The 69,496-nt window shown below is 46.2% G+C and overlaps 6 protein-coding genes across 12 annotated transcripts; 3 read left to right on the plus strand and 3 right to left on the minus strand.

The window, feature by feature from the left end:
- The first annotated feature begins 26,465 nt into the window (after window positions 1-26,465).
- b3galt2 (UDP-Gal:betaGlcNAc beta 1,3-galactosyltransferase, polypeptide 2) lies at window positions 26,466-35,800 on the plus strand. Of its 3 annotated transcripts, none has more exons than XM_084693021.1 (2): window positions 26,466-27,139; window positions 33,270-35,800. In XM_084693021.1, the coding sequence occupies exon 2, from the start codon at window positions 33,805-33,807 to the stop codon at window positions 35,086-35,088; it is 1,284 nt and encodes a 427-aa protein (XP_084549147.1). In that variant the 5' UTR covers window positions 26,466-27,139; window positions 33,270-33,804; the 3' UTR covers window positions 35,089-35,800. The 3 variants fall into 3 exon arrangements, with proteins under 3 accessions (XP_084549147.1, XP_084549148.1, XP_084549149.1); XM_084693022.1 differs by lacking the exon at window positions 26,466-27,139 and adding an exon at window positions 27,220-27,317; XM_084693023.1 differs by lacking the exon at window positions 26,466-27,139 and adding an exon at window positions 27,850-27,960.
- Window positions 35,801-47,907: 12,107 nt separating this feature from the next.
- On the plus strand, window positions 47,908-50,101 carry glrx2 (glutaredoxin 2). 2 transcript variants are annotated; one of them, XM_084692690.1, is made up of 4 exons: window positions 47,908-48,115; window positions 49,111-49,177; window positions 49,381-49,557; window positions 49,780-50,101. In XM_084692690.1, the coding sequence occupies exons 2-4, from the start codon at window positions 49,112-49,114 to the stop codon at window positions 49,942-49,944; spliced, it is 408 nt and encodes a 135-aa protein (XP_084548816.1). In that variant the 5' UTR covers window positions 47,908-48,115; window position 49,111; the 3' UTR covers window positions 49,945-50,101. The 2 variants fall into 2 exon arrangements, with proteins under 2 accessions (XP_084548816.1, XP_084548815.1); XM_084692689.1 differs by lacking the exon at window positions 47,908-48,115 and adding an exon at window positions 48,137-48,363.
- Window positions 50,102-50,429: 328 nt separating this feature from the next.
- Window positions 50,430-54,514, plus strand: uchl5 (ubiquitin carboxyl-terminal hydrolase L5). The gene is made up of 11 exons (XM_084692687.1): window positions 50,430-50,655; window positions 51,403-51,466; window positions 51,544-51,649; window positions 51,759-51,884; window positions 52,098-52,159; window positions 52,506-52,636; window positions 52,773-52,836; window positions 52,979-53,081; window positions 53,191-53,304; window positions 53,409-53,507; window positions 54,237-54,514. Exons 1-11 carry the CDS (start codon window positions 50,580-50,582, stop codon window positions 54,279-54,281), a joined length of 990 nt encoding a protein of 329 aa, XP_084548813.1. The 5' UTR covers window positions 50,430-50,579; the 3' UTR covers window positions 54,282-54,514.
- Window positions 54,515-55,873: 1,359 nt separating this feature from the next.
- Window positions 55,874-57,578, minus strand: rgs2 (regulator of G protein signaling 2). The gene is made up of 5 exons (XM_084692688.1): window positions 57,454-57,578; window positions 57,252-57,341; window positions 57,075-57,136; window positions 56,741-56,907; window positions 55,874-56,448 (listed from the first exon to the last, which is right to left on the minus strand). Exons 1-5 carry the CDS (start codon window positions 57,537-57,539, stop codon window positions 56,248-56,250), a joined length of 606 nt encoding a protein of 201 aa, XP_084548814.1. The 5' UTR covers window positions 57,540-57,578; the 3' UTR covers window positions 55,874-56,247.
- Window positions 57,579-62,579: 5,001 nt separating this feature from the next.
- Window positions 62,580-64,260, minus strand: rgs13b (regulator of G protein signaling 13b). 2 transcript variants are annotated; one of them, XM_084692664.1, is made up of 5 exons: window positions 64,077-64,260; window positions 63,648-63,707; window positions 63,293-63,354; window positions 62,994-63,160; window positions 62,580-62,856 (listed from the first exon to the last, which is right to left on the minus strand). In XM_084692664.1, the coding sequence occupies exons 1-5, from the start codon at window positions 64,151-64,153 to the stop codon at window positions 62,668-62,670; spliced, it is 555 nt and encodes a 184-aa protein (XP_084548790.1). In that variant the 5' UTR covers window positions 64,154-64,260; the 3' UTR covers window positions 62,580-62,667. The 2 variants fall into 2 exon arrangements, with proteins under 2 accessions (XP_084548790.1, XP_084548789.1); XM_084692663.1 differs by having other exon boundaries at window positions 63,293-63,357.
- Window positions 64,261-66,471: 2,211 nt separating this feature from the next.
- Window positions 66,472-68,662, minus strand: LOC146221182 (regulator of G-protein signaling 21-like). Of its 3 annotated transcripts, none has more exons than XM_084692912.1 (5): window positions 68,231-68,662; window positions 68,004-68,075; window positions 67,844-67,899; window positions 67,505-67,671; window positions 66,472-67,297 (listed from the first exon to the last, which is right to left on the minus strand). In XM_084692912.1, the coding sequence occupies exons 1-5, from the start codon at window positions 68,305-68,307 to the stop codon at window positions 67,118-67,120; spliced, it is 552 nt and encodes a 183-aa protein (XP_084549038.1). In that variant the 5' UTR covers window positions 68,308-68,662; the 3' UTR covers window positions 66,472-67,117. The 3 variants fall into 3 exon arrangements, with proteins under 3 accessions (XP_084549038.1, XP_084549037.1, XP_084549036.1); XM_084692911.1 differs by having other exon boundaries at window positions 68,004-68,078; XM_084692910.1 differs by having other exon boundaries at window positions 68,004-68,096; window positions 68,231-68,660.
- Window positions 68,663-69,496: the final 834 nt, after the last annotated feature.

Below are 69,496 nucleotides of genomic sequence, written 5' to 3' on the forward strand. Positions count from 1 at the left end.
AAACTCACTGTACAGGCGTTTTTACATCTTTATAAAAACAGTACACTACAAAGTTGTTTTGAAATCTTTTGAGTAGTTGAGTTGAGTATTCAAATGAGCTTTCGGTATTATGCCCGAAGATCTCTAGAATTTGCGATGCCATGGTTTGTTTTTTCACTGAATGTGGAGAACACTGTTCTTGGAGCCAAGACGAGAGTTACATGAGATCTTTTAAGACAAAGTGACTTCTGGCGAAGTGAGATCACTGAGAGAGCGCTTTGTGTGAGGTCCTGATAGCGCTTCGCAGGGAGGGTGGGGCAGTGCGCATGCAGAAGCACATCAACACGATGCTACATCCAGTTTTTGGACTTGCGGATGTATCAGGTTAGTGACTGCTGTTACACAGATATTCTCTCTCACTAGAACCAATAGTAAATGGTCAGTGCGACAACAAATGACAAAAAACAACAAATGCAGATGTTATATTTTCTTCCTTGTAGGCTATAACATTAAAAGCCATGTAGAAGCGACAGCCTTTACTTAGAACAACATTTCGTCCCCCCAAAAAACAAAGGAAAACAAAAGTTAACCCATGACTAATAACCGCATGTCACGTGATAACTGCATTGAATTGTTTTGATGGTTTTCCAGAATCTAGTGGAGAGAGAGAGAGAGAGAGAGAGAGAGAGAGAGAGAGAAAGCAGACATACTCCATCCCTTCACAGGCAGAAAGATGATAATAAACACCAAACGTCCCCAAAAATTCACACTGAACATATAGAGGGTAACACATTCCCAGCTGGCCTCCTCTACACCCACCATGTCCCTCCTGAGCTGTGGAACAGCTGAAGGAGAACCGAGGCCTTGATGCTTTCGTCGCCAAGTGGAGAGCAGAGCAGAAAGTGTTCCCCGTTTCGTGACAGACGTCGGTCGCGATCGCAAGCATCCCCGGGGGTCAAAAGGTCAAAAAGGCCCCCCAGACTTCTGTGTTCTTTGCGAGGGGCGTCAAGACGGAACCCCCCCCCCCCCCGTGCGAAGCCGGGCGTAGCGAGGCGCCGCATCGCTTTTTGCTTTATCGACGTACGGATTTCCGACGGGCTCAGCCCTGAAAGTGGCGCGAGGATAAGGGCTTATCGGTCTTCGTCCTCGGCGGCTTGTAAAACCACACTGGCACAGGTACAATCTCTGCCGTGATAGATGACACCCTCCGCGAACGCCCCCGCATCCTACGCTCGCCAACCCAGACAACGGGACAGCGCGCAGGCGCGCCGCGCCGCGCGGACGGCCCCCGCACACACTGCACCCTCGCAGACGGACAGGGGTTCCTCCGGCGAGGACCCCCGGACTCCACGCAGAGTCGGGAAAGTGGACGAGCGCTGTGAGGGGGGAGAAGTCATGTCACTTCACGGTGGGCGTGCGCGCCGGCGTGGAGGAGCGGGTTGATTGGATGCATTGAAATCAGAATTGACCATGTTTCAGCTTCCTGCAGTACATAGCAGGTATTGTTAATGTACTGCACGGCTCACAGTGTCGTCTGGTAATTTACCTCTCCATTAGGGTGCTGGCTGTTCCTTTTACTTTGATGGAACAATGTTCAAAGCTCCATTCAGTATTGTCTTTTTGTCTTAATTCTAAGTGGGCTCCAGAGCTTGCTGCAGATCATTTGGTTTCAAGCCTGGTCTGTGCTAGAATTCTCTAAATGCTCGCTAGGAAACACTGCCTTAATTCAACATAGAACACCGTATACAAAACGGCACAAAAGAGAATTATAAATAGGACATTCATTAAACTTGGAACAGGCAGATTGTACTTTTTATTTCCACTTCACTTCTCCTCACTCAACTTTCTTCAAAGACCAGCTCTTCCAGAGGATGGAGAAGATGAACTAATAAGGGTAGTTAAAAAGAAACTAATGAAGGCGAGCGCTGCTTGGAAAGGCTATTAGAAATGATATCTTATTAGAAAAGAGGCTTCCTGGAGGCCTCTCTAACTGCTCAACAGAGCACAGCCCAGCCAGGCAGTTGTTTTCACAAGTAGTCAGACGGGCCTCTTGCGAACTAGCGGGTCTCACAGTGGATGGGAAAAGATGTGAATGTAAAAGATTTTTCATCCACGGAGCCCAATATAGATCTGCTTTGAATGTAAAAAAAATACAAAACATACCGTGTTGAATATATTTAGCAGTAACTAAACGCCATTGATTCAATGGTATGTTGACTGTTACCCCTCACCACATTCTTCCATATTAGTGTACATTATGTCACATCACACTTTGTATTCACCTGAACAGTCAGACCTGGAAGGGTGATTATGTAAACCTGTGAAAAACATCGACCAGTCCCTCTTGCAAGCAAATAAAATATGCGCTTAATAACAGGCAAGGCATTTCCAAATAGGATTTTTTTGTTGTTGATCATCTTTCATTGATTTTTAATTTTGTTTTCCATATTTACCATTGCCCTCCATCTTCAAATATAACACACTGTGATTTTGTTTTATTTTTTAATTCCAACCCCCCTTTTATCCCTTGCCAGAGTTGATTCGCTATGCCTTGTCTAATCACAGGAATTCATTTGGGAAGAAGCCAGGCAGCATAAACGATCTGAGCTGCCAGAGAAGATCAGATAAATCCCTGTGTTCAATAAACCAAAGCGCCTTTCCTGAACGCAATCATTCTTAACGGGAGCATGAGTGCTGATCGTAATCCGGGATATTTGCTGTGCCCGTCCTTAAAACCGGCCCGCCCGCCCACCAACCCAATCTGCTCGGAAAATAACTCTGACACACATGCAGCTGTGTCTTCCATGACGGCTCTTCAAAGGTCACCCCATCTTTGTCATCTCTGCCAGCCAGGCAATGGTGTTTGCCAGACAGACAGCCATTTTATTCTTAGCCGTTAACAAGTAATTATACCATCTGTCAAGTTATCGCTTTGCAATTATGGAATCTGACAGTTTAAGGCTTGAGTCAGCCAAAGCTAAGAATGACCTGTCACATGGTAATATGATAGGTCCTCCCATATCAAGAATGTTGAAATTCAGGTAACATGTTTCTTTTATTGTATTCTGATTATCTATATTCAAACACGTATTTATGTGATTAAAGTGCTAATGACCATGCCAGTCATGTGGCATGGCTTCTCTTTGCCTCTTCCTTTAATCCCATATTCAAGGAACAATATATTGTGGGTGGGAGTTTGAGCTGGGAGATTTGCTTTCATGTTATTATCAAGCCCTTTTCCCTCAGTATAAGACCAGCATGCCTAATGTCTAATGAATATGCTTTGAATAAAAATTGCAGCACATCTTTCTTTCTGATGTATTCCCTTCAAATAACCATAACCCTGGCCCACAACACTGACATTTGGCAGTATTGAAAATAATGATGCCGGTCATCTCATCACAATGTCATTATCGCATTATCATGACTCTGTATTAAAGGAGTCCCCTTTTCCATTAGGAGACACAATGACATCTCGGCACTAATAATGATCATTACAATCCCCGTGCATTATCGTCTTGATAATCTGCAGCCTCATCGTGGGCCTTTGAAGTGGGAGAGAAGAGAGGACAGCCGCAGATGCAGCTCTGCTGAGAGTCACAACACGACAACACGGCCACCAGCCAAACAGATGTTCCTCGTGGAGGTCCCTCGTCCAATCACGCCACGGCATACTAGAGGCCCCTGGCAATCTTAGCCAAGAGACAACCTGAGAATGGCAGCGAAGGGTGGATGAAGTCCGGGGCACGTCGACCGTCCACTACGACCAGACGAACTCTGTTGAAGGACTCAGTGCAATTAGACAATTTCACATGCTCGTTATTTCTCTTGTAAAGACAGCGGTGTGCTTTCGTAAAATCCCATCCAGCTTTTCAGCATTTAAATCCTTTAAAGCCAGTGTGAGCTTTGCAGGGAACAAAAGGGGACATTTCCAGAGGTGGTGTGCGCAGGTTCTGGATAAATTAACCGGAAAAGAGATTAATGTAATCACCTGCCTGTCATGGAGGTCATTTGTCACCTCATTGGAACCCCAGACAGATTTGATTTATTTCACTGTTCTGACATCACTCAAACTCTAATCCTCTTCTCCCTCTAGAGGAAATGGGCTCGGCCTCAGTACCAGATGGGAATCCATGTAGTCAGAGGTTATTTTCGGAGCATTGGTAGTCCATCTTACTGTCTGCTCACTAATTTTAACAATCCTCTGGGGCGATCTGTCCTCCTCATGCTCATGGCAGAGGGCTGGATGAGGAGAAGGCCTGGAGTGGAATAACCAGTCCCGCGTTGCTCGGTAACATATAAAGGCAAATATCAGGGGGCAAAGCTTTTTTTTTTATGACTTGTTTTATTCCTTCTTCTGGCCATGTCCAAGTTTGATAACATTACAGGCAGAGCATCTCCCAGGGGGGACACCCAACCCGCCTTAACAACGCGTTTCCGCGTCGACGCACAAAATAAGCACGCTGAATCGTGTGACTCCGAAGGATGCCGCCAAACATTGTGTCCTCGCTTTAAGCGAATCCTCCAAATTCCTAAAGGCACTCAGGTTTTACTGCTCCGTAAATCACACGCTAGGATCACGTCCAGATTTACACAATAAAAGGCTTTCTCCAAAAAAGAATTCCAACTAAGCCCTACTCAGAGGCAGTGCCGGCCTCATATTTCATCAGTTTTAGATTTAGAAAGTTTGAAATTGACGTCGGCTTTTGGACGATGTGGGCCTCAGAGATGAGCTGGGGGGGGGGGGGCCACGAGGACTTTTATCATCCTGACAGGATGTGACACTGCAGTCTGTCGTCAAGCCACCAGCCTCACTGCGTCCTCCCTAGGTGAGCAATTATGTGCGAATACCTGGCTCTGTGTCATTCCTCATGGTTTTCATACAGATTCTCCTTCGCTGTGTTTCTGAGAGGAGGAGCAGGAGCCATCATCTGCAAGGACACTCGGTTTTAATTAGCGCAGTCTTCAAATTACAAACCAGGGGAAAACAAAAGCTCAGAGTTTCAGCAGTAGGTTTGTATTCTTCTCCCTCTTCCTTGTTGATTTGCTGTGATGTTAAGTCCATCAATTGTTCATGGTGACTTTTGAGTCAAACAAGTTGACTTTGTTCAGTGGAGATGAGATCAATAATGTTTAGGGTGGCCCTCATAAAATGTGGATTCCTTCCTGGTAGGTGTCGCACAGTGATGACATCACAGGACGTATCCTGAATAGGTGGATAGAGTACGTGCAGCATTCCTTGTAGGATCCGGTTGACCATTCCTATTGTCACTTTTGAAGAAAAAAAGAGGGGATTGGGTATGGCTACAGCTCAGAGGTGAACATTTGATAGCAAATCAAATCCCCCCCTCTGTACGTCGCTTTGAATGCAAGTGTCTGCTAAATGAACACATTATTAGTGTAATGGTGGTGAATTGTTTTTTTTGAATCCGTTGCAATGCCAGGTTTACCTGTCTCTTTACAATGCAGAAGGAGGGATTCACTGTCTTTGAAACACATCACCCCTAACATTAAAGAAAAGGCCTTGCTGATCTGACAGAAAGCTGTTCTTTTTGACTGATAGCATACGGTCATTAAGAATTCATAGGAATGAGCTTTACACTAGGTTGAGACCACTGATGCGGGTACTGAAGTGAATATTAACTTCAAATGATCTCATTCTTGCAAGTCATGATAACCACCAACATTCTCACAGCCCTCCCCTTCGTCCAGCGTCTTCTGCTTCTAACTTCAGTCAGGTATGAAACTCATAGATCTTCAAGAGAGTTCTTCAGAGAGTTCTTCAGCAACACAGCAGGAGAAAAAATTACAACACCACCCGTTGTGTCCGTCCCCCCGTCCCCCCCAAGTACATATATTTTGGGATAGAAAAAGCAGGAGAACGGAATCTAAAAGCATTCTTTCCTGGTCAAATGTGAGCCAAAACAAATAGATCTCCTCTTGACATCCATTTGCGGGGACTGTTCTGGAAGCTGGAAATGCTATTCAATCATACCCAGTACTTAAGTGCACTCTCTCTTGTTGTACCTCGCAAAGCAAGCCTCAATCTATTTTCAGCTCTCACCGAAGGCCAGCACTCGATTGATTGGCGGGAGAAGCCTGATTGACTGGTCTGGGCCCATGTTTAACTTGCTGTCTTTTTGCCATCTTCATACACTGGTCTCAGGGGGAGGGAGGAACAACACAATGGTCAGAGAAGAGTGCTGGTACACAAGCAACCAGGGACAGGGGGAAACCTGCTGAGAATCAACACAGCCTCTCACAGTAGAACAAGCTCCATCCAACACAGACAACATGATACACGCACGTGCATCTGGAAGGTCGTCGTTTTAAGCGTGGAGGAGGAAAAACACGTGCCGCTCTGTGTTTGCCGCCAAAGTGATTGGGTTGGGACGCTGAAGTAAAACAACATTGCTAGGAGGAGGTCAGATTGTTGATTATCATCGCTGGCTTTTGAGTTTGATGCGGGCTGATCAGAGCAGGCAGAAGCTGGAGGGAATGCCAGGGACATGCCGAGGCTTGTAGCGGGTCTGACACTGTCTGTGAGGAAGGCAGGGCTATCCACTGCTGGGCTGGGTAGCAGCTGCAACTCTGATTCCGCCCGCCAGCTCAACATTAGGTGTTGCGGCTGCGTGGGTAGGAAGAAGAAAAAAATCGAAAAACATATCAGACTTCTATTCAGGTATTCTATAAAGTGTTCGCCCTGTTCCTCTATCTGACAGGATAGAATTTCCAGTGCCTTATTACTCATGTAAAAACGTAAAAAAAACAAAAAAAAAAGAGAAGAGGGAAAAACAGCTCTGAGGTGCAGCTCGTCAAGGCTCGACTTGCAGCAAATAAAGCTATTTCCCGGTCGCCTTGGTTACCATGACACGTTCTGTTGATGGTCCCTGGTTCCGTTGCTAGGGAGTAACCGCGACGACGTATTCCAGTGCCTGAGTCACCCATGTCTGCACTGTGCAGATGCAGTATTGAGGAATCAGATCCAATCAATAAAAGGTTTGAGGCATGGCCTCTTAGCCCTACTAATTACATGCAAAGCAATAAAACCCAGGGAACAATTAAGGATTCAATATAGCATAGAAGCCCAAGAGGGAAGGGACCAATTACTCATGTTCAATTGGCAACGAGAGATCAGTGTCTTCGGCAGGAAATGGCAGACAGACTCCAACACATTATTATTATATGATAACTATTATTATAACTACAAATAAAACACAGTTCTGTGTCAGTAGAACTAGGAGTTCATTGTTCATTTGTTATTATCAATAAGGATATTGGATTGGTTAGGTTGATAAGTGACCCTGTGTCGAGTGCTATAACTAACTTACAGGTAAGGTCAGTTTGTAGAACACATTTGAAGCTCTACACAGCTGTGCTGATGCCATGTATCCTATGACTCAATGACAGCATACCAGACGATTTGCAGCCGTTTGTCCGGTAGCAGAAAACTCTTGATCCACCAGCAAACCAGACATTCTTTGCCATTATCATTATCATATCAACCATTATCATTGCAAATGTAGCAAACCTGAAAAATGTTCATTTTAAGTCATCGTCAAAAAAATAAAAAAATAAACTGTCAGCTGCTCTAACCACTGAGCTCGACCTATCCCCCCTGTCGACTCAGACAGCCTGTTATGATGTTGGGGTGCTGAAGTTCTCAGACATCCCATAGCCCAGCTCCTGGACGTCTGTGAGACCGGGCCCTGCGTGCGATCCCTCTCGTGTTCCGTGCTGTGACTTTCAGCCGGTCTCCTTGGGAGAAGTGCATGATGGGATAGGCCATTTCTTTTGATTAATGTATGGAGCCGAAGCCCCCAGGTGTAACAAGCAAATTACACCGCGTGATAATTGCGACAAAAGTTGTTCGGTCACGTCACATTAACCCGATACTGTTTAGTTGGACGGAAACAGGGAGGAATCCATTAAAGGCTCTTCATTATATGATTAAAACGTGTATAACCCTCAAAAGGACTTACGCATTCCTCAAGTCAACCTTGCCTAAGTCCACCAGTTCTACAAACAATTGATCCAGTGTATCAATGTTATGGGCAGAAACCAGATGTTAGGATCCAGGGGAGACAAAATGGCTACAAAGACTTCCATGTCGAAATAAAGTTGGTTTTATTCACTACGGGGCATCGACATAGGGGTGGGGAGTTGGATGGAGGGAGGGGGGGCGGGCGTGGGGGTGTCGACACAGCCACTGCAAACTCACTGAAATTGTAAAGACACCGCCGAAAAAACCCCAACCTCTGAGACCATTCATGTCAGACCCTGTGTCTTCATTCCCTCAGCGAGGAACATGCAGTCTCTCACAATCAGAAGTGACAGCCCATGGCAACCGAGGTTCTCTCCCGGCCCTAATCTGCAGAGAGCAGACACTGTCAAGAGAGACCACACCTCGTGCTCCCAACCCAGAGGAGGGGGAGGAGGAGGAGGGAGGGAGAGGGGGAGGAGGAGGAGGAGGGGGGATGGGGAAGGGAGAGGGGGAGGAGGAGGGGGGATGGGGGAGGGAAAGGGGGAGGAGGAGGAGGAGAAGAGGAGGGAGAGCAGGATACGAGGGAGGAGGGGTAAGCAGGGGGAGGAGGAGGGGAAGGGGGAGGAGGAGGGGGATGTGGGGGTTGCCATAGGAACATGGACACAGAATGTCCTCTGCTCAGGTTTGAATGCTCACGGATCAATAAGTCAACGTGGCAAAAGGGAATGAAGAACAACAAAAAAAAACTAACAGACCTCCCCCCATCCCCCCACCTACACACATGTCTTTTAAATCAAAGTGTGTTTGTGAGATGGCAAAGAGAAAGAGAAAGACAAAGAGAGAGATCGAGAGAGAGAGAGAGAGAGAGAGAGAGAGAGAGATCGAGAGAGAGAACATAAAACAGCAGCACTTTACCCTTGTGCATACAACACAGAGATGAGAGGCTGGCTGTGCGGCCATACTCAATATTTGTGCCGTGCGCCGATGAAAATGGGGGTGGCAGAGGCCTTGACAGGGAACACAACACAGACAGGCAGAGAGCCGGAGTCTTGATGACAATAAACCAGGGTGCCATTCAGATACACTGACCTGGATGTCCACTGTTTAGGAAGCTGAGAAGTACAGAAAAGTACATGCTGTTGTCTGTCCTTCTCTGAAGTCCCTGATGGCTTCTACGATTCACAAGGGCAGTGTGTGTGTTTGTGTATTTGTGTGTGTGTGTTTGGTGTGGGGATGTGCTTTTGGACCATCTGCACCTTTATGGTTCAATAAACTAGAGTTTGCTCATACGGGTGCACTAGCTTTACAGGCTATTTACAGACCGATAATAAACACACACTCACACATGGACATACACAACTATATATATATATATATACATATATATGTATGGCACTTCCAACCAGCTTACCTTGCCGAAAAGTAATTTTTCACGTAACTAGTATATCGATTTCATTCCTACATGGATGATGTAATTAAACGAAAGAATTGGATGGGCTGTGATGTGTTTGGGTCTCTGTGAACTCAGATAACGGCCCCATTGTCGTCTGCTGTACACCGGTAGTGACAGGACTCTGTGTCGTTTTACTCCTCAAACACACCAAGGACTCAAAACCACAGAGTCAATCGGATGAGCACAACCTTCGGACCCTGCAGTTTAAAATCGAAGAAGTATCGATTCACGGGCCCGACGTGTGTGCTTGGTGAGGGCGCCTGAATCCGCCATGTAGGACGCTTTGAAGCTGTATGAAATATAATATTCTTCTTTAACGTGGTGGTGGGAGAGGACCGAAAGGCGCCGTTAGCCACAGTGTTGGGTAAGACGATGTGGCTCTACCCGGGAAACATGGCGGAAGACTTTAACCTCCGTCTGTTTCCGGAAACCTCCCTGTCGTTTCCCTCATCACGCCTCGCCGCAAAAACTCATCGACAAAAGAGATCCCGGCGAACAGAGTGAGACTCGTAGAGAGAGAGACCCGCACACAGTGAGGGAGCAATGAGAAGGATGGGGCAGGGAGGAAAAAAAAGAGAGAGGCAGAGAGAGATACCCAGAGACAGAGAGAGATAGATGGGGCAGAGAGAAATAGAAATCGAGAGAGAGAGACACACACACAGAGAAAAAGAGAGAGCGACCCAGAGAGAGACCAGAGGGAGAAACACAGCGAAAGAGAGAGAGAGAACGAAAGTGAGGGGCGAGAGAGAACGCATGGCCTTCCATTAGCTTAATCTCATGTCATGTTGCCGGAGTCAGTGACAATACCGAACATAACAGCTGGGTGTAACCCACCAGCCACAGAGGGAACCAGCAGGCTAAAGTGTCCGGTTGACTTAAGTGACATCAATAGGTGTATTTATGAAGAGGCAGGAAATTGCTTGCTGTACAGCATTGTAGTTCTGTAAAGGTTTTTACTCGTGGTAAACATGCTGGGCTCTGCGGCACAGCAACCTGCAAGCCCCACCATCTCCTTCCAAACATTAGTTTGGATTTATGATCTGCCAAGAAGCAAGCTAGCGTTGCTTATAGACTCTGTTTGGCCCTGTTGTTCCATCCTCTCGATCATTTGCGCTCAACACCATCCAAGGAGAACGAGCTACTAGTGATAATCGCGAGAAGTTACCGTCGCTGTAAAACACAAAGAAAAAGAAAAAAGCTGAAAATCAATTTCAAAGTACCCCCGCAGGAGCTCCGTCTGCAGAGGAGGAGAACACCTTGTGCATCCGAAGAGGAGAGAGCCATCCGACCGGGCGCTGAGCTACGACGGTCCGACGGCCCGGGTGCTCAGAGATCCCCACCGTGTCCCGCCAGGACGCTAAAATAAATGCGGGGTCGTTTAGAACCCCGAACGAAGCCCCGATGGAAATCCCAGCAACAAATGGGCGCTCTCACGGAATTATATCCGGCTGATGTCAGCAATCATCACCGCGGTGGTCTTACATCATTTTTACGAGTCGGCAGGAAGGAAGGGGCCTGAACACCCCACATCTCTCTTGTTTTGCTTAATAAGCCAGAGCGATAGATTTCCCCCCGGGCTAGTTGTGAAGACCGATAAGGCAGCGAAGCCCCTGGTCTGGATGTATGCTAGGACTGACCTAGAAATGCCCCATTCATCCGGGGTTGTGTGGACTGTCGCAGTGAAGATAAGCACGCAGTGTGGCACTGCGTGTGCCGGAACAACTGCGCGGTGACGGTAGAAGAGATGGAGAAGAGATCAACCGTAAACCAGGTTATTCAATGTAATATTGGAAAGGCTACGATCCATATGTCGAATACAGCACACCAAGCAGCGTACGCTTGTATTGGATGGTAAACACAAAGTGAATGCCCTTTTAATGACTAAGAACATAACTCGAGCTGTCTGATATTGCATTTGCTTGACAATAATAGAAAATAATAGAAGCAACATGGTAAAACCATCTCTATTGACGTCAAACTGACATTTTGTTCACTTAAACAGAGAGACCTATTGTCTACCATAAGCCGTACGGCCAGTTATTCACATTGCAGGTGTGGGTTTAAATTGAACTATTCAGTGTCCTGTGCTACTTTATATATTTTTGCTTACCATGTCTACATCAACATAACAAACCATGTTTGAGAAATTACTCATTAACCAAGAAATATATTCCAGTTATTATAACCAGGCAAACAGTTATTGTACTAATGGCAAACCGTGAATGCTATAGAACAGAACAAGGGGAGAGAGAGCCACGAATGATTTAATTAAGTGGAGAAATGTCACTCGAATGTGACCTCAGCAATGAATGAGTCATTCGTGGCCATTGAAACGAGGTGTGAGTACCCGGGGGGGGGGGTGTGGGGGGGGGGGGGGGAGGGTGGTGCAGCAAGATCCACGTCACCTGCTCCTCGCGTTTCAACCACGAAACGCCTGCAGCTCTGGAGGGAGTAGCCGCATGTCCGGCAGCAAGAGAGAGCCGTGCGTCTGGGCGCTTTAAGGGGGGGTTTCCAGTCAGACAGTCCAGATGAGAAGGCTCGTCGGCTGCCTGGAGGAGGGCCATGTCGAAGCCCTGCGCAGGGAAGGCAGACGCGGGCCCCTGTTGATCCGTATCTGGGAAACCGAGAGACGAGCGGGGCTTAGCATCTTAAGTGGGATTTGTGGGCAGCTGGTCTGTTTTGTCTGCGAGGCGAAGGTGTAGGGTGTGCATGGAGAAGACCAGCAGACGCCCTGAACCAGAGGACTGGGTTTTTAGTCTCAGACCAGCCGAGACCTGAACCAGGGGGCTGGGATTCACTGCACCTCAGACACGCCCCACTGGGATAGATGGATGGAGAGGGGGGTGTTTATTTCCTTTGTTGATACTTTGTCGTGTGAGAGAGCCAGAGAGACAGATGAGGTGAGAGGGAGAGAGATACAGAGAGCCAGAGAGCCAGAGACAAAGAGAGAGAGAGAGATAGAGAGAGAGAGAGAGAGAGAGAGAGAGGGAGAGAGATGAGAGAGAGAGACAGAAAGACAGAGACAAAGAGGGAGAGAGAGAGAGAGACAGATGAGGTGAGAGGGAGAGAGACACAGAAAGACAGCGACAAAGAGGGAGAGGAGGAGGGAGACAGATGAGGCGAGAGGGGAGCAGATGGGGATGTGAGGCGAGCGAGAGAGCGAGATCGAAAGAGTACGAGACGGACAGAGATAGAGAGAGATAGAGAGAGAGAGGGAGAGAGAGAGAGAGAGAGGGAGAGAGAGAGAGAGAGAGAGAGAGAGAGAGAGACTTTGACTTTTAAAGATACCTTTATTGGGCAGTTGGAAGTGCCAGCCAACCAAGCTGTTTCACCGCACGAAACCTTTCTTATCAAGACAAAAACCACTTTACTTACAACTCCCACACAATATTAATTCCTCCTCAAACCCAAAAAAAGAAAATCCCAACAAACAAAAAACAAAAAAACAAACAAACCTAGAAAAAAAAAACTAACCAAAATCAATAACAGTAAATACAAACCCCCCTTTTCACAGCCTTAACTCTAGACCCCCCTCCCCATCCACCACGCACAAGGCACCCCTCACCCCCCACACATCGACAAAGTCCTCCTCCTCCGAGAGAGAGAGAGAGAGAGAGAGAGAGAGAGAGAGAGAGAGAGAGAGAGAGAGAGAGAGAGAGAGAGAGAGAGAGAGAAAGAGAGAGAGAGAGAGAGGGCAGAGAGAGGGCAGAGAGAGTTCAGAGACGTACTCATGCTGGCAGAGACGGAATCAGGGACTGAGGCATCCAGACTGATGTGTTCAGGCTGTCCTCGGGCCGTCAGCTGGAGCTGAGACCCAGCCAGGCTTCCGGGCCCTGTGTGCCTATTAGGAGGATGAATCACAGGGCGGCGGCAGCGGCGGAGGAGGACGTAGGGTGTTAAAAACACATTATTAACATTCATCTGCACAGGCCTGACCCACGGTAACACGAAAACTATTGGTTGGACGCAAACGGGGGGGGGGGGGGGGGGGGGTCCTGGAGTCTGGCAGGACGAGCGCTGGGCGTGGAGGCTGTCAGCCGGAGGGGCTTGTAGAGCTAGCCCACAGACGCACCCCCTCGTGAGAGGTCCAACCCACCCAGGTGGTCGTTTTGGTGGCGGCGTTCCAGAACCGCTGTTGTTCTTGTGTCCCGCTTCCGTCTGGAAGCTTCCGTCTGGAAGCTTCCGTCTGGGCACGGTTGAATTACAGACGCAAGGCCCAGTCAAGCAAACACGAAGCCAGTGATCCGAAATGTATTCCACATCGACCGTTTTTATGTCGGGGAGAAAGAAAAATACAGTATATATTTTAAGACTATTCCTAGGGGCAAGGGGGGGGGGGGGATTCTGTATTGTACTGTGAAATATGGAAAACTGTTATTGTAGTTTTGGTGATGCATTCTAATGTTTATTGGCTTCTACATCTATGTAACCTAGTCTTTTCCAGGGCAGAAAGAGGGTGGTGGAGGTAGTGCTCATTCTGAAAAATAGCCAGAGGCTGGAGCTGCATCATTTGTTTGATACGCTCCATGGCTTTGGCTTCTTCTACTTCATTTACACACCGTGTGGGTTAGTTTGCATTTCAAAATACTTTTGTTTCATATTTCATTTCGTATACCTGTCATTACGGCACACTTGATTGTCAATCATATTTTCTGTTTTTCGGCATTCTGTTATTTATTTTTCTTTTTCCGCCAGCATAGCTGGACTCTGAATGGTCTTTGACTTTTCCTGTGTGTCTGTGCATAAGGTTTGATTGAAACACTCCGCAACAGAGAATTAAATTGATCCCGATTACCAGACTATTTCTCTAAGAAGTGAACATCATAACTAGTTTTTCCAGTCTATAAATATTTTCCTTTCAGCCGCCATGAGTTAATGTCTGAGATTAAGCTTTCAGCACCCTCACCTGACCACCAAACAAGCCCCGCACATTCTCCCTTAACAACCTTGTGTTCCAACAAAAATCAATTTGGAGTCTGTTCCTCCTGTCTTCTACAGGAAAATAGACTACACTTCCCTGGCATCCTGTGTCGCCCGATCGGCAAGATGAATTTGAGAGAAAAAAAAGAGAGAGAAAGACAAAGAAAGAGAGAGAGAGAAAGAGAAAGAGAGAGAGAGAAAGAGAGAGAAAGAGAAAGGCATCTGAAATAGGAGGTTTCGTTTTATTTACGAGATGTCTGTTAGAGGTACTGGTTCGAGGCCGTAAACATCTGACTGTGACAGATAATCTAATCAGAGCTGGAATACCGGAATATCATATGCGACATAAAACCCACAGAGGGATTGGCAGGAAACAAACTTGGCCAGATTGTAGGAACAACAGTTATGACCCTGTGCAACATGAAACCGAGAATCGGCCCTCTGAAGCACATTCAGTACTGTACTAAGGGGTACTAAGGGTAAATTGGGCGGGTCGTACCACTGCATAGTGACCTATCAATATGAAATGGACTCTTCTGTGCCACACTGATAGTGTTCCCCTTCTCCCACCACAGTGCAGTGCACCATCACATAATACAGTTTGACCATTAATAACCCTTTGTTTGCTCACCAAATCAAATATTCATATTTCATACACACCGCAGTCCTTTCTGTTTGGCTCTCACACAACCAAGGCCTATACAATTAGACCCGGCTCTGAACCATTACTCTGCCCCGAAAGATAAATCTCCATAAATATGGATTTAGTGCCTAGATCTGCATGCAAGGCAACTTTGCAGTCTTTTAAGTTCACAAGTTCTCAACATTGGAGTATTAGTGCACGGGTAATCAGAGAGGCAAGTAACCCAAACATCGTATCTGTCTGTAGCTACTTAATGAGCTCAACTTGCCTGCTCGGCATCTTTCACTGCTTGAGAGATGAGCAAACTCGCATGGCACACAGCGCCGAAGCATCGCACGACAACCCCCGCTGACGACATCGGCTCCTTACTCCTAAAGACAATGAATATGTTTCGCTCATCTTTGTGGGGACTAATCGAGGTAATCGACGGTCCCCATTTGCTGCAAGGTTTTGTCACCTAAACAATATTCTGTACTATTTTCTGTGGATTGGTTCAACAGTGATTGCAGGAGTGCCACAGCCCTGACCTCATTGGGTGTCCCCTGCCCGACACCCAATGTTTTAATCTGACCTGGTACCAATTGGAGAAGACAGGTTTAACATAGCCCCCACTGTTGGTCGCTCCTGTTGCTATGCTGGTTGCTAACATATGACCAGAAGCGGGCGGAGCATCTATAAAGTGCTTGTGAGCCGTATCCGTGTAATAAGATCTCTGCCTAGAACAATCTGGCTCTGTTGTCTCTTTAGCCCTGAAAATACATTTATGTGACCTTCCAGTAGACTAAGACTCTGGGGCTCTAGCTATCGTAAACATCACCCTGACAAGGACTGAATGAAGAACAAAAGGCTGATTGAGCCATCCAGTAGTTGACCTCTTTGTCATGAAACAAATATGAACACATGAAGAAACAGTTGCGGGTAACCAGCCGTGGACTGGCTGGTATATTTATTTAAATGTTTTCGGCTACCCCCTCCCCTGATCAGTTCTGTCTTGAAGTACGCTGACATCCGTTTTTGATAAATATAAATAAACTTTTTCACCTCAATAAAAGAAAGGAATGCCTGGAGCTCTTGTGCAATATCCACTGTGTCCTGTCTGCCTCCAGACTGCTGTGATGAACCTCTTGACTACTGCACGTCTGCAGAAACCTTCAGAAGTGCCTTCAAGTTTGATAGGGCTGCGTTTTTCTAGTCTCCAAGCAGAACACATTTGCATTGCCCTAAGGCTTGCCTCTGTATATATATATATATATATATATATATATATATATATATTTATATATTGACGTGTTTTGGGGAGTATATATGTATACCCTCTACTATTTGTATATATATCTTTTTTCTCCAAAAGGAGTCAATCATTCTCAATAGGCCAATCATCTCTTGATGTATCCTCATGTGTAGTGCCCATGATCCGTGAGGATCTCCCCCGGCCAAATTATACTGCCAGATCTCCATCTATGAATCGCCATCTCTGGGCATCATCTAAATTGTTTTGTTTGTCTTTGATAGCTTTCACAGACTTCCTCTAAAGCTTAGCAAGCTTGTCAGCTGGAGTGGGGAAAGACGTTTCACGCACCGACACCCACCAAGGATCAGGAGACGCAACATCTGGAGGACAAGACGGCGGCAGATAGGAAACTTGGAAGGTTCTAGAAAGACGAGCCAAAGCACGTTTGAAATGGTGGTTTGGGCGAGGCGCGTTCGGCAGATCAGCCAGAGATGCTGGGCTCGATCAGTCACATGATTACTCAGCGCGCTGGATGACTTTTCTAGGTCATTGTAGAGGAAATGTCTTTATAATAGGGAGAAATGGAGGAATCATAAAGAGGGCTCGAACACACTGCCTTGACTCTCTATTCAAATTTATTTGCACAAATATCCGTAAAAAAACTAAGATGAAAGTTATATTTTTAAATATATCTTTATATATATAAAAATATATACAAATATATTTACTTATAGTATTATACTGTATTCCCAAAGTCCTTGGTAAGAATCCCCTGCAGGGCTAGCATGCTGTACCTGAGACAAATCCTGACAAGACAACTTCCTGTCAGAACAGTCAGTCTTCTTCTTTGGAAAGGCTGAGTTGGAGGTGAAGGGATATCCTCACCCCGTCACTCCTGGTCACATCACCAGCAGGGTGACTGGGGATGTGTGGTTTCCCACACAGGGCTACTCTTCCCATGGACTGCAACGAGCATGATGGGTAGAACAACCTCACCGAGCACTCCTTCAGTCTGCTCACGTCCAGTTTGGTATTACTATTTATTATTATTATTGTTATTATTATTGTTTTAATCAAACAAAAATATGAAAAAACTTTAATATAAAATGTAAAACAGTACATGCTTTAGAAAGCAGCATTATAAAGCCTTGAATATGAATTGAATCATTGTATTGGGGGGCTTATTAAAATAACCCCAGGTGATTTATCATCTGTAACCAGAGTGCTTTCGCATCCAGCGTCCTCAAGCAGGCAAAGCAGAGGCTGGCAGGCTCAGGGAGGGAAGCTGACGTTCTCGGGGAGAGAGGAGGCGGGTGGAGGGGAAGAGCTGACCCACACCACTGGAGATCACTCTGGTGGGAGCTGAGGCAGATGGCTGTGTTCCCATCCGGCTCATTATCCCGCCCGGCAACTGATGACAGGATATGAGAGGCAGGGGGGGCGGGGTAGAGATGATCAACCCTCTCGTCATCACCAGCCACAACCCTGAGCTCCACCAACAAGGTTCAGTACATACAACTTTGTCAACAAAGATCCCCCCCAAAAATCCCAATCCCATTTCCTTTTGGGTTTTTTTCTACAACATTCCAATCTATTTCATCTTCCTTGTCGGGTTCAATCTGGAGTGGGATTTCGCGACGCAGTCGCCGACAGTTGAGCACCCACACACGGTAGAGGATGATAGCAGGATTATCTCAGTGGGATGAAGGCTTCACACTGAGCCGAGGCACGCTTCGCTCCCATGTCGTACGCATGCTCAGCGTGAAACTGCGCTATAATTATACCGTGTTTGCAGACAGTTGTACACGTCAGGCCTCCCGTGTGTTCGGCTACACGAAGGAACCGTGACCGTGGAGCAACACGGTGCTGTTTACATTTCTCAAGGGCCCCAAACCCCAAAAACGGGAGGGGGGATGAACCTCTTGAAACAGGACTGAACCGCGATTGAAATAGTTGACCCCACAGCACACGCGCACACACACACTCGAACTGACGTTGAAAAAACGATCCAACAAGGCCCATACGCTTGAGCTAGCCCCTCCAGCAGGAGTCTCCATCAGTGAGAGAGTGAGATGAGAGGTTCACTGTGGTCGCTGGCAGGAGTGACTGGCAGAGGCACAGAGTCACAAGCGACGATCCGGCTCGTCGTCAGGAGGCCGGGGGATGAGTAAGAGAGCTCCCGACACGTCGACGCGCCGCCTCAGCCTCAGCCTCAGCCTCTGCCTCAGCCTCTGCCCCGGGAGAGCTCAACTCAGGACCCCGTGTCGATCCATCAGGAACACAAACGAGGCGACGCCGGGAGAAAGTGCGAGGCTTGCATCGACGACCTCAGCCCCTGGCTCCCTGCACATGCGTCATCTTGACTGTCTCTCCCTCCCTCCCTCCCTCCCGCCGCCCCCTTCCCCCCTCAGGATTTATCATCTCAACATCTCCACTGCTTTTTTCTGGTGTTTATTGGTTTCCTCGACGTTTTGATGCCGCAAAGCTGTCCCAACACTCTCACTCTGCAACCCCCAAGGCCGAAGAAAATCTCTACTGAGATTTTTAGCTGACAAATTAAATAGTCAGTATTCTGGAAATGTATTCCATCTGTGTTTCATAAATGCCACCAGTCTTTGACTTTCTTTTCCAAGGAGTCAGTTATCTTTAGTGCTGGGTGTACTGCAACGGGCAGGAATACAGAGTGTGGGGTGTTAAAGAGACAGTACGAGCACAACGTGAGGCTCTGGGATCCGCCGTGCTTCTCTTTTAGGATTCTGGTTGGCGTGGAATTCTTTCAATGACGAGGCCACACAAAACAAGTTTCAGTTCAGAGATTTCAAAGTGTTTCCCCTCATGTTCTTCAGAGCTTGCGTCGGCTGCATCAAGTTTCCAAACCCTGCAGTCCTGTACTGTGGAAAGATTCAATAATGCCTTTAATTCCTTCTGCCCGGTCACTCTCACACCGGCTGCTATGGGGAGCCATTAAAAGGAGATGGAATAGTTGGGTGTGCCCATTGACTCTGTCCATTGTGGTTTGCGATAAGAAATCTCTGCCATGATATTCTCTGCCTTCTTCGCTTATTGAAGCTCAATTCCATTCCAGCAGGCTATAATTACAGTCGACAAACTACTGTGAATGGATATGTGCTTCGGCAAATGGGAGCAGTTTCAAAGGAGGGGTCCCTGCTCTCTGTGCGAAGGTGGCTGTGCGGGACGTCACAAGCCAGGACGATAAGAGGAGCATCGGCGGGAGTAGAACGAGGGGCGTCGAGGCAACAAGGACGAGATGCACATTTGCCGAGGCCTCATGCTGCATCTCCCTCTCCCTCTCCCTCTCCCTCTCTCTCTCTCGCTCTCTCTCTCTCGTCCTTCTATGCCGTCAGAATAATAACAAACGAGGCAGAAATACCTCAAAATATATGTTAAAAATAATAATTAAAAAAACGAACAAAAGGCTTATTATTCACCAAGGCATCAGTGCTGGTGGGGTAAAAAAGGGGAGTTTCACCATGTGACTCCATGGGTTAGATGGCACCCTATCAAACTGTGCCTTGTCCGTCTTAATTGATGCAATGGCTACAACAGGTCTATTTATACACACAGACTATCCCTGCAGGAAAGGTCAATGTGCGATCTTGCTGTTTTATGAAAAATTATTAATATATAAGTGAATTATTATAGTACTTCATTATTATTGCTATGCAACACTGGGAGAGGATATACATGCTCGGTTCCTGATTAAACCAGCCCTGACGAGTATGTCATGTTGGAGAGATTAGTGGTCTTGTTTGTGTATTGTAGTTCTTATCCGTAGTTAAAATCCCAACATCATTACTCAATCCCACTAGATTTGAAAGGACGCTGAAAAGGTAATTGCAAAGTCAATAAACCCCTAAAATCTCGGCTAAAATGAATTCCATTTCGGCCTCTTTAGCACTGCGAGTTAGATTTAATCCTGTACGGGAGGGGAGAGGGGAAAAAAAAGCCTTTCCATTTGCCAGTGTAGCACTTAGCGAGATGAACCCCCCTCCCCGGCCCTTTTAGAGAGCAACTCTGGCTGTATTAATGTCTAAGTAGACACACACAGGGAGGGAGGGGGGGGGGGGTGTGGAGGTCACTGCCAGGGGCAGGTAATACAGGCAGCTTCCTGCTCCTGGCCTGGCATTGCCAGCAGCTGGCATTACAGTGCACCACTGGCCCCTGTCATTAAATAAGTGTCCCTCACTCTGTCTCGTACTCCTTCAGCTTTGACGGGGGTTCAGAGAGCATGTTTACGCGCCAGACAAACACACGGTGAACGCTCCTGCAGTGACAAACGGCCGGGTCCCCCTGGAGGAATATGGTAGGCTGTCGGCATCTCAGCAGGAAGGACACAGACAGGGCTGGGTCAGGACAGGACAGGAAGCTGTGTGTGTGAGAGGGAGAGAGAGAGGGAGAGAGAGAGAGAGAGAGAGAGAGAGAGAGAGAGAGAGAGAGAGAGAGAGAGAGAGAGAGAGAGAGAGAGAGAGAGAGAGAGAGAGAGAGAGAGAGAGAGAGAGAGAGAGAGAAAGAGGAAGAGAGAGGAAAAGAGAGACTGTGTATGAGAAAGTGGAAGAAAGTGTTTGTGTGAGAGTGAGAGAAAGAGGTGTGTATGTGTGAAAGAGAGAGACAGAGGAAGAGAGAGAGAGTGTGTGTTTGTTTGTGTGTGTGAACGAGAGAAAGAGATGCGCGAGCGTTTCCCTGCGTCCCATGCGTCTGTGTGTGTGGAGGGGTTACTGGAGATGTTGGAGGCCTCCGGGCCACATGTCTCAGCGCCAGGCGGCTGAAACGTTTCTTTCAAACCAAACAGGAATAACTAATTGTACATTTCAAATGCAAAAGCCTCCCCACCAGGGAGTTAGACAGGGTTGCGTGTAAAAGGATTGAGAAGTCTGTTCCACAGAGGCAATGCATCGACATGCCAAGCTGCACGCCTCTCTGGAGGCAGAGCGCGACGCAAAACAAAACGATCAAATGAGAGCCATTATATTCATCTCTCAAAGGCACGCCGCGCCTGATAAAACCTAAATGGCGATGGTGTAGGACGTCTCGAGAGCAGGATGGTTAGGGTCCAGCCTGTAAACAGCGGCTGAGTTCTACTGAAGGAAAACCACAGACGTGAATCATGGTTCTTTGGCATTTCCATATTAGGAGCAGGGCAGCATCTCAATGTGTTTATTTTTTTTTTGGTGTACATCGCGAGTCTGAATCGCGGGTAGCTGTCGTAGTTAGGAACCTGGTTCAGGGTCAGAGAGATTTCAAACATCACTTGGATGTTAAGACACACCTCCTCGATGCTGCACACGTACTCACGGTGACCTGGCCAGGTGTGACAGGGACGACCCTCTGCGGGGTTTCGCCGACGGCGAGGTCAATCTGCAGTCAAATGCTCGACCCACTGAGCAACACCCATCGGTGTGGCCGTCACGTTTTAGGATCTCTCGACGGCGGGTAGTCCATATGTTTGACCCCAGAGAGAAGTGAGCGGCCGGCTGGGGCGGAGGCGTGTTTGGGAGCTGGGGGTGGGTTCTCCATTCCCAAGCTCCACAGAGGAGGGCCCGAGATACGAAGAAGGAACGTTTTCCCTTTGATATCGAAACAAATTCGGCTCCCGTGGAATTCACCCAGAGAGAGAGAGAGACCCCGCGTTTCAAAGCCATTGGAAACAGATTAATGTATTCCCTTTGAAGGCCGGTATTAACGAGGGCTATTTGTGGCAAGATCTACTTTGAGATACAAGCCTGAACTGTCATAAAATAATAAAACTCACCGGTTGGCCGGGAAACAAGGGAGATGCAGCTCAATAAAGATGGCATATATAACACCCTGCACATATGAAAGGGAGCTAGTTGGAGCCTGTGAAATAAGTTTCTCCTCACCGGAGAGTGCCTTCAGTGGGAATGCACCACCGAGGAAGTGCGTTGACAGTTGAAGTAGTCTACAGGCCTTCTCCCAACACTGTGCAGTACAGCTTCTCCACTAGGGATCAGAAGGACACAAAAGAGCTCACCATCAAACTAAACTGAGGGGTGGGTGGGTGGGTGGGTGGGTGGTTGGGGGGGGGGGGGGGGGTTTGGAGAACACTGAATGTCTTTCATTTCAAAGTTCAAAGGATGGATACTTAGAATGTCATTGGAGAACAGGGCCAAATCCGATTCGGCCCGCCATTCTACAACAACCTCATTGTTGGGTGTATATTGGTGTCGAAATCAAGTTGTCGCATGACCTACATGTAGAGTAGCATGCATGTTGCTGTGATAGGACTGCGAGCCACTGGGTTACTCTGAAGGCACAGCCGGTGAGTCACGCTGACAGAAATGCCGTTTTTCCACCACTGAAGTGCTCGAAACGTTCAACATGCCAATAAACAAACAATGGCGGCTTTCTCTCGCCCGCCACTTGAGCACATCGACCAGTCCTCATTCCTCATCCCTCATCCGCAGCACCTAGGAGACACATTTCTGGAGCTCAACTTGACCATGGCAGCCGCTCTCATCATCACGCGGGGTGCCTCGTCGCCCTGGTTACGCCGCCACCCCCCCCCCCCCCCCCCCCAACCCTCCCCCTCCTGTAAGGTTGCTAATAATTGAACCTGATTTCTCGCAAACTACGATTGCGGGATGATTACATGCCGAGCAACACTGTACAACCCACGACTCCAACACTGTTGTTTACTCTCTCTTATTTAGCCTCTCCTCTATTGAGGCGACACCCCCATCCCCGTCCAATTCATCTTCAGTTTCCGGCCCATTTCATAGCTGCTGGCTAAGCCCAGAATCCGGCCATGTGTGAACAGCTTTCTGACAGTAGTTACAATTCAGGTGATATTGAAGAACAGACATAAATAAGAAAAAACAGGGAGAAGATGCTTACAAAAGCAGTAAGTGTGGTCAAACTCGGCTGGTACATCTTGCAGGAGCGGCGGTCCATCTAGGAGAGGGCGTCATGGTGATTCATTCCTCTATTAGGCTTCATGACAGAGATAAGGACCAGCATGTTTCAAAGTGATCGCTGACCTCTGCGTTTTACCCATCTCGCAAGACGGCAGGCCCGGCATCGGGTCGGTTTGTCAAACGCGCACAACCAAACTGGTTTTCCCCACCCGGCCGTTTCCAAGACACTTACCAATTAAATTGACGTCCCTCCTCGTCGACCCCGATGAGAGAGAGAGATGGGCTTGCGAGCGTGCCAATTGGTTTACAAAACAACAACATGGAAATACCTGGAATTGCCATCACAGATAGTTGGAAGTTGTACTTGAAACACATTGCGGAAGACTCACAGACTAGGTTGTCAATAAATGTGTGAGCGATGGAGGCTGTCGTACGATAGTACCGCCCGGAGATTTCTGCTTCTCCTCAGAGGGAGAAAAACACCTTAGGAACACCAAAGACTAACAAACCTGATGCTTCAGCTCCTCCTTTCATTAAATCCCAAATCCCCCCTGTTCTTGTGAAGAGGATTCTTCTCCTAAATAACCTGCCCGGTAACAATGAATACATACCTTAAAAGCAATATTTCCATAGAGCATGTCCAAGAGATAAACCTCTTTCAGACTGATGTACAGTTCTTGTTCCTAGTGTCCTGGGCACAATGAGATGCAGATCTCCTGTCGATCCAGGGCCTGATTCATTTGCATAATAAAGTCTCTCCATCTTCCATCATGTCAAAAAGCCCCATTCGGGAAGGGAAATATAAAGAGATGGTGGTCTGTGAAACTAACTGCCAACAGATGGACATTTCCTTTTCACACTTAACTAATTGTTATAAACGATCCCACCATATCTAAACCTAAAGTCTATTTCAAATCACGATAAAAATAAAAAGTCAATTTCAAATAACGATCAAAATAAATACCAGACATTTACCCCATATATTTCATTAAGTAGTAACCGAATACAAGAGCAGGCTGCTCTTGTAAGGCTGCTTTTTCAGAAATTGAGACATTTTAGGAGAAGCATCTTCAGGTCCACAGTAAAAGCCTGAAGATCTTCAGACTACGAGGTCTATGCTAGGCCTGCTGTGTCGACGGTTAAAATTCACTTCCTCTCAGTGGCAAACCTGATTAACTGGAGACGGGAGTCTATGGAAGGCAGCGAGATGCAGGGATATCACTCCAGTCTGAGCTACAGGATATTGCATCTGCACTCATAGGAAAGCAATCGCAACTCACATTTCACCCTGGACGGCGGTTCCTAAAAACCCCCAGAGTGCATTTACAGTCTTCGACCCTTTAGGCAGTCTAAAACAGCAAGCAGAGGGGAGAGTATGTTTATGAGACAAAAAAAAAAGCACTTTGGAACAAAGACAACAATTTACATTTCAAAACGAATAAATATGATGTCAATGTGAGAGAAAAAAACCCACCAGCTAAAAGCATGCTATCTGCAGTGTGATTGGACACTTCAACTCATCGCTGCAATATAGAGAATTGCCCTGGACAGAAGGCATAGAAATTAGAAATTATTCAAATGTGAGAGTGCTTCCAGACTGCTATGCTAATGCGGAGACGTTTATCCTGGACTCATTGCTTTAAAGAGAAAAGGAAAAGGGGCATGACTCACTCAAGCTAGGAATCTGGTCCCTGCTTGGCTGTGTGTTGTGAAAAGCGTGTCACCTCAATAGACCGACTTGGCCTGACAGCACACCTGTCTACATATGGTGTGATTCTAACCAGTACAACACAGAACCACTGTTGACTTGTAGGAGGAAAAAACCCAAGCGAATCAACAAAATCCCACTGAAGCCCTGTGTGCATAATGTCTAGTTTATCCTCACACCAAACAATTCTATTGACATTGTACTTGGATCATTCACACTACTTCTACTATTAGGTGGCTGTTTGTTTGATGACACTATCAAATGTACTGTATATTTTCCTATGGCACTGAAATGTGACTGATTTTGTGTGTGTCGATGTACAGTATCTTACAGTGTGGAACAGAAAGACAATCAGTGTGTGTGTGTGTGTGTATGTGTGTGTGTGTGTGCGTGTGTGCGTGTGTCAGTGAGGGAGTGTATGAGTAGGTGCACTTTACTCCCAGGGCACCAACAATTAATGATGACAATTTCAATTTTGATACGATAGCCTTCAACACAGGCAGCCAGGCCCAGACGCAATTCAGGAAGTCACCTATCTGAGAGACGCCACAAGATATTAATGTGCCCGGGCAGTGCCTCGAACCTGGCAGGCGCGGGAAATCAATCATCACCCCCCCCCCCCCGGCATCCCTTACATCTGACAAACACGCTCTCGCTGGCCAGGTAGCTGAGCTAATGGCCTCCAAAGTATTTCTGCCAACGAGAGGGCTCCTATTAATTATTTAGTCTCATGTGCTTCCTATATAGCATAGGCAGTGATCCTGTGCAATATTCAGCCTGCCGCAGGAGGCTTGGTGTTAGTGCACTGAAGGGGTTGAAGATCCTTTACATACATTACAATTTGCCCTGTATCCGCTCTAATGGGAAGTCACAGAGGGGTCGTACAGAAAAAAATAGAAGGACAGGGTGATGTGTGTGCGTGTTTGTGTGTCAGTGTGTTGGGTGTGTTTCTTTATAGTCTGCATGTATATGCTGCTTTGTTTGTATGGTGTGTGTATGTCGGTTTGTATTGTGCGCCTGTGTGTGTGCGCAGTGGTGAGAAGGAAGTAATTCGGTGCTGCAGTGTTTTCGTGTATCGTATTAATAAACTCCAGTAATATTAATGAGATGGGGATTGTGTTTCAGCACTCTGTTGAATGTGGTATTGATGTCGACACTACACACACACACACACACACACCCGTGAGGTGGAGCTGACTGCAGGACATGTGAGGGGACGAGAACACACACACACTACACGCACACACCAATACAACATCAGGAAATCTATCACACACATTGTTGTAGTTTCACCCTACATGGTCATTGATGTGTGCCAGCGTAAACTAATGATTTTCATTTGATACGATTCGTTCTCCCCCCGAGCAAGAGGAAGACAATAGACCGGTGAACCAGACTGAGGACGCAGCCCCGCTGACTTATCCACGTCCCTGCCACAGACACTCTTTCCTCCCACACCAGCGCACACACAGTTAAACCGTGTTTTCCTGCCAGAGAGAGAGAGAGGGGGCTGGGGGAGGGGCGTCAAGAGGGAGGAGGGGAGGGGGGGGGGGGAGCGAAACTAAAAAGAGGTCACGTGGGATCCCCTGCTAAGTATGCGGTGACGTCAGAGAGCTCCGTCAGTATAGCGGTTCCTGTCAGCCTGCCTCCACATTTCAGCAGCTGCTTCTCTCCCCAGGAGAACAACAGAGCCCAGCCGTAGCGAGCAGAGAGGCAGCGAACAGAGAGAGAGAAAGAGAGGGAGAGAGAGAGAGAGAGAGAGGGGAAAAAAGACGAAGGGTGATTTTTTTTTCATTCCTCAGGAAGTCGGGATTAAACGGTGCTGCCGCCAGTCACAGAAAACATGAGCTGATGGCTTTTTCCTTTGTTTGTTTTTTAATTTTCTCAATTTTTTCTTTCTGTCAGGGGGGGCTTGCTTTTTTCCCTCCTCTCATCAGCTTGCCTAGCAACATGAGGGGCTAGTGGATGCACCAGAGCTGCTCCTGTCTGCACGCTCCAGAGATCCACATCCAGCCCGACAACAGATGAGCCCGGAACCAGGGATCGCCAAGCACACCGTGAAGCTTCCTCATTTCCCTTCTGGATTAAAAGACACGCGCGGACAGTAGGGGCGGGCGACAGGGCAGAGAGAGAGAGAGAGAGAGAAAGAGAGAGAGAGAGAGGGGCTAGTAGTGCTTCAACAGAGACTGTCAGGAGAGGAGGGGAAGAGGAGGAGGAGGTGAAGAGCAAAACCCAAAGCTGAAGGCCAAAGCAAACTGAGTCGGACATGACTGCTGTGGACCCCAGATGGGAGGAGGGCACGCCAACCGAGATCTACCCGGAGCCAAAGTGAGGGAAATGTGTGCTGTGTGATTAGACGAGGAGGGGGGAGGGGGGGGGAGGGGGTTGGCGGGTGGCAGGGGAGGGAGGGTGGACCAGGACATTAGCCCAGATCTCGGAGGCGGTGATGGTGTGCCGACAGACGGCACCAGCGTTTGCACAGTCCGCCCCGCCAGACGCCAAGGAGGTATGCACTGTGCGAGTCGTCGGCTTTAGCGCTCACCTCCCTCACTCTCATCATTCATTCATTCCCTCCTCCCCCCCCCCCCCCTACATCTCCCCCCTTACCTCCCTCCATCACCCCCCCCCCCCCCCATCCATCCATCCTCTACTGCACGCCCAAGGCTTGCCTGTCTCCTGCTTTACCGGGGGGGGGGGGGGTGAATCTTGGACGTGTTCAAAACAGTATCGGCCTGATCAAATGCTTTCCTCGTCGAGGCGGGTGAATTAGATTGATCAAGCGGATCAGCGAGCGGCGCTTTCATCTGCTTCCACCCGTCCATCACAGTTTGCACTTTCGCCAAGAAGCTCGGGGGGGGGGGGGGGGGGGAAGGCTAATTGCTGAGGTGGACATTTCAAACGCACCAGTTTGTTTTTTCCGCGTCAGCCGGTGAGTCTCCACCCGGGACGATTCAACTTTAAGACCTTCTCATGGGTTACGCACAGCTGTATCCTAAGGGGGGGGGGGGGGGGGTTAACCTGCAGACACCCCAGCCAGCGAGGCACCCTTATATAGCGCAGGGTGACCAGGATCACCAGTGAGGAGAGTTTCACGGACGGACGCTTGCTGCGGCGCAGAACAATCCGAGAGGTTGGATCGGAGAGGAGAGGTAAAAACACACGAGCCGTGGGAGAACAGTGAGGCAGGCTGACGTGGCCGAGAGCTCAGGTACCCCCCCCTGAGATCTCCCCAGTGCTGGGACGGAGAAGTGAACAAACAGCCTGGTTTGCCAGTACACCCCCCCCCCCCCCCCCTTCCCACCCACAACCTTCTAGATTATCCACACAGATACACTGGACAAGCCGGCCTTTAACAGAGAGCCATAGAAACACTGAGAATGGGGGAGATTGTCTGGAGGACGACCCCGGGGTGTGTTTACCAGCGAGTTCCGAGAATTTAATGTAACCGCCGGCTGAATGCCCTCAACACTTCCCATGTTTCAGACGAGCTGAATAGCAAAAAGTCGGAACTGGCTAAAAATGGAAAATAGGGTACGGGCTCGAATAATGCTGAGTACTAGTCTAATAAGGGCAGTGTTTACTCTATGTTGATTTTGGCGTGGCGGCCCGCCACAGCTACATTTCTGCCGCCACGGTATCAGAAATAGGACTGTACAAAAGGCCGTCTTTCAGCAGTGATTGTTAGAGTGCATGTCGGAGAATAGCACGGACACGTGTGTGCGTCCTTGAGAACTGCAAGTCGTATAACTTATGTTGTCAGTTCATTTAAGCCTGTTATTGTATTACTGTATAGTTCTTGCAAATTTAAATTAAGTTAATTGGTGAATTTCGTTGTTTGTATTCTTCCCCTGCTAGCTAAATTGCACATGTCTATTGATTCGATAGCGATTGCTGCCCTTGCTCCGTTTGTATTTTAGGTGCATTATTATGCTGAAGTAGTTTTAATTAATAAATAGTGGGGTTATTTGCTACAGAATGCTTAGCCTATCAAGATCAAATGAAGCAGACAGCGTACATGCTACTGAGTACTTTAATCGATAGACTAGGCTACTGACCATTTACAATAGGTTGTTACGTCAATTATTAATTGACAGCATTTATGCCATTTAGAACATACTTTGAGTGGAAGGTTTCTTTAAGTAGCCTAACCTTATAACTTCAGGGAAAATAGGGCGAAAATATGTGCATTATTATAGTAGCTATTATATCATGACATTAACCTGCTCCGAAGTATAGGGTTAGAACTTTATTTTGGCGGGGAGGGGGGGGGGGGGGGTTCGGACAGACCTGCCCCCACTGCTAAAAAAAATCCTAGAGGAAACGCTGAAGGGTCTGATGTTTTCAGTGCAGGCAGGCCCACTCATGATATTTCCTGCTTCCGGCGTGCAGCTTTACGGGGGGAAAAAAGAAAAAGAAAGACTGGCAGAAGGTTTATTTATAAGCACAACAGATTAAAACCAAAGCCTTGAAGATGATTTTGGAGTGTTGGGTTTAGGGACAGACAAGCTAAGCTTTCATAAAACCAAAATCATTCCTCAGACGGGTTTCGTATGACGGCAGCACAAGCACAGAAGTGAAGAGAGGCAGACTTACATTTACATTTAGTAATTTAGCAGACGCTCTTATCCAGAGCGACTTACAGTGAGTACAGGGACATTCCCCCGAGGCAAGTAGGTTGAAGTGCCTTGCCCAGGGACATAATGTAATTTAGCATGGCCAGGAATTGAACCGGCAACCTTCTAATTGGTTAACTTGGGCCGGTGTGGAGTTCTGAGAGGCGTATATGGCCATGGGATGGAGAGAGAGGGAAAGAGTGAAATCATAAAAGCTATTCTTAGGGACCAAGGCATGTTTGGCGAGGTGACTTATCAGCTTTGAGTTCAGCCAAGTTTCAGTGCTGGTGTCACTGTACACCTTTCAAAGACAGAAGCATTTTTACAGCTCTGCCTGTGTTTACACATTATGAAACACGTTATCTACGATGACGCATTTCTTTAATTTACTTTTATCCAAAGCAACCTACAGGGGGGTTTTGAACCTGCAATCTCTTGGATCTGTCAAAGGCTCCACCCCTGAGCAATGCACATCTCGCTGTCGACGTGACATCTGAGCGTTTCCAAGGTGACAGAGGTAATCCAGAACGGTTGTTTAAAGAGACGAGGAGCGCTGTCCCGTCTCGTGGCCCCTTTGTTGAGACAGTTGACTGGAGGTCTTCAACATCTTCTCAGATATCTTCTTGGTTCTTGTCTTTTTCGACCTTTGTCCTGACATGACTCATCTTGTTGACAGGCGGAGCACGGAGAAAGGATTTTGTTTACGAAATACTTTTGCACTCCAAACAAGTCATAAGTTGTTTCTCTGAACCGTAAGCCTGCCTACGAGAGCAGACAAAACGTGAGCTTGCGTAAACACACGCTATATCTTGAGTGGAGGCTCTCTCTGAATATGGCAGCAGAGAGAAAGTGCTACTGTAGCTTATGTTTGGCCTGCCACACATTTTAGACACCTCCTCTTGTGCTATTCACAAGATTTGATTTCTTTAATCATTCAGGTCTATGTTTTATCTAGTTTGAGACACTATGAGAATAGTGTGACGATACTATAAAAACAAAACAAGAGTGTTTTAGGTCATTCACTCAACATATGTAGTAATGAGGTTCGGCTTGGCACTTTCAACACCATTCACCGGGGCTTGATTATAGTTCATCTGGATTTCACAGTAAAAAGGATCCGACTACTGATGATACCAGCTGCAGTACATGTCACACTCCGGAGTCTTTGATCATGTAACCTCTGACCGCTAAGGGGCCACAGGGGCATCAATTAGCGTTCCAGTCGCTAATTGGTTTGGTGAGGAACTGACATTGATGGGAGGCAAGGAACCAAATTAATGAAGGGACACGTTCGTCAAGAAGGATTCCGCCAGGATTCCGCCATGGCTGCAGAACTGTCATTTCATGAGTCAACAAACAGTGGGGTTCCAACCGCATAGCATCCAGTCAACAACAGTGTGGTTCCACCGCATAGCATCCAGTCAACAACAGTGTGGTTCCAACCGCATAGCATCCAGTCAACAACAGTGTGGTTCCACCTGCATAGCATCCAGTCAACAACAGTGTGGTTCCACCGCATAACATCCAGTCAACAACAGTGTGGTTCCACCGCATAGCATCCAGTCAACAACAGTGTGGTTCCACCGCATAGCATCCAGTCAACAACAGTGTGGTTCCACCGCATAGCATCCAGTCAACAACAGTGTGGTTCCACCGCATAGCATCCAGTCAACAACAGTGTCATTCCACCACATAACGTCCTGTCGACAAGCTACCCCCCACAAACACTTCCAACCCCCAGAAAATGTGTTTGTGTGTGTGTGTGTGGTTGTGTACTGGTGCTAGAATTCTGATAATTAGATCCTCATATATGGACAACAGAAACCTTTCAAGCTTTGGATTTGCTCTGATGTAAAGTGTGTTAACCTTTAAAGCAAACCCGGCCTTGGCCTCTCTCATTCTGCTGTAATTGCCTATGCCGGGTAAGCACATTCTGCTGAAAAGGTTAGCGTGCTCCTATCCAGTTGTCGTGACGAATGAGCAAACACTCACAGAAAATGAAAATTGGACAGAGTGCGAGAGCAGTTCGCTCCCTCCCTCGATCTGCCTCGGCATCAACAGTGAAAATGGCACACGGCGTTGTGTGTCACGCCGCAAAAATCCCCAACCGATAATATAAAAGGGAACACATTTGTGTTCCTACTCTGGGCGGATAAAACCTGCTTGTTTCCAGCCAGCGCGTTCAGTATTGTGAAAGTCTGTGCGCAACACCTCCTCTCACAATGCGAGTGTGTTTACGCCCAGATAAAGAGAGGAATTGAAAGTAAGACAGAGAGGATGGTGTGTGTGTGTGCACATGCATGTGTGTGTGTGTGTGCATGCATGAGAGTTTGTGTGGGCGTGGGTCTGTGTACAGGAAATGAAGCTGCCAAGGGGGCCTCTGAAGGGAGCAGGCGCTGCCTTGATAAGCCGGAGGTGGAAGGTGAATGGCGGGTGAAGGCTGTTATCGCCAGAGGCCGGCCGAGGCCCCAGCAGCACTGTTTGCTGGAACCTGAAAATTCATTTTGACAGATGCATCTCTTCCTTTGCTGAGAAGGCGCGCAGCAGGGGAGAGGGGGAAAGGGGGGGGGGGGGGGGGGCAGGTGGCACAGACTCGAACCAGCGCCTCCTGGAATCGTTAGCCAGCGCCATGTTGTGCAAACCTGCGATTTACATTTCCACCCCAGGCATCTGGCCCGGGTGTCCACATGCAGGGGCTTTAACACGTTCACCCTCCACCTCCATCACCCACCACCTCCACCACCCTCCACCTCCACTACCCTCCATCACCCTCCACCTACACCACCCTCCACTACCCTCCATCACCCTCCACCTCCACCACCCTCCACTACCCTCCATCACCCTCCACCTCCACCACCCTCCAGTACCCTCCACCACCCTCCACTACCCTCCATCACCCACCACCTGCACCTCCCTCCACCACCCTCCAACTCCACTACCCTCCATCACCCTCCACCACCCTCTACTACCCTCCACCTCTACCACCCTCCACCACCCTCCTCCACCCTCCACCACCCCCCACTACCCTCCATCACCCTCCACCTCCACCACCCCCCACCACCCTCCACCACCCCCCACCACCCTCCACCACCCCCCACCACCCTCCATCACCCCCCACCACCCTCCACCACCCCCCACCACCCTCCACCACCCCCCACCACCCTCCACCACCCTCCACCACCCCCCACCACCCCCCACCACCCTCCACCACCCTCCATCACCCTCCACCACGGCCTACTCTACACTTTCCACCATCCCCTTCCACCTGCCACCATCCTGCACTACCCATCGTCTCCCAGTTTGAGAGCTTCCATTAATAGGATTGTTTATTTTAGATACATGCTTCATTTATTTTGTCCTTATTATGTTTTATTCTCGGTTTACATTCAACATCAAATAGTGCACAGGCGTGCTTGTCTACACTGGAGGATTTGAAAATAGTTCACCCAACTGGAATCTCTAAATACCACACCGTATTGTAAACGTGTTGGCAAAGGAATTATTATACATCTTCCTATTTGATGTTGTGTTTCATTGAAGTAGGGCTGTTCTCTCTTCTGTTTGAACCGCAGTAATGATATCCTTCACTAGTAGACATGCTGCAAAGAGAGCCGAGGCCAAATATTGCATCATTAAGAGTTTCTAAATGACTTGTCCATAGAAAACAAAACAAAACATGCTTAAAAACGAACATGAATGATTTCTACAAACACTTCACTCTTCTTCAGGTCGATCAGTTCCAATCTCTCAAACTCCAACAATTGACACATGGCTCAACGCCAGAGACTGCAGTGAGTCCTGAATATTTGCCAAGCCTTTTTTTTCTGTTCTCTTTCCCCCCACAGATAAGACATACAATCCACTGAGAACTGAACTGCTCGGCTGCTTTGAAGAAATCCAGCCCCAGAGCATGAGACTGGAGTTGAGTGCAGAACCAGAGAAGAGCCTGGAAGCAGACTCTATGGCCAGAGACTCATCCCTCTCCTAGCTCTGCCAAGAGCCTCGAGAAAATCTCCTCTGACCTGCGCTGCTGCACCAGGGGGCCCACGTGTTGGTTCTTGCTCCACCAGGAGGCCCCACGCATTGTTCCAGCTCCTGCAGGGGGCCCACGATTTCTCCCAGTTCCAACAGGGGGCCCCAGCTCCACCAGGGGGCCCACGATTTATCCAAGCTCCACCAGGGGGCCCACGATTTATCCAAGCTCCACCAGGGGGCCCACGATTTATCCCAGCTCCACCAAGGGGGGCTCGCATCCGGCCGCGTGTCAGCTCCGAGAACCCCTTTGGCTGTTGACAAACACATGTTTGACGTGATCAGATGTGACCGTCGTGGCCGGCCCTTCCCGAGCAGCATCAGCACTCTGCTACCCAGAGCTCCACCATGCAGTGGAGACGGCGCCACTGCTGTCCCATCAAGATGACCTGGACGGTGAAGCGCTCGCTGTTCCGGACGCACGTGGCCGGGCTCCTGTCCCTCGCGCTCCTCTTCACCCTCTTCCTCTTCTTCAGCCACCAGGACTGGCTCCCGGGGCGGGCGGGCCCCAGGGACAACCCCCTCGCCTACACCGTCAGGGGTCTGCGCAGCCCCCGGGCCGAGGCCAACCAGAGCGCCTCCCTCCGCAGCCTGTGGAGGGATCCGGGCTACATGGTGCCCAAGCCCTTGCTCAACCTCAGCTCCCAGCAGGCCGAGGCGGCGGGCGGGGGCGAGACGGGCCTGGAGAACTCTATGAGCGCCAACAACAGTTTACAGCGAGAGATGGGAGTGGGAGGGCGGCTGAATGCGCGGCCGTACCGCTACATCCTCAACGAGCCGCTGAAGTGCCGAGACGGCCCGCCGTTCCTCGTCCTCCTCATCGCCGCCGAACCGGGCCAGGCGGGCGCCCGCGACGCCATCCGGCAGACGTGGGGGAACGAGAGCGTGGCACCGGGCCTGGCCTTCGTGCGGCTCTTCCTCCTGGGGCTGGGCCGCGCCTCGGACAGCTACACCCAGAGCACCATCGAAGAGGAGAGCCGTCTGCACCACGACATCATCCAGCAGGACTACCAGGACACCTACTACAACCTCACCATCAAAACCCTGATGGGCATGAACTGGGTGGCCAGCCACTGCCCGCGCGCCCGCTACGTCATGAAGACGGACAGCGACATGTTCGTCAACACCGAGTATCTCATCCAGAAGCTCCTGAAACCGGAGCTTCCCCCACGGCAGAGGTACTTCACGGGCTACCTGATGCGGGGCTACGCGCCCAACCGCAACAAGGACAGCAAGTGGTACATGCCCCTGGAGCTGTACCCCAGCGAGCGCTACCCCATCTTCTGCTCGGGGACGGGCTACGTGTTCTCCGGGGACATGGCGGAGCTCATCTACCAGGCGTCGCTGGGGATCCGCCGGCTGCACCTGGAGGACGTGTACGTGGGTATCTGCCTGGCCAAGCTGCGCGTCGACCCCACGCCGCCGCCCAACGAGTTCCTGTTCAACCACTGGCGGGTGTCGTACTCCAGCTGCAAGTACAGCCACCTGATCACCTCGCACCAGTTCCAGCCCAACGAGCTGGTGAAGTACTGGAACCACCTGCAGAGCAACAAACACAACGCCTGCATCAACCTGGCCAAGGAGAGGAACGGCCGGTACAGACACCGGCGTTTTCACGGAGAGAGACCGTAATGACGGTGCGCCAAACGGGGGCGGAGGCGTGGACCTGGGAAGGGCACTCAGCACTAAACACACTTAGGCGCAAGAGCACAGTGTTTTTGGTATTGTGTACAGTGGATTCCAACTATTTTTTTAATTTGGGAGAGATGTTATGTATTGTAAAGCTGTTTAACTCTTTCTAAAGGGACAGTAATGTTCATGTACGTGCAATATGACGCATGCACAAAAGAAAATACACAAAAAAATAATCATGTCATAACAGGAACGATGGCGTGTCTGCCAGCTGTGGTGCCAATTCAAGGAGCTTCAAGCTAGAATGTGACAGGTCTCGTGGCAACAGTTGGTTGATGCCAACAGTGTGGCCAATTCTATCTAAATATCTTTATCTGATTCATAAAATGAAGATCTTCAAAAGCTAATGTAAATGTATTACAGTCAAAGCACACTACCTAAAAATGTATGAATATATATATATGATGTGGACCAGTATTGCTGCCCTGTCTCAATGTTTACTTTACAGAATTATCAAAAAAAAAGAGTTTCAGGATGGTCTTTCAGGAGTCAGTCATATACTTTCATTTACAACCAACGTGAAAGAGCTCAGAATCACAACAGTCAGAAAAATGACTGAGATTGTATTTTCTAAAGCTTTACATTGAGTGAATATCAGTCTGCACTAAACCAATGTGCAATGATTAATCAACGATTAAATGTATTGAATTCATCCGTTTGTGTGGTTTGTGATATGAAATTTCCCACAACAACACTACCCTATACGAATTGCATGTGACTTTTACTTCATTTCTAAATGAGTTGCAGTGCTACAGATCGGCTTAAGAACTTTGCAAGGGTGAAAGCTATGTGAAATTAATCATGAAAGTGATTAGATTTTAATTAAAAAGAGACACTCAGAAGTCTGAAAGGCAGTTAGTGTTTACTACAGATGGACCTGAACTGCATGTCATTTCGCAAGAGACTGTAAATGTGCACACACTTCACTGCTCAGGGTCAGTCTGATAAAAAAAAAAAAAGCTCCTTTAATTGGATGACGGCAGAGTGTCCCGCGCCAAAAAAGGTAATCTAATTAAGTTCACGGAGAGGAGATTCCAGCTGTTTGGTTTTTATCCGCACACTCCGCTGCACATATCTAAGTGTCGTTTCAACCAGCTATTTGTTTGGGTAATCTTGTTTGTGGGGCTTTACAAGGGTCAATGTTTACAACGCAGACAGGCTAATCATTCAAAACAACCAGTGGGAGGATTAGCATGAAACGCAAGGCATGGAGATAAGACTAACATCTGCTTATCTGTGTGACCAAATCTTCACCCCTTGGTCTAACAGTAAACACTTCAGTCTCAAGAGATCAGGGTTTGGTGTCGATGCAAAAATCTTTTGGCCAAGTAACATCAGCCTATATGACACCATCATTTGAGACATACTGTCCAAAGTGCCTTCCTTACGATAAACATCCAGGGAGATTCACTGTGTGATCTGTGAGGAGTCACAAAATCAATTCAAATCAGCCAAGTCTGTGAAACAGACTCAAAAGAAAACATGAAATTCCTTTTTTTGTTCAATAATTCCTGAGCTGCACAATTCCTGATATACTCTGCTGGCCTTAAGTATTCATCCACCTTAATTAATAATAATGAAGCTGTGACTCATGGTAGGAGAAGGAGAGCAAGGTCTGGCTGCAGTCATGCATGGCCCAGGCAATTACAGAGCCAGATCTCCAGCATCCGGTAACACTTTTAGCTCCAAAAATAATACCAGGCACAGGGAAGTGGAAGTGTGTGTGTGTGTGTAATGTGTGTGTGTGTGTGTGGAGGGCGAGCCAGAGGAAACAGAGACCAGAAAGAAGGACATGGAGGAAGAGATTGTAGGAAAACAGAGAGAAGTGGAGCGTGAAGGAGGATGGATGGAGGGGAGAGGGAAACGTAGGGGAGAAACGAGTGAGGGGAAAAAGAGAAATAGGAGGGAAAGAACTGATGATGAATGAAGCGAAAAGAGGCTGTGACTGATCAGTATTGAAACCTGTGCTCCTGCTAACGTGTTATTGGTGAGCTGGGGGGATGGATGGAGATGTCTGCTGTGATGAAGTGAAGGTGCAGCCCGGCCCCGGCCCCGGCCCCGGCCCCCTGCTCTGCTCCACACAGCCACACTGGAACCAGACAGCTCCAATACACTTGAGAAGGAGATAAACATCCTGACCTTTGGGTGCAGCGCAGCAGTGAACCTGAGTAATGCCTTTCAGAGGGCTTCAATGTACTACCATGAATCGCAAATGAAGTGGAGAGCAACGAATGCAAAGTAGACGGACAAAAGGGCAGACACAAGAACATTTGAGACTTCGCTAAACAGATATTTATAGAAAGGTTTTGGAATATTTGTCGAAAACATATGCCTGATTTTACAGAAAGATCAGTGAATTAATATTCTTTTAACCACACGTCATTTAAGCAAAATTGTATTTTGTTTACTAATTGTTTTTCCGTGTTAGCCATAACTAAATTCAATAGTTCTGTTTGTATCACATATAGATTTAGCCGCTTTGTACTTCCAGAATGATCCCTGGCTTTGCCTTCTCTCCGGCCTGTCAGCTGGGGCAGACCTCACTAACATCCATAAACAGATGGCAGATTCCAGCCAGGTCTGGAGGACCAACCAATGGGGCGCTGCCAGCATCGAGCCAAAATCTATTTATAAATCTAATTTGACAGTGACCATCCAGAATGTCCGTTACAGGAGGGCTGTCGGGCCCTTAGATAAACACTTCCTCTGCTGTCAGGACTCAGAGCCCCTCTGAAGACTCAGGTGGCTCAGCGGTCAAGTGGCCATCTTGTCAATTTTAACAACTTATCAAAGCAGAACGGCGGGATCATTATAAAAACCCACAGAGGAGGAATTCCGTCCTCAGATGTGACACAGACTACACATCGATCTCTGTGTATCTACTCTTCGGCTACCTACTGGAGCATTGTTTGATCACTGCTATGTGGAGCGTTGGTACTGAGGGCAGAGCATGTTTCCAGGTCTTTATCTGGCCCTTCGTGACCCTGAGGGGGTGAACCAGGGGGGAAAATAGCATCTCTACCCGTCAGTAGGAAGATAGAATGAAACACTTTTTCAAAAAAGCATTAATCCCGACAAATCAATATGGAGCATTCTAATGAGGTCTCCTAAGATGGGCTCACTTCCTCCCTGAACATAGGAGTGGAGGACTGTAACTCCATGGCAACCGGGGGTCACGTTTCAATGCTGTGTTTACTTCTGCACCATCAGCGGTGGACAAACGAGAACAAGTCGCATGGCGAGAGTCCATTGGTAGGGTTATTGTATTACGTGTTGGTAAAATACAAGGCCACGTGGAGCACTTTGTATCCTGGATGTTTACAGACGTCAAGGCCGGCCTGCTTGTGTCCCCAGGCAGGACTGAGGAACCAATGAGGTTCATGTGAAACAGGCCTATAGTAGCAGATAATAGTTTTTCCATTTCATTGAAGAGAGAATAGAGAGGATTAAAAGTGCAGGTCAATTTCAGATACAGGAGCTGCAAGGCCAGATTAAAATAATGTGTTTTTAATAGAGTGTCATAACATGCCACTCCGCATGAAAATAACGAATCAAGGGAGCACACCTAAAACAGTTGTGACACAGAGCGAGGAGCCGTTTGCACGTGGTGATTGGCCACCGACGCTGGGATCACTCGTGAAGGCTGCAACATTCTAACGGCCGTCGAATATATTATCATGCGGAAGTCCCTTTGACCGCGCGCACACACACACACACACACCTAGACTTTTAAACCCACTTCTTTCTCCGCCTCTTTCTTTTCATTGCTGTAGCTGTCAGATTGCCGCCCCCCACCCCCCCCCCCCACCCCCTCCCACTACCCAGAAGACCTTGTAGTGGTCTCTGATTGCTGTGTGGGAGAGAGAAAGGAGGGCGGCAGACATCTGTGGGAGGCCAGATCTATGACAGAGGGAAGGAATTGTGACAAGGCGCTCTGCAGATGGCCACAACAGCGCTCCAAATCTCTCTACGAGACGACAAGAGACTCCGTGTCGAGCCCGACCTTGGTTCGCGAGGAAGAAGGGGGAAGAAGAAAAAAAAGTCGACATGCACACTGTCGTAACCTTGTGAGGAAAAAGAGAACAAAATTGAAGGAAGGAACGCTAGGCGATAGAGTAATGAAATTGTCGTTGTAATTGCAATTATTGGATTAGGTGTGACGTGGTGTGATGTTATTTGAACTGCCTCGGAACAAAGGACTTGAAGGGAGGGTGGTAATTACACTCTTGTTTTATATGCTTTTTCTCTCCTTTATCTACGGGCTTTCAAATGTTGCTGAATACCCAATACCCCACTAACACATACACAGGCACACACGGGCACACACTTTCTTAATTGAAGTGACTGATGTTGAAGACTAACTTGTTATGTCCAAGTTCCATTAAAGCAAAATAAAGGAATCAAGATAAAGGGAATGGAAGCCTAAATAAAAGTGACAGCACTGAAATTGGAGCAGATATAAGCCCTGCTTCTCACTTTACGTCTAAAACAGTCCATTTGATTCGAGCCACATATTCCTGAGCCTCTCCCGTCTCCAGTCTAATTAGTTTCAGTTTTATCGATGACAGCAACAAGAAGACTGCTGGTCACTGGACCATAATGTTTGCTTGTAGACTTGGACGCTTCACACTGTTTCACGGCCATGACCTTCAACACAAGTTACACAACTTACCCTACAACTAAAATATAATAAACCCTGCCATCATAACATAAAGATAGATATCCCACTACTGTCTATAAAAATAAAGTTATTATTCATACTAAATATGCAAATAGCCAACACACCCTGAACAAAGACGAACTTTACAAACGTGAACCCTCCAGTTTTCATATAAATTGCATTATTATTATTTTTTTCTGGCCTGTGACTGATTAAGGCCGAGGCGACAGCAGGAATGGTGTCCCCCTCGGCCTGGCAGGGGACTTCATCATGTAAACAAAAGTGAAATTCCGCCTCGAGACGTGCTGCGCGGTGAAAATGAGCGGGCATGTTGGAACTGTTGACAAGCCTCTAGAATGGCCGGCGCCTGGGGAAGCTTGCGATGCAGAGGAGACTGTGCTGGGAGTGTGTTCTGTAGACCTATACACAAGGACAAGCAGAGGAGAGTTTACAAAGGGCTCTACAACAACAACCTGTGCTGCTCTGCAGAGAGCCAGGGAAATGACACGCGCGGAATGGCCTGCGGCTTTGGTTAACACAGTTACACTGTAGCGACTGCAGAATAGGGTTTAAAAAGGCATTATGGCCATGATGCAACTGAGAATTGAGGTAATGTGCCGTTGCTTCGGTCAACACAGTGTGATTGTCATAGTAATGACTGGGTATAGGGTTGAATGAGGTACTGTGGGCATGATGTACAATTACAACTGAGGACTGTGTGGATATCTTCAAAAGACTACTGAAGTGAAGGGCATGCCCACTGAAGCTTAATGAGAGCAAGAGGAACGTTATTGAACATAATAATGTTCACTCATAAACCCCCCCATGGAGTTATAGAACCGAATGGTGTTTCTTCCCCAATTAAAGGCAATGAGTGATAAAGAGAGGATGGAAGCATGAAATCAGCATGAAAGAAGCGAAGCCTGTGTTATCATAGTCAAACACAGCAGCGATTAGCATCACCCCCAGATTATCCACAATTAGCACAATCATTTATGGCATAACTGCTGTAATGTATTATCCTAGTGTCCACAATGTGAGGCCTTCAACCTGTCAGATACAAGAAAAATAAATCAAATATAGAAATTTGTCCATATGGAACTCTAATATTTCTCTGAATGCACAACAAAACCGACAGGCCTTAGAAAGGTCTAGCACAGATCTTAGCATATTCAACTCTATGAATCAAGTTTATTCAGGACGAAATAGGCCTACATAGTGCTCTTGTCAGCTAGGGCAATGTAAGGAATATTGCAGGTTACGAGCAGAATCTTGTTGAAAGCATGGATCAATGATGAAGATCAAATGTGAGGTGACTGACGCCACACATTTTCAAGACCTGGGTCTACAACGCTTGGGCTGAAAACTGTAGAGGATCAAACCTGCCTTAATTAGAAATAAATGAATGTTACATTGGTACATTGGATATTGGTAAAATAAAAGCCTACTTGTGTGTGCTTGTGTGTAACTTTCACTTTTTTTCGAAATTCAATTAATAACCAAAACAAAATATTATTGGTAGTAGGACATCAACTGACTCACGTCATTCTGTAGCCAATAGCCTATAGGCCTCCTATTTAATTTAACCAAGTAGACTACACTAGCTAACATCCCAAACTAACTGCACGACAGCAGCGCAAAAACATTCAAGATATGCTTTTCCAAGTGCAGAATAGTTTACATTCACTGCATGGCAGCAGTGTTATCAATAAAACCAGATCTTACCTGAAATTGCAGGGCACCATCATTCAGACGTGACCTTGATTGCGTTCTGGTGTGTTGTGAAACGTCTGATAATAGGTCTTTAGTGCTACCGCGGTTGTTTCCTAACAAATGTTTACTCAATTTATTTGTGAAAAATGCATTCCACGCAGCCCTAGCCCACTGTTTAAAATAAAGGTATGTTTTGTTTGTTTGTTTGCTTGTAATTGCAATTATCCAGTAGGCTTCCCGCCTTGAAAAGCACGCGCACAAGTCACTCGAATCAAAAAGGGAAATATGCTGTCTTGATATCGCAGCCAAACGGAGGGAGACAGTTGTCTGACGTTTAAAAAAAATAAGAGAGTAAGAGAAGAACGTCCCTGCCATGAAATGCACTCCCCATGTAATTTTTGTTCAGTATAACCCAGCATCAAATAATTATTACTGTATATCGAGGGCACTAGTATGAGACATGCATGTGACACTTTCCTAATCAGAGCTAGCAGGGCAAAACACCAGCATTTTTCATAAACAAATGAAATTCTCAACAATTGCAACGTTCTTTCTCTGACCCAATTAAATCAAGACGATGATGAACATTTGGTTTCCCATTGTTTATTGTTGTTGTCTGCCTCGATATGAGTAAAACTAGGCTGTTATGCTCAATTTGATTAAGATGATTCAGTAGGTCTATAACGAAAGGGGAACATTGAGTCACAACTACAAAAAAAACGTTCGTATAATAATCAAATTATACATTAAATCGCCAAGAACATGGCATGTAAAAAAATATGCTGAAAACAAAAATATCATTATAAATACAGCATTAAAAACCCACAACCTCTGCTGTAGAATAACACAGCATCGACCATGTAGCTGAGCAGAGCCTGAGCCATGCTGGGGCTATTTAAACACCAGCCGGATAAAAAAAAAAACAGCTGTATGCCGGAGCAAACATCTAATAGAAACTCTAAACACGAAGTACTTCTGGGATGACCCACACCCCTCCAGCCAACCAGCACACAGCAGCTAATGTTGCACCCGTCTCCTATTTGGTGGAGGATAGTGGAAGCCCAACTGGTGCGCCATACACTTCCAACACAGCTCCACAACTACGAGCCGCTAGATGGATTCATGGTTCACTTGTTCCCGACTTGGCCGATATTACCCTCTGAATGGCCGGGGTATCAATCTCACCCGTCTGACAGAACACAAGCCTGCATCTGCAGATGCAATCTGGGAGTTCTTCCAAGGCCTCGCCCAGGCCTCCAACCTTTATTAAGAACTCACGAGGGAAATCTGTAACCATCAGCCCTGCATGGAGAATGCTCAGGCAGACAAGAAGTTCATGTCAAACTCCAGCAAAACTATCAAGGGAGATGACTCCTCCTCTGCTGACAGCTATAGAGGTTAGAATAACATTGTGAGTGTAGACTTAAAAGCTAATATATTCATGTTTAATACAGCGGACAAAGTCGTCACATTGTGGACAACAATGCACACACGTGGGGATTCATTTCAAGATGTTGAAATTGAATGAACTATTCTTCTCTATGCAAATGTTTAGATGTGTGTGTGTGTGTGTGTGTGTGTGTGTGTGTGTGTGTGTGTGTGTGTGTGTGTGTGTGTGAAGATGTGTAATTCCATTCATAAATGAAATTTCACAAAAAAACATCAATATTATCGAGACCTCCGGTCTGGCTGCCAACTAAATACTTGATGGCTGATTCACATGCTGTGAGTTAGTTAATTGACCAACTGATGCGTCATTTCAAATGACGGATTCAATAACCTAATTTTCCTCTTGACAGACAAATGCTTCATTTGATCTCCTAAGAGGCTGGTATCTCCTTCCTGCCTGAGGGTCTCCAGTTATGTGCCTCATCAGCTCTTTATCTCTCTATCTTCATTCTCTTCCTGCTTTTCTTGGACCCCAGGATAACCAAGACCTTCCTGAAACACTCTTGCAATTACAACATTTGATTAATTTGCCTGGAACTTGCATCCAGAGGGCTGATGAATGTGATGAAGTTTGCCCCCTCCCCTCTCCACACACTCATGCACGTGCATGCACACACGCACACACACACACATACAGACTAGCTGTCCACTGAGAAACTAATTATCATGCACAGCAACCTTTGTTCCACAAGGTCAAGCGTCTGAGGTGATGTAGAAGCTACTGTTTGCCGTTCCCATTCCAGCAGATAATAAAGTCAACTGTTTGCGAAAGGAACGCCATCCTTCTTAGTTTATTATAATTAGCCCATCTGTCATCCTATAAATAAACCGGATCAATCTTCCGAGCTAAGCGTTTGAGAGGGAGAAAGAGAGAGAGAGAGAGAGAGGGAGAGAGAGAGAAAGAGAGAGAGATAGAGAGAGAGACAGAGAGAGAGAGAGAGAGAGAGAGAGAGAGAGAGAGAGAGAGAGAGAGAGAGAGAGAGAGAGAGAGAGAGAGAGAGAGAGAGAGAGAGAGAGAGAGAGAGAGAGAGAGAGAGAGAGAGAGAGAGAGAGAGAGAGAGAGAGAGAAACCAGGACTGTGTTAAGGACAGATGGATATAGTAAAAGAGAACGGGGAGAAACCAGAAAGAGGGGAAGGGAGAGAGAAATCCCTTGTCTGAGTCAGTATGATATCGATGTTGTATACCGCATGTATAATGCTGTATTTCTATTCAAAAACACGACAGAGGAATGTTTGGAAGTGTGGCAGTTGACAGCATCAGGTGGCAGTTTGATGTTTTTGACAATAGGGATCGTGAAAACCTTAAGCAGCATCCCGCAGGTAAGAGCACACTACTTTGACTGGAGAGAGGCAGGTAGAGGGATCCACAGGCACAGGACTGAGTACCTGGAGCTGTTCCATTTCCATGGAAACCAGTCGTTGATTCCTAGAGTTGTGCACTGGAAGGAAGAGAATAAAGTGAGGGAGGGATATTAGAGCAACAAGAGGAGGAGGAGGAGAGAGAGAGATAGAGTGAGAAAGAGAGGGAACACGACAGGTTGGTTGGTGACAGAGACAGACAATCCAACGGAAAGATGGAGATGGGGAAGAAATGGGTGGAGAGACAGAGGAGAGGGGAGAAGGGGATGGTGGAGGAGGGAGGAAAAGGAGGAGGACGAAGGATTGGAGCTAGTGAAGAGAAGGATGGAATGGTGGTTGAGGGAGGGAGGAGAAAAGGGGATGGTGGTGGAAAAGGCAGTGGAGTGACAAAGCTCTTGGATTTGTGGCGGGGGAAGAGAATTGAAGAGAGAGAAAAAAAACTAAAAGGTGGTAGACCCTGTGACAGGCTTACACCAAAGCCAAGAGAAAAACCAACACGTGACTTTGAGATCATGTTCTATGTGTATGGAGGCACCAAATATATATTCTTGGCAAAAATGGGATTTCTACATCTTGTAAAAACTCAAAATCCATCCTTTGAAGCTGCACTGTCTTCAAGAATACACACACATTTCAATCCAATAAAATGGTATTCAAGTGAATATCTTTCTTTGTAAATATTTCTTGCATTTGCTCTGCTCCATGAGGTGAAAGGACTTCTTTAGTCTGGTGTTTGTCTTGGAGAAGGGCAATGGTTGGTCTGCGATATCCCAGGGACCTGCTACTAGTCATCTTTCCGCTGATGTGCTTTCCTGTGAAGAAGATTATTGTGGTTCGGATAAAGAATTTAAGTTGCTGCAAGGTCAACGGAACTCATGCCTGCGATAAAAGAACAGAGACCCTTTGGAGCTCTGCTGAGGTTTCTGAGTCTAACTGATAAAACTGCAATGGTTGGAGGATCCTCTAAAACGATAAGAATTCAGAGGAAGAATCACCTGCAGGCTGTAATCTTTGACTGCTTCAAGCCACCCAGGCAAAGCTATGTATTTACTTTCAGCTTGGCAGCTTTTTCCTTCCTTGGGGTTAGGCCAGAAATGGCCAAGGCACCTTGTGAGAAATTAGTATTTATAGTCTGTGGACTGGACTTCACAACGCATCGCTGCGCCACTGTTGAACGGTGCAATAATCGAAAACACAGAAGGATACCTTGTGACTTCATCCATTAGATCAGCGTTATGGTACGATTCTTTGTGCACCAGGCCAAAAGCAAGCGTCAAGGGGAGAAAAGCTGTGAAAACACTGATCCTTCAGTAGGTAACATACAGTAGTCTAAATAAAAGGTTAAATAAATGTAATTTTGACCCTCATGCAATGACACAACTTTCCCCTCTTCAGATTTAACTCTTGAAAACACATGAAGGTATACTAAAAGGTGAGTGAGTACTGATTTAGGTTGGTTGAGGGGCAGTTCTATGGGCGTATGTGAAGCCCTCTGTGACATTGCTTGTAAAAAGGGCTATACAAATACACTAGATTTGATTATACCCATAAGAAAAACCTAAATGACATGAAAGAATATACTGTTTATCCGAGGGTGTTATGACCTAGTACATATTTAAATGTGATATTACAGCCTATCCATAATCTAATACATGTGAATACTAAAACAATAAAATGGCACCATTGACCTCATAAAAGTCAAATAAGCTTTTTTTCCCCCGGCAAAAGCATGTCCAATTCATGAGAAGGGCACACCTTGGTAGCATTTTATTTGCCATCTTGTACGCAGTGCTCAGGGATTACTGTGCTCAAGGAGCTGTGAAATCTCTTCAGAGACCTCAAACTACCGAAACAGCCAGTTCCCGCCCTTCTTCCAGCAGACAAACGTTCACCCACCTTCATGAATAACAAGGAGAGAAGCCAGTCACAGGCAGGTTTCCACCATCACACCCCGCCCCTCGCCGCATTCCACACTGTCAAAATCATTGTGAGACCTCAAATTTTGAGTTTTGAACACCAACTGACATCTAACCAATCCAATTTGCGTCAACGGTGCCACTCAGCCCTGAAGAAAAAACCATAAACAACGAGGGACAGCCATCAAGGAAATACTAACTTGGTAGGCCCTACATCGAACCTGCCTGAAAACAAACTTCCCCAGAGGTTAGCTGGAACCAGCCCTGCAAAATCCCCCAGAAGAGATGGTACAAGGGCTAGGACAGAAGATGGGTACAGAACTAAAGTTTCCAAAGAAATGTTTTCTCATTTGGACTCGTCTCATTAATAAAACCTTAATTTGCAATGGCTCCCTGACAGCTCGTCTGTGTGAACAAGTTATTGAAGAGCGACTGTTTCATCCGTTTCATCACGTTGTCTTTGTTTTTCCTCCATTCCATCAATGATAGAAACAAAGAAGGAAAACAAAAACAATGCATGCCATCCACATGGAGGAAACATGGCTGCTTTTCTACAAAAGAGGACACCTTCAACGTGAACCTCTCCATTCAGTAGCTTGTGACGGCTTCAATCAGCCTGTTGCATGAGTGTGATCAGGGGCTGTGCTCCTGGCTCTATGGTGAACAATGATTGGGCAGTGAGATTCATGAGGGCCTCTGGCAATGCAGCATCATCTTGTGGGCTGATTATTCAGCCTGGGCAAAGGCAGGCGGAAAACGGATATTAAATCAACAGAGCTTATTGCCATGCTACGATAGGCTGGAGCTTGAGCGAAGGCGAAATGCATGTGCACTCTGCTCGCTCCTATAAGCACTTGAGGGGGTGGGGGAATTACATTTCCAGGGGGCTCTGGATGAGTTAGGCAATTTGCTGTCCCTGGCCATGATAAATAGTGATGGTCTCATAAATTGTACTGAGGAATATATTGCTGCTATAATATCTGTTGTTTTGCACATGGAGGTCTCTCTCAGCCTTAAGGTCAGCCAGTCGCACACCACCTAAAATAAAACTTGTGAAACTCAAAGTGAAGTGAACTAAAGCTAATTAAGGAAGACAAATCACACATGCCTACTCTGTGTGGTTTTTTTTTATGGATTTTATTTTAAGCTTATTGAGAAATTGACTAGTAATAAATGATGGGGCACGTTAGCCGCTGCCTACGAAGCAGAATCTTCACAGCACTTGATCAAGGTCTGGGAGATGTGTTGATCAATGAAGACTTAATCTTATCTCAACCCACCACTTAGAAAACCTACAGGAACTATGGCCATTTAAAGGGACTTTGACCATCTATCCATTAATGGCTGAATAAGAAATACATTGGTTTTTCTTTTAATTCAATAAGAACTGACATATTAAATAATTGCGAATGACACGCGATATGCAATTTGATTCAGTGACTGTTTTAAGTGACACGAAGGCTATTCCAGTAAATGCGTCTTCGCAGCTGTCGATCGAATTTCCTTTGAGCAGGCACGCCCTCTTGTGTTTAAACAACGGCATGCACAAAGTTGGGTCCACAAATCGGTGTATGTTATGAAGAAAAACAACAAAAACTCAGGTCATTGGTGATTTTCGAAATCTACAGAATTCAGACGATATCCTCCTCTGAACTGATATATTTTTGAACCACATTGGCCTATGAAAACACACGAGAAGAACTTCTGCATAAAAGTGTGCCAAAAGCTTTAGCCTATTGTAATTTGAACTAGGTAGCCGACAGTAGATCGGTGTACACAAAATACTTCAATCATGAGGTAATCTCATTACGTTAGAAATATATTCACGTACAAAGCCAAGAACACACTTCCGGAGTTAATTCACTGCAGGTGAGCAGCGCACTTACAACTTCATCAAAATTGTAAACAGGGAGCAGGCAAGCTGGTAGTGGTAGCTCGCTATACCATTTTCCTGGATAAGTATTTGTTAATTAACGTGTGCCTGGTAACCGCATGTTGAATTTGTGCCGACCACTGGATACTTTTTTATTTCTCGCCTCCTTTTGTATTATGTTTGCGCAAGGAGGATCCCTATCCAGATTAGCATGGAGCAGTTGTCGAAGGTCACAACATATACAGTAGGCTACTTAAGATCTAGTTACATCAACCACATAGCTACTGTAGCACTAGCTAGCCTAGCTGTTTAAAATCTCATCTGTCCTGGACCTTATTAAATCAGATATGTGTAGGTTTTTATTTTAGGCGTACACGTTTAATGGCATCAAGGTTGACTATCATTGGCGTTAATGTAGGACGTCTGGGCCACAGAAATTTCGCACTCTAGGAAGATTGCTACTGCTGCTAGTACAGTAGCTAGCTCTACGTAGCTACTAACTAAGCTACTGTACACTAGCAATCAAGTGTCAAGTCAGGTTGTAGCTCTAGTTGTTTACTTGGGCTTGGGGGGACGGAGTTTGTCATTAGCAGATAATTAGATGTTTGCAGTTCGCTAATCCTTTGCCACCTCCGTACTAGCTGCGAGCTAGCTACAATAAAGCAGTGGATCATATTAAGCACGAGCTAGCTTGCTAAACTTAACATCTCTGCTAATATTTAGCTAGCTTGCTGTACTAGTACTACTACTAGTAGTAAAGGTAGAACAGCGATGCCGGGAAAATATAAAATATACATGTCTCTATTTGTAGTTTTAACGATTCTACTGTTATTCGTCTCTTCCTATGAAGCTATTATATATCTAAGGTTAATGAAACCTCTAGCTAAGCATATTATTGTGTGTTTTGTGATTTGCCGCTAATAGCACGGTAATAAATCAACCAATATCCTTTTAAACTCATGACACGTTTTTTTAAATAATGTTTTATCAGGATGGGAAACTTCACATCAACCTCGTCTAGTGGATTGCCAAGCTCTGCGGGTTCACAATTTGTCCAGGTGAAACACTTTGTATTTATGTATTATATAATCCTGATCCATCTCTTTGGATGCTCTTTTAAACAGCGACTAATGCATATTGTTAATTACTTTTTATTTAGTGCTGTTGCTACCACTAAAAATAAGAGTTATATCTGGTCTTAAACTCAACCGCCATAAGAGTTGTGGTGGTGATGATAATGATAACTTGTTTATCCTTTTAGGATGTGGTGTCTCATAACTGCGTGGTCATATTCTCGAAGACCACTTGCCCATTCTGCAAAATGGCCAAGAACGTATTTAACGAAATAGGCGTAACTTACAAAGTGATTGAGCTGGACGAGCACAATGACGGGAGAAGACTTCAGGAGGCCTTAACTCGTATGACAGGTGCCAGAACGGTATGTTACTTTTTTTACCAAGTATGTTATAGTCTTAATACATTAGCAAATCTAAATGGTCTGTCTGTTTGATATGTGTACTGGGCTACATAAAGGGTGGTGTTGCTGGCTAGTGACGATGCATCAACTTCAAACCAGGACCAAATGGTCATGATGAACAAGTCAAAGTCCTGTCTTGTAAGTGCACCCATGGTGATGTTGTGATTTGGACTTTTATTTCAGGTGCCGAGGGTCTTTATCAATGGAAACTGTATTGGGGGAGGATCAGACACAAAACAGCTTCATCAACAGGGGAAACTGATGCCACTGATTGAACAGTGTGCTCCTTGCTGTGCAGGGACAAATGTGGACGGCTCCGGCAGTGGCTTGTTTGAATCGAGCAAATGACTAACCGATTTAAGTATTGTTTCATCCTGTATTTATTTGTCGGGAGTTGTCTAGACTCCGTTTCATGTATTGTATGCTGTGAACGTGTAATACGCATCTGTTAAGCTACCTCTCCTTTCAGGAATGTACAGTGACAATAAAGATCCCATCTTTACAATTTGAGAATTATGCTTATATAATATGGGGTGTTGGGAATGACCATGTTTCATACAATAATATTCAGGTATATTCAACTCAATTTGCTTCTTAATTGTACATGCAGAGCTAGTACCGACTAAGTAATACCACTGCATTACACCAACATAACATTCAGTCTTTGTCCAGTCCATGTGTAAAAAAGGAAATTGCCTTCACGATTTCAAACCTTTACATGTATTTACCCTGTAGTTTACGTAAACGCTGCAGAGTGCTGAGACACCTACAAAGGGGGTTAAAACCAACCTGGCAATTCTACTCAGACAACTGCGGCCACGCTATTCACGCAATGAGAATATTTCTCACACGGATCGCACGCAGTCAGCCCAGAAAGATAGCCAGCTAGCACGGTTTCATTGTCTTCTGCTGAAAATAGTCAGCTAACTACAGTACCCTCCGTTGCATGCATCCATTTATTTTTATTCTGTCATAACCCGACTATGGCTGGAAGCGCAGGAGAATGGTGTCTTATGGAGAGTGATCCAGGAGTGTTCACAGAATTGATCAAAGGCTTTGGTGAGTCATCATACATACGTTAGCTAGCGGTCAAGCAAACGGTATATAGGTCTTCAATATACTGTGCACTGTGAAGCACCATGGCTAGACCTTTGACTAATTAACAGCTACTTTTCGTGTGCAAGCTCATCCAGCCGGCGAGTAATACTAGTAACATACCTACTTTAAGATTTGCCAGCTCATACCTAACCTAGCCGTCTAACTCATGAGCTGCAGGCTGGCTAGCTAGCACAACTGAACACTCACTGTCACTTGAGTTGTCTTGACAAAATACAAAGGTGCACCTGATAGATTAACACACACATTGTTAGCTTTAACATGGTTTAGACCACAGCCTAAATATGTTTGCAAGCTATATATTTAAGTTAAACATTAAAGTTTAGATGGCTATCCACTGTGGCTTTCCAAACACAATTGTCTAATGAGCGAGCTAAATTCAGCTAACTGCTAGCTAATAATTTGGTACTTGCGACTGCTGGGTCCACCTGGCAACAGCATTGCGAGCCATGCTTGTGCATCATTTACTAGTATTCTTGTTTTCAATAAATGTATTTGATTGAACAGCGTTATAACGTAAAAAGATAGCATCTTATCACCATATCCACGTGCCTACGTTTACGTTGCTTCTGGTAGCTTGCCAAGTCATGCTTAGTGCAGTAACCTAGGTGTCTGATTGTGTGATGCATTAGCTACCGTTAGCTTGTAGCTGTGTACGGGATGCAGCCTAATGCTCTCACTTTCAAACAGGGTGCAAAGGAGCCCAGGTAGAAGAGATATGGAGTATGGAGCCAGAAAACTTTGAAAATTTAAAGTAAGCCTTGATTTATTTCTCATTTTATCTCTCTAAGTTGGAACATTTTTGCATTATTTATCATTTTTCTTTTCTAGACCTGTTCATGGATTAATCTTCCTCTTCAAGTGGCAGCCAGGTGAGGAGCCAGCAGGATCAATTGTTCAGGATTCGAGGCTGGACAACATTTTCTTTGCCAAACAGGTACAGGCTCACAATCTGCAATTGTGTGGGTGTAAAAGTACAGTACGTGCAGTGAATAAATGTAGATGCATGTGCGTGCTTAGATTCAGATTGTTCTGTGTCGTTCCAGGTCATTAACAACGCGTGTGCAACTCAGGCCATAGTCAGTGTGCTGCTCAACTGCACCCACCCAGACATGCTCCTAGGAGAAACGCTGACAGAGTTCAGAGAGTTCTCCCTCAGTTTTGATGCCGCTGTAAGTCCTTGTTCGTCCTTGTGGTGGTCGAACCTGATTATGGGCAACACTTTTTTTTTTTCTTTTTTTTTTCTAACATATTTTCAGGAAATTGTAGTGTTTCTTAAATTAGAGAGGTCATCACACATTTTAATATAGATAGGTGGAAATTAAATTATACATTTGTCATGTTCTAAACTGTTTTGTGTGTCTCCAAACAATCTTTTTTTCAAGATGAAAGGCCTGGCCCTCAGTAACTCTGAAGTGATTCGGCAAGTTCACAACAGTTTTGCCAGGTAAGCTGTAGTACCCTTTCAGCGCTATGTACTGCAGCATGCACAAGAGGATTCCGCCTCACACTTTGGAGTCGTTCATATTACAGTACACGGCCCTCCGAAGCAGAAAGGCAGTCACTGTTCTTTGAGCGGAACTGAGGAAAAAAAAAAGAGGCTTCAACGGGTTTCATTTCAGTTGACTTGACCAACTGACACATGAAACTCAACCACTTGACAAAGCAAGATCTACATGTTGGTCAAAACATTTGACCAAAAACCACAGTAACTCAGTTTTGATCACACGGCCAGCTACTGGCCTGTTGCTGCCCTGGGCGGTACACCTCAACGTGTGTCTTCTGTTCCGCAGACAGCAGATGTTTGAGTTTGACGCCAAGTCATCAGCGAAGGACGAGGACGCGTTTCACTTTGTGAGCTATGTGCCGGTCAACGGTCGACTCTATGAGCTGGACGGACTGCGTGAGGGACCCATCGACCTCGGTGCGACACACAAGCTCCTGGCACAGTTTAGGAACTTTGTTCCTAAAAGATTAGAAGATTAAAGTGGCAGAGCCATTTCAACTGACCACCACAGTCTTTTATGTAACGACTTGCCTTTCTGCCTTTCCATCCGCAGGCGTGTGCAATCAGGATGACTGGATCAACGCAGTTCGGCCGGTTATCGAAAAAAGAATACAGAAGTATGAGCTTAGTTTCTGTTCCCAATACCAGTGATGGGCCCTTACGCCCATTAATGTCCTGTCAATGACGACGCCGCGACAAAGACGTCGTCTGACCTTCAAGAGTCCAGGCATTGAACGTGTCCCACTCCCCAACCTGCAGGTACAGTGAAGGAGAGATCCGCTTCAACCTGATGGCCATCGTGTCGGACAGGAAGATGATATACGAGAGGAAGATCACAGAGCTGCAGAGCCAGCTGACAGAGGTGAGAACTGTGAAAGAAAATTCTAGAAGCTTCCCATGGGGCGGAAGAAAACCCCCCCCAAAAGATGTAAATCCGTCTGATTTGTTTGGGTATTTCTCTTCCTCTCCAGGAGGAGCCAATGGACACAGACCAGAGCAGCACCCTTCTCAGCTCCATCCAATCAGAGATCGCCAAGTATCAGCTCCTCATCGAAGAGGAGAACCAGAAGTTGAAAAGATACAAGGTGAGTCCTCGCCGTCGGCGGCCTGCATCCACCAGCAGTCATGAGGTCATCAGTCATGAGGTCATCAGTCCTCAACAGATCTTTTATCTCCACCGTATATTTAGATTGAAAACATCAGACGGAAGCACAACTACCTGCCCTTCATCATGGAGCTACTGAAGACCCTTGCACAGTATCAACAGCTTATCCCATTGGTGGAAAAGGTAAACATTCAACAAACCTTGTGTTTGATTACTTCTGTGTGCAAAAGTTGTCTTTATTTTGGATTTTAGTGACCCTAGTTTACATTTATTCATTTAGCAGACACTTTTATCCAAAGTGACTCCGAGAGAGATTTACAAAAGTGCATAGGTCACTGATCATAACAACGAGATAGCTCCAAACATTGCGAGTAACCAAAACATGAAGCATAAATTGTGAAAAAACAAATAAGTGCCAAAGGGAAGAACCATAAGAGCATGCAGTTAAACAAGTTACAATTAAACAACATGAACCTCAAAAAGTGCAAGAGTGTACCAGTAGAAAAGCAATCAACAGTAAAATATTTCACAGCGAGTACAATCATTTAAATCCGTTACAACTAACCAACAAGAGCAACAAGTCTCTCAATAAGTCATTGTGATCCTGGAGGAAACTAGCATCAGGTCCAGCAAATCATTCCTAAGTACCGTTGTACTCCCGGAACAAGTGCGTCTTAAGCCTTTTCTTGATGGTGGGGAGATAGTGTCTCTGATGGAGGTGGGGAGTTGATTCCATCAGTTTAATAATGAATGCGGGCAATTTTAAGTGGCAAGTAAATAATCAATGGGATCAGTGTTCGGACCTTTGTAAAATGTCAAGTCACACAGCCCCCACTAGAGGGCCTCATTTATGCAGTGGGACTGGTTTAATAGCTGAGCACATGGTTTTCTTTTTTTCTTTTTCTACCCCAGGCAAAGGAAAAGCAGGGTGCCAAGAAGGCACAGGAGGCAAAATAACGACACGGACATATCCCAACCACACCCGTTGAATCTATTGTCATTTTCCGGAAAAACAAAAAACACTTCTGCTGGTTTTCTCCATGGTAACCCGTGACCCACTGGACATCAACTCCGTGGACAGAACAGTCAAAGGAACTGTTCACGTCACCACGTTCCCCCTCGCATGAACAGACACGTGTTCAAATCAATCTTGTCTTATTTTCATAATAAAATGTCTCAATGTTTCATCAGATCCGCCTTTAGATTTGATCCTATATAACATACATCATGTACGTTAGAGTTCAGTTGAATCCTGCACTATTGTCTCATACGTTTGGTCAGCTGTCATTACAAGATGGGACGTCTGTCGGTGTTTCTTTTTGTGTTTGTAGTTGTAGTCAGTGGGATCCTAGTGCCATCTACTGGTTAAATTGAGTAAGTACATTGCCCCCAAATAAACACAATATTAGAAATGAAAAGTGTTTGGCTGCACAGTGTGAAAATGGAAAGTGTGTGCGCGTGATTAGTCATGGCATGTAGTGTAATCAGTCAAGATATTCCAGTTGCTGTGGCAATAACATGGTGTTGAGGATGTTCAAGATGCTAAGAAACCATGGTTATACCCACCAAGTATTTATTTTCATCAAAGCAGACGATGAGGGAGGTGAGGCTTACGCTCTTAGACTCGAGGTGAACTTGACGTACTCTCTCAGACTTGACGTTCACAGTACCCAGAGTGAGACGCTTGGGGGGCTATTTTTACCCCGAGTGTTTACACACGCATCCAAGCACCGCTTGGAACCAGATCCACTACACTCCTGTCAGAATCAAACGTAGCTGCTCACATGTTGGTTTTACTTGAACCCTGGAAGGGCTGATATATGAAAACATGGCTGTGTCATGGCAATAATAGTCATTGTAGTTATCATGTAGTACATTTTTGGAAAGTAACTATAAACTGTGTAAAACATATCCAACTCCCAATGCCAGATGTTTGGTCCACTACACAGCAACGCGAACCCTACACAGAAATCCAGCCTCTTTTTCCCCCTGCTTCCCCCTATCGATCCAAGTGTACACATGCAAGAAACACGGTTGTTTTTGGTTTTAGCCAACGCTTTCGTCGGATGGCTCAAGCGTGTCTGGGAAATAACTGGTGTTCAGGAGCTGTCAGCCATTCAGGAGCGATGCATGTGAGTGTCTGTGCAGTGTCAGCCTTCTAACGATGAGCGCACGCTTTGGAAACAACGCTGTTACGGAGAGACCCCGGATAACAGGTGGAGGACTGCGTCAGTCGTGGCGTTGTTTCCCGGCGCGTGAAAGAACATAGTAAAAGATCGTCGTTACTGGAAGCGACCGGGCGAAGGTCTCATCGGGCGCACAAACAAAAGTATGATAACAGAGTGATAGGCCTGGTTACTGGCTTTATCGTGGAGTGCTGAGGGAAATGCATTCTATGTTTATGAACAAAAAATCCATATTTGGTATGGAAGGTGAGACACGTGGGGAAAACCTGTTGTTTTCGCTGGTTCATGGACATTGTATGAATACTTCAAATGTACTGTTCATTACTGTCACTGATACTGACATCAATCAAATTAGGACAACTGTTAATATGTAAGTGCTAGTGAATTTCACATTATTGTTTTATTACATTTTGCATTTATTACATCTGACAAAAATAAATTACAAGCAGAGTTCATGTGAAAGGTAGAATTCTGCAGTCCAGCTGCATTTACATGTCAAATAAACATTTTATATTATATACATACATTATACTGCACTGTATTCAGTAGTCACTTCTCCTGCTACACCAGCATAATATTTGAAAGTAAAAATCAAAACCAAAACACCTGCAGTAAACCTCTCTGACTGGTTGAAGAAAGTGCTTGTTTACCATGCACACAGTTTGATGTGCCACTTCTAATACTGCATGGCTTTGACCAGTACAAGTAGCACTCAGTGCTCTGTGTGAACGTTCATCCTAACTAAAACAACTGTCTGCTGGCCTCCTCCTTCTCGCTGCAGCACACAGCTCCTTATAGAGCTCCGAGTTGATAAAACGAGGATAGGAGTTGTTTTCCATCAGGCTATAAACTCTCTTCTGGGCTGCCAGGAAGCAGGTCGGGGTGGGCAGCGGGAGGGCATGGGTAATCTCCTCCTTGGTGTGGAAATCCAGGTTGATCTGCAATCCAAACGAGTTGTTATAAGATCTTTTTGTGTAATATCTTGATGTTTCGTCTACTACGTCTCGGGAGTATGTATGTTTTGCATTGTCCTTGTCAATGCAACTGTGACAGTGCAACTTTCCCAATAGAATACTCCGCAGTACTTTATTCCACTCTACTATGTTCTATTCTGTTCTACTCTATAAGAAAGGCAAATTGTGTGAGCACCAAATATGAGTAGACTTGCTTCTGTAATGCATTTCTCTATGATATCAAGTGATTGTATTGCATCTTTATACATGTATTTACCTCTTTTGGAGCTTCAGTTTTGATAAACTCCTCATAAATGCTCTGGGCCCTCAACGCGAGTTTAGCCGGAGATGTCACTTTTCGGAATTCTTCGCAGGCCATCCAAAACTCCAAGTTCTCCTCACAATATTCAGATTTCAAGAATATCTGGAAGGCTACATTGCCATCTGCAATAGAGAGGGAATGTGTGAGGCTCACAATGCACCTGTCATTGGAACTCAGCCATGATGTCACACCCACGTGCCGATTCAAGTTCAGAGGTCAATGATTCATTAAGGTCAGGTTAACACGCCCAACACGTGTGTAATGATGCGTAACGGCGAGTGATGCTTACATTTATGAGTCAGTAGTTTGTCAAATGACTGCGCCCACTGGTTCACTTCATCAACTGTTGGTCTGTGAGACGGAAACAAAGTTGCAAAACAGTGAATAAACATCATCAGTATTTGATTTCACAATATTGCGGATATCTACACCTGTCACAGTGGTGCGACTGCCCCAGTTGCCTTACCTGAAAGACTGTTTTTTTCTGGCTGTGGATCGTGAAGCAAACGAACGGTTCTTCAAGATGTAACGCAGTCTCGCCCTCCAGCTTTTCTTGCTGTGAAGAGAACAGATCACTTGTAATTAGCTCAAGTTAATGTTTGCTGTGGCACCTCGGTCAGCCCGGGATCTCACTGGGACTAACTGCCAAGCGTAAAGAGCAAACTCACCTCATTCCACTGTTCTCAATAGACTGCTCTGTTTTCAGACAGTCAATGCAGACCTTGTTACCTTCTGACCCCATACTCTTTTTCATATTTCCACAGTCCCTAGAGTCCGATTAGAAATGTCTCCCTCCCTGTGGCTATCTCAGAACTTTATACACTCCCTCCGAGCAACAACGGAGCTAAGGCGGGCCCACAGGGACAGATCTCAAAGACGATTGGCTGTCACCTTGGAAACATTGGACTCGTCATGTTCTCACTGTTAGGGCCCGAGGGCGATAGTGGGCGGGGTATCACAATTTCTGGTGTGTTTGTATAAACATTTACTATTGGAGTCACTCTGTCCTGATTGAACACTGGCTGTGGGAGTCCAGGCACTCTTCTTCCTAAGTGAATTTCAGGGCACAGAAAGTAAAACCTTTAATCCCACAAAGACACTCCAGGATTTGGAATATTGGAAACTTTAGCTTGTTTTTGAAGCCACTAGGTGTGAACCTAGTAGGGTTCAAATGTTCCTTAATACAATTCACACAATCCAGGGACACATCAAAACTACCTCTCACATTACAATAGGACTTTGTGTGGGCTTTTTGTGGAACGCAAAAGCACCTGTGAGTAAAATAGAAAAGTATTTTTAAGTGCCACTTTGAGCCTTATGAGACCATTAATGCTTGTTAAAACAGGGTAGGTATGGAACACTCATATACCTGTCAACATGACGTTTCCGCTGTCAACCCGCATGCAGACTATGCCAGCCTGAGGGCATGTGTCCCTACAGAACAGCTTGTTATTGTGTAAACATGAACGCAAGCTCGAATAACGTTCACCGTCATCCGTTTAGCCATGAGAGAGGAACCTGGCATGTTATGTTCTATCAAACACGTTCTTTCGCATTCCTTTTCATCTACCAACCATTTCTGATGGTCTATGAATAAACCAATGTATTTAAAGAGATCACTGAGTCTGTCAAGATTGGCTAATCTGGTTCACACATTCTGATTTAGCAAGGAGTTCAGTGTATCATGTAGGCCTACCACAGCAACCTGGGTTTCAATCTGGCCCGAGGCCTTTGCTAATGTTATCCCACCTCTCTCTCTCCCTACATTTCCTGTATCTCTCTACGGTCAGTATAAAACAAGTAAAGGCATGGATGCTGCCCCAGAAAATATATCTTAACCCTTCTGTTCTCTTCGTGTCATTGTGACCCATCAGTCATTGTGACCCACCGTCGTATTGCGACAACTTTACTGCATACAAAAACCAAGTGAAGCTTTTTTTTTTTACCGTTAGGCTGTCTCACACCCCCCACAACGCGAAGGTTCAAATAAAAAGTTGTCGAAGCACAACGATGGGTTGTTGTGAACCTTCGGGTCATTGTGACCCGAAGATTCACAAGGGTTCAAACTGAAAGTTGTGGTGTTTTTCTATTTAGTGACTGTTCTCACCTTCGTTTGGGTTTTGCTACTAAACACATTCAATGTATTTAGGTATTAGGTAGGTATGCATCTGTAACTTAATGAACTGACTACAATCACCTGGCTGTTCCTGAGGTCGTTCACACGTGTGACATCGTTAGAAAGCCCAGAATGTCCTCTCAATCGGATAAAAAAAAACGACAAATACAGAAGTTTGGTTGCAAACTTACTACACTGCAGTGGACAGCCATGACTGTTCGAGTCTCAGAATGCTGGACATAAACTAATCTGATTAACTACAGTGAGCTCCAGAGCCCAATATACTTGAATTGTAATAGACTGTAGCAAAGTAATAGCACATTTCAAAATGAGGCCTGATATACCAACTGGGATCAAATACCTTGCAGCTGTGCTTTGCACAGGGCAATGGGACTTCTGATAGTTTTCAGAAGTTTCATCTGTTTTTGAAGTTTGAGACTAGGAATGAATTCACGATGTGATTGAAGCACTCCAGACTCCTGGGAAATCCCTTGTACGTAAAGCTTTTGGGGAGTACAGTCTTCCTTGGTGGAAAGTTGGCCCTGTTCCACATCTACTTTTGACCAGACTGCTACTTACACTGAGTCTGCACATTATAATCCCCCCCCAACACCACCACACACACACACACAGAAAACTTTGTATGCCATGGTTAATCTCTTTGGGATTCAAAATTCAGGTCCATTCAAAGTCCTCTTTTCACCCAGCCTAGCTGCGAACCCCAACCCTTAATCGTGAGTTAGTTTTGCTCTCCTTGTGGGGACTTCTGGCCTTCCCAAGGGTAGTTAAACGAGACCGCACACACAAACACACACTTCTCCGGCGTGAAAGGCAGTTTAACCACTGCAGAACCACAACCTGGAGAGGGACACAGGTGTACTGCACCTCGGATGATTTATACACTCTGAAACTGATGACAATCAACAAATTGTGCTGTAACGATGTACGGTCTACGTGTGCTCAACTCAACCTTCGAAAGGACAGCCCAGGACAGGGCGATATTTGCCTTTGAGGTGTCTGCCTGTTTACTAAAGATTGATATTTCTGGATGAATGTTGTACAGTAGTTAAGGAATGCTAATGTTGCATGATCAAGTCCATTCACTGTCATTAATGTACTAGTACATATTGTCATTTTTTCATAAGTCGTAATGCATTCTTAAAATATTTCAACCACGATTCTTCTATTGTCCTTTGTCAAAGCTTATCTCCTGAACATTACGTCAATAATTTTTCCATGACTCATCAAGACAGAACCGGATAACTGAATCACCAAAGAACACTGTGATCGTTTATTTAGACGTACCTTTGCACATGGAGTTGCTTTATCTAGATGTGCCGTTCATTTGCATGAGGAAATGCATGAATGGAAACAGGCTGTCAGAGTTCGAGTCAGCAGTTATGTGCTGGCCACGGTGACGCCACATGCACTTCAGGCTTCAGCATGTATTTCATATCAGACCGCTTGATTAATACCTTCATGTTCTCGGTAGAGACAGGATACTCTGTGGCGATAGACACGTTGTTCAGTAAATGTCTTGAGGTTTTGGAGCTTCTGAGTGTCTATGATTACAGGATATGCATTGGGTAAAATGTTGTTGACAATGTGATTCTGTGAGAAGCTTCTGATCTGGACACGTTTCTCACGGTGTTTGGGCAATAACAGCGAGCTAATTGAACCTAACTATTTCCCTGAAGAAAACACGATTGAACCAGCACATTTCAATCCAGTACGCTGAACTGCTTGTTGCTGTGGCTGAGCGTGAAGAGAAGGCCAGAGGATGTTATAATGAGCTCTGTGGCAGCAACCTTTTGATCCGGGAGTCAGGTGGCTGAGCGGTTAAGGAATAGGGTTGGTACTCAGAAGGTCGCTGGTTCATTTCCTGGCCGTGCTAAATGACGTTGTGTCCTTGGGCAAGGCACTTCACCCTACTTGCCTCGGGGGGAATGTCCCTGTACTTACTGTAAGTCGCTCTGGATAAGAACGTCTGCCAAATGAGTAAATGTAAATGTGATCTTTTCCAACACATTCACCATCAAAGAGTAGTTTGTTGAATTGCTTTCTCATCGCAGAAAAGAAATGTGGACATATCCTTTTGTTGAGAGTACCTCTTACTAATCGTAGAAATCACCCATTTCGTCAGAAACTCAAACGCAGACCTTCCTGTTTCGACCCTTAGGTTTCCCTGTCGGTAAAGCTCTGACCTGCAAGTCTGCACGTCTGTCTCCGAGTCAGACAGGAGATGCCGACAACACGTTTTTGTCATGTACTGTAACTCACCCTGAGAAGTCCAGACACCCTGGCATTTTGGCCACGTCTAATGAACGTCGGCAGTTTAGATTGGCCTCGGTCTGTTGACCTTATGACCCCTTTGGGTGGAAACTATGCGGGAGAAAGGACACATTTTCTGGTATAGAAAATAAATACAGTGGGTCTCTAACTAGTGTGAACCTCTATCTTGCAAGCTCCTGGACTGTGAACCTGTCAGTGGAGGAGACGTGGAAAAGAGGCAATTTGTCTCCAAATTATTTAATAATTTAATTCCTAATCATGAAAATATTTCCACTGCAAAAGTCAGCATTCCAACAGTGGCTGTGATAATAAATAAATACATTTTAAAACAGTTCAGATCAACTCTGCTAGATAACCCATTTAAATTGTGCATGTTCTGTGAGCAACAGGAAAGTGTCTTTCGAAACAAATAATCCAAAAAGCAAAATTGCAAGGTAAGCATACAAAGTGAAACACTGGCACTGTTCTATTCTCAAGACTTGCACCCAAAACTAGTTATTTACTTCTCACAACGGCTAGCTATCAGTGGAACAAGTCGTATGTCTTGAGGGTGTGAATAACACTCCATAGAAAAGCTGTTGTACTTTGCTACCCGTGCCACGGTGCGCTCAAGCTGCGCACTCTCATTCATCTAACCCCACGGTGAAGTCCGTAAAAAAGAAAAAAAAGGAAACATATCCGTCCTGTGGCCCGACCTTGATAGCTATACTTATGTTTGCTGTTTCTTCTCTCTCTCAGGCTCTCTCTCTCTGTGTCTCACTCTCTCTTTCACACACACACACACACACACGCACGCACACACGCACACACGCGCACACACACACACATAGATTGTAGCCATTTCCACTAACATCCTCTGTCCTTATCTGGGCAAGGAAACACATCCTCTAGAGGAGACAGTGTGTTAACTGACAGTGTGTCATGGCCGCCTCAACGCTCTGATGATTCATGGCCAGTCAACCATGTTCGCTTTGCATCGAAACTTATCATCCTGTACAACACACCAGAGGAGGAATTACAGCACAACAATGTTCTCCTTTCTCCGCTGGCCTGCCAGCAGATGCTCTGAGGTTGTGGTCCTTTCTGGTTGTGGGGACCGTGGTGCTGGACAGGCAAGGACACACGTTTCTCCACCTTCCCCACACAAAGCCATCCATGAGCCCTCTCTTCCCCTCTCCATGTTCCCCACAGAAAGCCATCCATGGGCCCTCTCCTCCCCTCTCCGCCTTCCCCACACCAGGCTAGTCATCCATGGGCCCTCTCCTCCCCTCTCCGCCTTCCCCACACCAGGCTAGTCATCCATGGGCCCTCTCCTCCCCCCTCCGCCTTCCCCACACCAGGCTAGTCATCCATGGGCCCTCTCCTCCCCTCTCCGCCTTCCCCACGCCAGCCCAGTCATCCATGGGCCCTCCCTTCCCCACAAAGCCCAAGCGTTCCAGTTATGAGTTTGTTCGTTCCGTTCCTCTCTCTGCTCTCATCCCTTGACGGCGTCGTCGGCGAGGGACTCCAGGAGGCTTCTGTAAATGTCCGAGCGCAGGAACCGCGGGTACGAGTCTCTCTCCATCAGGCCATAGACGATCTTCTGAGCGTCGTCGAAGCAGCACAGCGTGGGAGTCTTCACACTTCTCTTGATCTGCTCTCGAGTGTGGTGGTCGATGTTGATCTGGAACAGGGGTTTGGGGACAGATGTCAACGTTGCACTCATGGTACAAGTAGTCCGAGCTAAACACACAGGCACGTTCATTGAGTGGATGTCCAATCGTGTGAGGCACCGGTGGAAGACTTTGTCCTCAAGCTCACCTCTTTCGGAGATTCCGCCTTGATGAACTGTTCGTAGATTTTCTTGGCCTTGGAAGACATTTTGAATGAGGATTTGATTTTCTTGTATTCCTCGCACGTCAGCCAGAACTCAATGTTTTCGTCGCTGAATTCAGACTTGAGAAAAGTCCTGAAGGTCGCCAGTCCATCTGAGAAGACAAGCAGTGTCACAGGAGGAACTGAAGTATGGAGGTTATGGAAGCAAGGAGATGAGGCTTTATTGACTTATTGACTTTAATCTTAAATGATTTAAGTTGGGCTGTGAAAAGAACCAAACTTACATTTAGATTCCAACAGCCTCTCCAGTGACTGTGACCATTGTTGGGTATCTTCTAAACTTAGCCTGCTGAGAAAGAATGTGTTTTTTTTAGCACTTCAGCAAAATCAGATTTTGGTGAGAAAAATTATTTGTGAACTTTGTGACATGGATACGCTGAATGTGCCTCACTGAAAACAGAGTGTACCCAGATCAGTCTATGCAAATATCAAACATTAGACTTTGTATGTCATGCCAGAGCTTACAAGAAATCTTCAGATAATTTCAATCCTCAGATAATTCCTTAGATGGAAATAAGAGAACTCGTGGTATTCTCACAGTGAAATGTTTGCAAAAAAAAAACCCTCAAATGTCTTTACCTCTCAGAGGTTGATGGATGGGAGAACATACACTGCAGACGACACATAAAGTTCTTTCCACTACGAGGAGAAAATAACAGTTTTATCAAACCATTGAAACAAGGTTGTTTGTTGTTGCAGTACAAATCTAAGATGTTGGCTGAATTAAAGTATGTCAAGAATTCAGTCACAAGAAAGCAAAGCCTTAACTAATAACCCAATAAGCAAGTGACAAACAGAACAATAACCCAAGTAAACAAAAAATGAAACATAATATATATCATGGTAAGTTAACGCAAAGCATAACAATTCATGGTATCAAAAATGATGCTATATTCATGGTACAATTTTAACAAAAACAACGGCAACAATATGACTGGGTTCGGAGCAGCCATTTCTTGGGTTGATTTCTAGCTTTCGCCAAAAACCAAAAAGATTTCCAAAACTTACAGGTTCTTGTTTCTCTTGGCGTCATCTCTGTCCATGGTGAAGGCCAGTGTTGGGGGCACCCTCGTTATGCTACGCATGTCTCAAGTCCACATTCTGGGACTCCTGTCGCAGACACTGCCAGGGTTTCCCCGACGACAAGGCTTTATAAGCAGGACTCCCGTTGCCACGGCTCCAATGTGAGACATCACTGGTCAACACTGCAGAGACGCGTAGGGATCACCCCCCCCCCCAACTCCTTCCAAGTCACCGCCCCCCCCGCCCCCTCCTTCTCTCGCTCAGTCTCCTCCAAACAAACACCCTCTCCTAATCGTCCCTTCTGCAGCTTCTCAGACCTCCTTCAGCCTGCTCCCCTCTATCTTTATGTTCGCAGTTGATTCTCTCCCTCTCTCGCTCCTGTCGTTCGACCCTCCCTCTCTGTCCCTCTCTGCCTCCACAAGACCTGCCTATCAGCACTGATCCCTCCAGCCTGGATCAAAGCCTGCTCTGTTCTCATGGCTATAGTTGGCTGCTTAGATGCAAATTACAGCAACAGTGAGAGAGATAAGCAAATGGTGACCTTCTCGTGTTGTGTGTTTTGTACCTGTTTAACCCTTTTGTGGAGATGTTAATGTCGCCAACTCAGACTACTTCTTTCCCCGAAAAAGAAAGAGGTTTGACGGATTTGAGAATGTCACATCACATTTTTAAGTTTGGCTGTTGTGGTATTTATCAATACTGTAAGACTGACTTGACAATCAGCACATCTACATATGAGCTTTCTCCTGTTATCTTCTCAATACTGTAGCCCAGTCATCCACTCGTTTACCCAGCAAACAGACGACACCAGCGAGCACTTCTCTCCAGCACCGTGTGTCCGTCATGGCAGGTGAGCCGTCACTTCTGTTCGGCCGTGACGCACTCCTTCTGGTTTCATCCCAAGATGGTAACGAGCAGTCAAGCGTCACCAGCAGCAGCAGGAGCAGACACTGTCCCCCCCGGTTACTCTCCTAACCATCCAGGTCACCGCCTCATCAGGGCCGCACCCCTCCCCCCACCCCCAATGGTGGCTCATGTGAGCGCGCCATACGCAGCATAACAGCCGTTGGTAGACCTTTCCGGAAGAAGAGAGGATCTTGGGCAAGTTGTGTGTTCGCACCCAACAACAAAAAAACGCATTACTCACTTCCCTTTTGGTTGCCGGGGTAACCGTTTGGTGGGGGCCCCGAGGTAAACAGGGGCAGATTGCTTGCGAGGGTTACTGTGACATGTTGCTGCTCTCCGTGATGCCAAGGGGAGGAGCGGAGTGGAAGACAGGAGACAGCAGAGGAGAAAAGAAGAGAGGAGAGGAGAAGAGAAGAGAAGAGAGGAGAGGAGAGGAGAGGAGAGGAGAGGAGAGGAGAGGAGAGGAGAAGAGAGGAGAGGAGATGAGAGGAGCGGAGAGAGGACAGGAGTTGAGAGAAGGAGAGAGGAGAGATGAGGAGAAGAGCAGAGAAGAGAAAGGCAGAGAAGAGGAGAGAAGAGGAGGAGAAGCCTCCCCAGAGTGGGGAGAAACCCACTCTGGCACTCCACACAGGAGTGTTGTTTGTAAAAAAAAAACAACAGAATAACCACCGGTCATGTCTCTGTGACTGCACAGCATCAGTTCTTAGCTGGTCTTACTGACCTATCTTCATCTTCAGAAACACAGCAAGAAGTACTGGTGAACAGCTACATCTACAATGACCCAAATTTGCTAGTACCAATGAAATGAATGAGTCTCGTTTGCGCGGGCGAAGCTATTCAGCCTGCTCTTTTTCACGTTTCTCATCATTACGATCTGGTTGGCCACTGGACTTGAGACTCACTTCCCCTTCAGAGAGGAAGACTGGGAGAGAGACAAGTGCAGTGCGTGAGGGGGAGTTGCCAGCAAACAAAACGTTTGTTCCTCGATGATGAGATTACCTTCCTAACAAGGGTAGACATTCATAGCGATTAGATACACATCAGGAGTTTGCTGGCTCCAATCTTCTGGACAGCACTTCAGGTCAGAACCAGAGCTATGTTTAGAACCATCACACTGCCTTTTTAAGCCACAACCTTGAGGACTGGATCCATTTTTAGAAAAGGGGTCAAAGGTGACGAGACTGATGTTTTCCAACTTGGTGACACCATCCCTGGAACAGAGCTGGTCTCAGCTTTTAATTAGCAGACGACAGCATACATGTGACCAGAGCTGTGCTGCTTACAGCTGGGTGGCAGAAACCGCTCTTTTTCACCACACACAGTCATAGGACAGGACAAATTTAACTTCACACCCACGTCATGATGCAGTTCTGATTTATGGAAAGTTATTTCTTGAAACCTGCGACAGTCTTGGAAGTGTACGAGAATAGCAACTGACATTTGTGTGAGAGAAGAGACTAACAAAGACACGGTGTTCACACAAATGCACTTTTAATAGCAGACTGAACAGTTCATTCGTTTTGCATTCCTTAATCAAAATTCTTCACGCCATCCAAATGGCAGCAAACTCTATTTTTGACACACCAGTCCAAACGGCCCTCTTTTGTCTGTGTCTCTGAACTTGAGACTCCTCCACTTCAAAAATCTCTAACACCACATCCTCTTTAATATATGTTTGTTCTCAAGTCATTTCCTCTCACTTACATGTCACTTCCTCTCCCACCTACGTGTCACTTCCTCTCCAGGCTGAACAGCTCTTCTCACATGCTTCCTCCTCTGTTCCATCTATCCCCAGGGGGGGATTCAGACCACTGCTGTGAGCACTACTGGAGTCACTTAATGAGACACCCATTAGAAATATTAACACTGTTTCGGAATTTGGAAGTGAAGCCACCAAGTACTTCATTCTTTGCTTTCCTTAGTCATTTGTTGATTTTTTAATGTATTTTTCTGTAGTACGGTGTTTTTTTGTCCGTCCCTGCTGCACTTTTCATCTGATATTTTGGTATTGTACTTCCCTACTAAGAAACTAAACTTGTTTGAAACAAGATTGACTTAAAAAGCAGAAAGATTCAATACATTAAATACAGTTGTCCTTTTTGGAGTTTGACCTCTGACCTCTACCAGAGATCCTTGTTTTTTTGCCTGAGGTTTTGGCAGTCCTCAGCCTTGAGGAAGCGGGGAAACGAGTCTCTCTCCATCAGCCAGTACACCTGACTCAGTGCTTCGTCGAAACAGCAGCGACCAGGGCTCACAATGGACCTCTTGATCTTCTCTCGGACATTGTGGTCAATGTTGACCTGTGGATGAAACAAACACAGTACTATTCGACAGAGCAGAAACGAGTAGCTCGGGTTGGTTTCCGAAGGGGATTTGACACATGAAAACATCAGTTTTTACGATTAGGGGTCTTAAGTGTTTCATGTGTTTGTTTAGCCTTGGTGTGTACAGTGATGGTCTCCAGGTGTGTGAGGGGTGGACTGGGAGGTGTGGCTTCTGGGACCCACCTCTCTGGGAGCCAGAGGATGCAGGAACGCCAGCCAGATCTCTGCTGCTCTGGAGGGGAGGTCAGCAAGGGGCGTCCTTTCCCTGTAATCCTTACATTCTTTCCAGAACTCGATGTTTTCCTCACTGAATTCAGAACGTAGGAAAGAACTAAAAGCTGCAAAGGACCCTGGGAAATTAGAATTCAAAATGAACGTACTGTGAATGCAATAAAGCCTCATATACTGTAGATTATTTAGATTGAAAGATACATTGGTTGTTATATTAAATTGACCAAAGGAAAAGATTTGACCAAAGGAAATATTTTGAAGATGTTGTGAATATATGCTGCTTGTTTTTACTTTTGTTGGTTAACACCTGTTCAAGAGTTGGCTGTTCCACATAGTCACCCTGGAAACTATAAAAAAAGGAGTCAGTTACTTAATAAAGACTTTCGAATTTCGATTATATTTGATAAACCATCAATTTTTTACCATGTTTTTATAAAAGGATTTCACTTACTTGTCTTTTGTAACATTGGAGTCAAGGTTTATTTTGGTCAAAATACACTGGATATCTTTCTTCTGTTTGTTTCTACTGAGGAAAAGATCAAACCTGTAAATGAGAATCGAGTTTGCACCCTCAGATTACCACGAACCAACAAGAAACAAAGATCTCGTCTTTTTGACAGCTTTTCCCCTACTGACTTCCTTAACACACAACCCCCCCTTTGACGCACACGCGCTTACCTTCTAAGCGTCTTTCTTGTCCGAATCAAATCCTTAAACTTGTACGCCCGTATCCTCGAAAATAGCAGCTTGGGCATCTTGACATCGCTGGTGGTGTTGCCTTACCCGAGTAGGTAACACTGTGCTCTCCTGCCTCCCTGTTCCGGACCAGAGAAGTCTCTCAGGTTGGGAGTGTCGGGGTGACGCTCAGACAGGATAGCACACGACCGCTGAATACCAGAGTCATGAACACATCGACGGGCCCATTGAAGCTGTGATTCAAAGCTTCGATCACGTCTGGGGGTTGTGGCGTCTTACGTCGAGGTGTTGGATAGAAACTGGAGTGCAGATGGTTCATATGAAGACACTGATAACCTAGGACGCACGTACAACACTGTACCATAGACAAACTCCCCAGTCAGCAGTTCTCTCTTTCAATGAGACCATGAAACTTCTGCTCCCTGGGTAAAGAAGAGGAGGCCGGGGAAAGGGATTGTGGGACGCACGCTGACACTAGGACATCCTAGTTCCTGGTGTCACACCTGGGTCAACCCTTTCCTCTCTCTTGGTCGGTGCAAGGGGCCTGTGACAGGTACTTTAAGCAAAAGTGGTCAAAGGCTGGGACAGGTGTGGGACAGGCACACCCAAACACAGACACATGCCCATGTACACACGCACCCACACCCACCCACACTTAAAACAATAACATACTTCCCTCACAGTGTGTTGTGGACAGCCCAGCCTCAGTGTGTTGTGTGTACATACAAACAATGTTGCTTCTCCACAAAACCCCTCTGGGTCCCCCTCCGCTGTTTCCGATTGGTCATGGTCCTGGAGAGGAAATGACCAAGATGACCAACGCCAGAAAATGTGGTCTTCGACAACCAGGCCTGAACCAGGTCAGGTATCAGATGGGGTGGAGCGCCCCCCCCCCCCCCCCCTCCGACTGGGTCCACCCTCAACGAGACCTGCTTTGACAATGACATGTCCTGTCACTCACAACATGTGGTTGGACTCCAATCATGTGACCATGTGGCCCCTCCCATATTTCTGCCAGTCAAGCGGCACACCCAGTAGAGGGCCCATAGCTGACCATGAAAATAATTAAACACAGATATGTTTCTCACTGATGAAAAACACGTCTATTTCCACGTCTATTACAGTTTTAAGATTCTGTTAGTAATGTAATGTGCTCATTTGGCAAACACGAAGTGACATTCAGAAGGGGATTTGAACACGTGACCTCTTGATCTGCCGTCTACAGCTCTGTTTGACACTTTGAATGAC

The sequence above is a fragment of the Hypomesus nipponensis genome, chromosome 26, assembly GCF_054491055.1.
Source record: "Hypomesus nipponensis isolate SF chromosome 26, ASM5449105v1, whole genome shotgun sequence".
NCBI lineage: Eukaryota > Metazoa > Chordata > Actinopteri > Osmeriformes > Osmeridae > Hypomesus > Hypomesus nipponensis.

Bases quoted from the DNA above. Each gene is read 5' to 3' on its own strand.
- b3galt2 (XM_084693021.1), top strand. From the start codon at position 33,805: ATGCAGTGGAGACGGCGCCACTGCTGTCCCATCAAGATGACCTGGACG.
- glrx2 (XM_084692689.1), top strand. From the start codon at position 48,239: ATGTTGAATTTGTGCCGACCACTGGATACTTTTTTATTTCTCGCCTCC. The intron at 48,364-49,110 runs GTAGGCTACTTA...ATGTTTTATCAG, and splicing joins CGAAGGTCACAACATATACA to GATGGGAAACTTCACATCAA. The intron at 49,178-49,380 runs GTGAAACACTTT...TTATCCTTTTAG, and splicing joins CGGGTTCACAATTTGTCCAG to GATGTGGTGTCTCATAACTG.
- uchl5 (XM_084692687.1), top strand. From the start codon at position 50,580: ATGGCTGGAAGCGCAGGAGAATGGTGTCTTATGGAGAGTGATCCAGGA. The intron at 50,656-51,402 runs GTGAGTCATCAT...ACTTTCAAACAG, and splicing joins AGAATTGATCAAAGGCTTTG to GGTGCAAAGGAGCCCAGGTA. The intron at 52,637-52,772 runs GTGCGACACACA...TTCCATCCGCAG, and splicing joins TGAGGGACCCATCGACCTCG to GCGTGTGCAATCAGGATGAC.
- rgs2 (XM_084692688.1), bottom strand. From the start codon at position 57,539: ATGAAAAAGAGTATGGGGTCAGAAGGTAACAAGGTCTGCATTGACTGT. The intron at 57,342-57,453 runs GTGAGTTTGCTC...TTCTCTTCACAG, and splicing joins ATTGAGAACAGTGGAATGAG to CAAGAAAAGCTGGAGGGCGA. The intron at 56,449-56,740 runs GTAAATACATGT...TTTGGATTGCAG, and splicing joins AAACTGAAGCTCCAAAAGAG to ATCAACCTGGATTTCCACAC.
- rgs13b (XM_084692663.1), bottom strand. From the start codon at position 64,153: ATGCGTAGCATAACGAGGGTGCCCCCAACACTGGCCTTCACCATGGAC. The intron at 63,358-63,647 runs GTAAAGACATTT...ATTCTTTCTCAG, and splicing joins CATCCATCAACCTCTGAGAG to CAGGCTAAGTTTAGAAGATA. The intron at 63,161-63,292 runs GTAAGTTTGGTT...TTGTCTTCTCAG, and splicing joins GAGGCTGTTGGAATCTAAAT to ATGGACTGGCGACCTTCAGG.
- LOC146221182 (XM_084692910.1), bottom strand. From the start codon at position 68,307: ATGCCCAAGCTGCTATTTTCGAGGATACGGGCGTACAAGTTTAAGGAT. The intron at 67,672-67,843 runs GTAAAAACAAGC...CTAATTTCCCAG, and splicing joins ACAGGTGTTAACCAACAAAA to GGTCCTTTGCAGCTTTTAGT. The intron at 67,298-67,504 runs GTGGGTCCCAGA...TTTCATCCACAG, and splicing joins ATCCTCTGGCTCCCAGAGAG to GTCAACATTGACCACAATGT.